Source organism: Malania oleifera, chromosome 5 (genome assembly GCF_029873635.1).
Source record: "Malania oleifera isolate guangnan ecotype guangnan chromosome 5, ASM2987363v1, whole genome shotgun sequence".
Taxonomy (NCBI): Eukaryota; Viridiplantae; Streptophyta; class Magnoliopsida; order Santalales; family Ximeniaceae; genus Malania; species Malania oleifera.
Window position 1 is genome coordinate 112,481,502 of NC_080421.1, and position 50,747 is coordinate 112,532,248.

General features: G+C 35.9%; 2 protein-coding genes across 23 annotated transcripts; one reads left to right on the forward strand and one right to left on the reverse strand.

The window, feature by feature from the left end:
* Positions 1-1,700: 1,700 nt before the first annotated feature.
* LOC131156518 (peptidyl-prolyl cis-trans isomerase, chloroplastic) lies at positions 1,701-49,611 on the reverse strand. 21 transcript variants are annotated; one of them, XM_058110266.1, is made up of 8 exons: positions 49,340-49,553; positions 47,900-48,049; positions 46,755-46,896; positions 46,572-46,660; positions 46,407-46,461; positions 46,141-46,226; positions 17,260-17,356; positions 16,687-17,151 (listed from the first exon to the last, which is right to left on the reverse strand). In XM_058110266.1, exons 1-7 carry the CDS (start codon positions 49,409-49,411, stop codon positions 17,270-17,272), a joined length of 681 nt encoding a protein of 226 aa, XP_057966249.1. In that variant the 5' UTR covers positions 49,412-49,553; the 3' UTR covers positions 16,687-17,151; positions 17,260-17,269. The 21 variants fall into 21 exon arrangements, with proteins under 21 accessions (XP_057966252.1, XP_057966246.1, XP_057966260.1 ...); XM_058110262.1 differs by having other exon boundaries at positions 17,260-17,422; XM_058110260.1 differs by having other exon boundaries at positions 47,900-48,118.
* LOC131156517 (uncharacterized) lies at positions 14,682-17,587 on the forward strand. Of its 2 annotated transcripts, XM_058110253.1 has the most exons (9): positions 14,682-14,796; positions 15,062-15,137; positions 15,459-15,524; positions 15,660-15,757; positions 15,856-15,984; positions 16,126-16,419; positions 16,626-16,691; positions 16,893-17,142; positions 17,243-17,587. In XM_058110253.1, exons 2-8 carry the CDS (start codon positions 15,083-15,085, stop codon positions 17,094-17,096), a joined length of 912 nt encoding a protein of 303 aa, XP_057966236.1. In that variant the 5' UTR covers positions 14,682-14,796; positions 15,062-15,082; the 3' UTR covers positions 17,097-17,142; positions 17,243-17,587. The 2 variants fall into 2 exon arrangements, with proteins under 2 accessions (XP_057966236.1, XP_057966237.1); XM_058110254.1 differs by lacking the exon at positions 14,682-14,796 and having other exon boundaries at positions 14,981-15,137.
* Positions 49,612-50,747: the final 1,136 nt, after the last annotated feature.

Genomic DNA, 50,747 nt, shown 5'->3' on the forward strand with positions numbered 1-50,747 from the left:
GTTAATGGGCTTTTAAGCAAGTTAGCGAATATCCACCGGATAAACCCGACCCGACTTGCTAGGGGACGGATATAAAATGGAAAACTATTTCGACTCATTTAACAAATGGGTCGATTATAAGTTGGTTAAAGTGGGTCAGACTTAGTTTGGTTTAACGAATTTGTATTTATTTTGTCAGATATAGCTCAAATGCAAGTCCTGACTGGTATTACATAAAATAAAATTCATATAAAAAGGATATTTTCCAGTCCCACAAAGCAAGCTCTGCTTACTTCTTCTTCATCTTCATCCTTTTTAAAAAAAAAAAAAAAAAATTTGATGATATCCAAGGAGGAAATACATGAAAAATTGAAATGTATGTACAAAATTAAATGGATATTTATTATTTAAATGACCTTTATTGTAAATATATTATTACTTAAAAGTTTGTTTTTATTTAAAAAAATAATATGTCATCATTAAAATGGAGAGATTAGTTAGTTCCCAGGTTTTACTAATGACATTATGATGATAATAAAATATATTGTACTAATGCTTTGTATTTAAGTTGTATTCAATAGGTTCAAAACATTAGAGTTGGAAAACTGAGACAACTTGAAGAGTTTATTTTTTGTATTTTCGGTTGTTTCTCCCTTAAATATATTGTATTATAACTTGTATATCTTTAAGAATACAAAGATCATGACACCAAAGCAACCAAATTGAAAAGAACGCTTATAGTTAAGAGATTGTTCCAACCTGCCTTGGCAGGCAATTGACTTGTCAAGAGGGGCGGCAACAAACCTATGTATGCAAAAAATCTAGATAGTCAACAGCCTCTCATGGTAGGTTAACTAGTCTAGGCAAAAAACTCAAGCAGTTGATTGGCTTCACTTTTCAAAGATTCCAATAGTTAATTTTGCATTCTAACAATAAGTGTCTGATCAACCATCTTTGATATAGATTAACTGATTTAAATAGCAAACTAACTCTGAGGGGCAGAAAACGGTTAGTTTGACTCCAAACTCTAAATATGTCCTCTAAAGCCCAAGAAATATTAGAGAACATATGTATATTAGATTTTTAGATGCTAAAACTCTCTCTTCTCTCATTTAATTTCTTTGTGTCTTAACTTATTCATTTTGAGAGATCACGTACAAAAATATTTAGCTAGCATTGTTTTTTGAGAGTTATAAGCACAAACTTCAATTTGTAAATTAGTATTTGAGTGGAAAATCAGTTTTGTAATCATGTATTGTATTTGGTGTCCTTGCTTCCATTAAAATAAGGTGTATTTGGTTTTCTTACTTCTATATAAAGCAAGGGGTCTATTGGTGCCCTTGTTGTCGTTTAAGTGAGGTGTTAGTGGAACTTCAAAGTGGTTTGCCTTTAAAGAGTAGAGTAGGTAAGGAAAGTCCAACCACTATAAAAGAGTTGTTTCCTTACTCTTTTAATTTAATTGATTGATGTTGATAATCATTTTTTAACCAAACAAATAATAACTTAGTTGAACAATGTAAAAATCAAGTTATGATAAAGAGAGAATGAAAACTACACAAGGCAATTGGTTGACCACTTAAAAGTAGTCAACTGGTCTTCTTTCCCTCTACTATTCCTGTAACGACCCCGACCTGCCACATGGGCCTGGAGTGCTACTTTAGTGATGTCAATATACCTAGTACCTTATTCATCAAATATAAAATACACATACGCAGCAGAAATAAAATATAAATTCTCAAATTACATTACCAGAGTTCTAACTATCTTTATACACAAATATATCCATTTTCACATAATTACATCTCATAAAACTAAACAAAAATAAAATTTCTATCTACACACTACCTACATAAAATTTACACCACTAGCCCGGCTCTTCTAGCCTGCTAGACCCGATTTCTAGGATTCCCTGAAAAGACAGTTTGTAAAGTAGGGGTGAGACACAACTCAGTAAGGGAAAGACTAAGTTAATGTTAGTGTGTGGTCAGCATGCATTTAGTGTACAGAAAATAACCACTTCACTAAGCAGATAAACACATTTATGAAAACATTCTTATTTTACACTCACACACACAATTAGCCGAGAAAAGGGAAGATTACTCGCTTATACAAGTAGCTTCCCTCTACTCTAATACCATTATTGCTACCAGGGCACTCACATTTCTCAGTAAGCCCTCGAAGTTATCTTATTAATTAACCGTATTCACATAAATTAACAGATATGCATAAAAGACACTCCCTGTGAAAAACACCGCCATTTACTTCCCCATGGCACGAGTTGTGCGGCCCGAACGCTGAACTATTGTCTTGGGGGATCCACTTAGACAATAATCATCTGTACTCTCCGCTAACATACTCCGCGAGTCTATCCAGCTCCAACGGTTGGTCCGATTGCCCTCACCCAGGGGGTGCATTCACCTCACGTAGACAAATCAAATAAGGTCACCCTATACCCCTTGGCACAGGTGTGGGCGCACACGGCCACATAACAAATCTCTAGCAACAGTACCGTGCTGACAATACACTGGTCCCCATGGTTCCTAAAGCATATCATGCAATTTAGATAATAGAAAATACCATTTAAAATATTAATTCACATATATTCCTTGTTATTCCAAAACCTGGCCCCCTGGCCACAAAATACAACTTGGTTCAAAGCTATTTAAACAAAACCCTAGCCATCGGCCGTCAAATCAAAGTCCTGCATTTTTCACAAACAGTTCTAGTATTTCTCAAACAATCTAGTATTTCAAAATCCCAAATCCAGATATACAATAATCCATACAAATTAAATCATCCGCCACACAATTTTCCACATTTAACATATCATATAAACAAACAAGCTTTCCATCGTACCATACTATATATCCTACATTTGTAAAATCCATTTCGAACGGTTGGTTTTCAAAATAACCTTTAAATTCTCAAATTAATAAATAAATAAATAAATATATTTATATAAACCTAACAATTAAATGGATTCAAATTTCATAAAATTACTAACTTAACTTAATCCCCTTACCTGATTCTTGAAAAATCCCTGAAACCCTAAAATTCAAACTTCACTACATTACTCATCACAATCCTTAGAGTAACTTTCCCTAAAATTCTCCTAGGCTCTGAATACCCTAAATAGCATAATAAAGCGTAAATTATTAAACTTACCCCCGATTTAGGATTGGTACCCCGGAACTCCAATTCGAAAACTCATTCGAGTTAGATTGTAGAGAATCTTCCCACGAATCTCCTGGCAGTTTCCGTTTGTTAATTGGGCTTATAGTTTAAGAAAAATTGAGGTAAGTTTGAGAATTGACCTTACCTGAGGAGATATGTCTACGCCGCTCCCATGTCAGATGCGCTCCAGTAGAAGTGTCGATGGCGGCGAGCAGAGCCCAACAATATTTCCGGATTTCTGATCGGTCAAATATCAAAGAGGAAATTGAGGAGAGTGGGAGAGAGGGGACGAGGAGACACAGGGGGCGTTGTCTCTGTTCTTCCTTCCTCCTGAGATCCTTTTGGATATGTAATATATATATATATATATATGTAGTGATCCAAAAAATTTTAAAAAAAATAAAAAATAAAAAAATAAAAAAAATAATATAATATAATATTATATTGTATATAACTAAACCTCATGAAGGTTATCCTTTAGGAGGTATTCGTTTAGAAGGGCCACCCTGAATTTTTTTTCCTGTGCCCCAGTTGCCTCTCTCTCTCTCTCTCTCTCTCTCTCTCTCTCTCTCTCTCTCTCTCAATTTCTTGACGGGTTTGCAACGAATTAGGAAACAGAAGGTGCCATTGGATTCCTGGTTCCGCCACCGACATTTCTACTGGAGCAAATTTGTCGTGGGAACGACTTAGACACTACTCTTGGGGAAAAGTGACTTTTCCTCATTTTCCAAATTTTTCTTTAAATCTGCCGCTAAATCAACGATCAGGCACCACCACGTGGTCCTAGTCGCGATTGTCGTCATGTTGGCGTCGATAAACTTTCAATTGGGGTTTTCTAAGCCCCACTCCAAAGCGAGAGTGAGATTTGAGAAATTTGGCAAATTGGTTATATTTGCAGGTATAACTATTAATTTAGAAATTATGACCCTAGGAAATATTTAAATAGTATTTTAATTAGGAATAATTTAATGGAACTAGGGTTTTTGAATTAGGGTCCGGGTGAGCACTGCGGGCATTTGTGTGGGATTCCTGTCGATGTAGTTCGAGAATTCAGGTAAGGGGGAAATTTATATATTAAATCAGGATTTTCATGAATAAAAAAGAATTATGTGTTACTTACGTATATATATGATTTTATGTGAGTTTAAAATGCCAACAATGAAATTTATGTTTTCTGAGTCTAGGATTGTTTATATAGTTATGTATATCTGAAAGTAAATGAATGAAAGTGAAAGGAATTTTCTAAGGAATTAAGTAAGAAATGAAATGTATTTTTAGTATATAAATGTTAATTATGGGTTGGCTTATTTTGTAAGGAATGTATATGAATTTTACAGTTAAATTGTGTGACATAAGACTCTATGCAAATATATGTAAAATGTATGAGATTCAGGCTAATTAAGTAAGTATTGAGAATAAAATATGATATGGACAATGTTGTCTGTGTATGTTAAATGCAACCATGTAAATGTAAGACAGCTGAAAGGCAGTCATGTTAGCAGATTCTAGCGCATTTCTATGTGAACTAACTGTTGGCATATGTGGACTAACTGATGATGGCTAAAGACCAGCTGTGGTACGAAGGAATGAAATGAAAATGTTAGATAATGAAATGAAATGACAATGTAATGAAATGAAATATGAAACGTGAATGATTCAAATGGGAAAGAGTCACTTAAACTGAAATGTAATGCAAAGTTAAGTTATGAATATGAACAGATGTGTATGATTGAATAATGATAGAAAGAATGATGTATTATGATATTAGAAGTATGTATGTATGTAAAACATGTTACGATTAGGCGAGGCGTACCTTTCGCTTGAGGGCTTGTTGAGTAAGGCGAGTGCACTAGTAGCTACAGATGTGGCAGTAGCCGCATAATGTACTAGGGTAGAGGGAACCTACTTGTATGGGCGGGTAGATTTCCCTATCCTTAGGGCCTTTGCCGATAAACTATTGTTGAACTGTGTGAGTACGAGATTAATCTAACACTTGAGGGCTTACTGAGTAAGGTGAGTGCACTGGTATGTTTTAATTGTGACATTAGGGTTACTTAAGTATCAGAGCAGAGGGGTGCTACTTGTATGAGCAGGTAATCACCTCAATCCTTGGGTAATCTCGTGGGTAAATCTCTGTATGTGATTGTTTGGGTTCAGAAAATGGTTTTAATGTTATGATAATGATTTGCAAATGTATTTAAAATGATATTTATATACCTCATGTTAGTCACACGCTGTTTTAATATGTATGTTTCTTCTTTTACTGAGATGTGTCTCACCCGAATATGATTATTTCTTTTTCAGGGCATCCTCGAGGTCGAGCTTAGCGAGCTCAAGGGTATTTAACATTTTTGAGGAACATAAAGAGAAAGGGTTATATGTTTGTTAATACTTGGGGATGTATATATTTTTTGTTTTATGTCTTTATGTTTTAAGAATGTTAAGTAAGGAATAAATGTGAAAATACTGAAATGTTCTGGGAGTATTGTATATATATGGCAATGTAGGTGATGGATGACTTATATGGAATATAAATAGGAATAGTAAACTCTGGTATTATGGAATGTTGGTATTGTAGAACTATATTTTTAGAGATTATGATTATGTTTTCTGCTGCGTATGTTATGGATTGTGGATTATCAGGATTATAACAGGTATAACGCACCAGACCTAGGTTTAAGGGTTCGGGGCATTACAATATATATATATATATATATATATATATATATATATAATTATAATATTATATTATTTAATTAATAATATTTATTTATTTAATTAATTATTTAATTTATTTTTAAAAATTTTAATTTTAATTTAATTTTAGTTTTTTTAATAATAATTTAAAATTTTTTTTTTTTAATGATCACTACACTCTCCCCTCCTTATAAAAATTTCATCCTTGAAATTTGTTAACTATTACCAATCAGATTCTTAATCCACTACCCCTATCTACAGAAAAGTTGGTAGCCACCCACACAATGGCCCCGTCCCAAGTTCATTAACTACTCTCACTTATGGTGGAGGAATACCGTAGTTACAATACTGCCTTTGGGAAATTACAATAATCATAACAAAGTTTCCCAAAGACTATCCATAATTAAAACTATACACAACTAACCACACAACGTACTCTAATTTCTCTATATACAATCATACCCTTACCCGTCTAGCACTAGCCCTCGCTGAACAGCTGTGGTACTTCTGGCGTATTTCCATTTCTAACTCATAGGAAGCTTCCTCAACTGCATGATTCCGCCATAGCACCTTCACTAACTGTATATCCTTAGTATGCAGTTCCCGTATTTTTCGATCTAGAATTTGAACTAGTACCTCCTCGTATGCTAGAGTATCCCCAATCTCCAATGACTCATAACTGATCACATGTGAGGGGTCTGGAACGTACCTCCTCAACATGGGCACGTTGGAACACGTCGTGTATCCTGGACAGCGCTGAGGGTAGTGATATCTTGTATGCTGTCGAACTAATTCTCTTCAGAATCTTGAACGACCCAATGTATCTAGGGCTCAACTTGCTCTTCTTTCCATATCTCATCACCCCCGTAATTGGAGCAATCCTCAAGAATATCATATCACCTACTTCGAATTCTAGCTCTCGTCGGCAAGTATTCGCATAACTCTTCTGCCGACTCTGGGCTGCCTTGATCCTTTCCCTAATAAGTTTGACCTTTGTAGAGGCCTGCTGAATAAGTTCTAGTCCCAAAATCTATCGTTCGCCTACTTCATACCAGTATAACAGAGATCTACACCAACGACCATACAAAGCCTCATATGGTGCCATTCAAATACTGGCCTGGTGATTGTTATTGTATGCAAACTCAACCAACAGCAGATATCGGATCCAACTATCCCTAAAATCTAACACTATGATATAAATATCAGATGAAATTTGTATGGCATATGACTTATATTGAGAAATGTTTAAACTGGGTTAAATGATTCACCCTGAGAAATATGAGATATGATAATATGTTTTTGAGAGATATGGCATAATGTGAAATGAGATATATATGGTGATATGAGAAGAAATGAGTTGTGAATACTGAATTTCGAAAACTGAGTTGAGAATATTGATTATGTGTACTTCAATGTTAATATTGCAACGCAGATTTTGAAATGTGAAAAAGGAAAATGAAAATATTGCAACGTAAATGCTGCTATATGAATTTAATATGAGAATATTGAAAAGGTGAATATTGTAATGATAATACTGCAATGAGAATAATGATAAGTGAATACTGATATGAAAATATGAAATTGAGAATATGAGAATGTGAGTATTGTAATGTGAATACTAGAATATAGATATTGAAATTTGGAAATGAGAAATGTGAATATTGCACTGTTAATTTCGCAATATGAATATAAGAAATGTGTATATGAGAAATATGATTATGAGAAATGTGAATATATGAAATGTAAATATTGCAATGTAAAATTCCGCAATATGAATACTGAGTTGTGAGAATTGAAATGTGAAATTCTGAAATATGAATACAGACATGTGATTGATGAAATGTCAATACCGCATAATGATTGCGAGTATGTAGTAATGATAACCTTGGCGGATGGATCTAGAAACCCTAATGATGGGTTGTGATATTGAGCACGGTACCGTTGCTAATGGAGTTAGTGCAACCACACGAACTCATGAAACGTGTGGTGTGACAGTGGACTGAGTTGTATAGTAGAGTTGTTGTGCCCCCTGAGTCCGGATCAAGGCTTTTGGCCGGCCAGTTGTACTATAGACACGAAATATATAATGATATTTGACCTAACCGGGTCGTCTAGCCGCGGTTAGGTCCAGCCTTTGGGCCGCACAACCCTATTCATGGGAGGAAACATGACATGGAGAGATATCCTTAGGGCAGCCATGAGTCCAGATATGGATGTATTGATAACTAGTGACACTCATGAGCTAGATATGGAAATGGAAATGAAATGAAATGAGAATGGAAATGAGAAAGAAAGCAAGAAATGAAATGGCGTGAGTTATTAATATAAATAATTAAAGCGAAGTAAAACACACCGCCTAAGGACTTACTGAATAAGGTGAGTGCTATGATAAGTAACAGTTATACCCAAACCTGAGTTAATCGGGTTTGGATGCAAACGATATCAAGGCAGAGGGAAGCTACTTGTATGGGCGGGTAAGTTTCCCTATTCTCAGGAATTTCGCTAGTAATCATGGATTGCGTGTGTACGGTTTTGGAAATTAAAGTAAAAGCTTATGAAATATTGTGTTGTATATCTATATGGTTATGGTTGTGGAAATGGTATGTTTTCTTAAAGGATATTATTACTGTAACGAATATGTGTTATGATATAATGAATCTCATACTACCACACACTGTAGATAATTTATTATCTCTTACTAAGATGTGTCTCACCCAATCATTTAAATATTTCAGGAAACCAAGATCGACCCAGTGATAGAGCTCCAAGATAGAGGGGAGTCAATACCCTAGGTAGACAGGGTGAGTATTTTGAGCTAGGGAGTTTGATTCCCCTAGAAGTTTTGTATTAGACTTGTATATATGGAGGGTAGTACTCTGGTATGTGTATTCTCTGTGGTATGTATACATACATATGAAATGATTTCTGCTGTTAGATTGTGTATGTGGATATGATTGTGTACCTGGCACCCACTTTCTAGTCGAGTTATGTATTGGGGTAATAGAGGTTGACGTGGCCGATAGATGATTGGTATATTTTATTTGTATATGAAAAAAAATGGTATGAAAAATCGGGGCGTCACAATATAAATACCTAAGGGCCTGGTGGTATTAGTACAGGACAAACTCCTGAGGAAGGAGGTTGTGCCTCCAGTGTTGCAAAGATTGTACTACATCATAAAATTCTCTATCATAGGTAGAATACCGTTGTTTTGCCTCATTCAACTTCTCACTAAGAAGGCTATGGGGTGTCTCTCCTAACTAAGTACTCCTCTAATGCCTACACATGAGACGTCACATGCAACCACAAATAATTTTTTGGAAATATGGGAGGTGCAACAATGGTGCCTTAGTCATCAAATCTTTTATATCCAAAAAGGCTTTTACCGCAGATTTCGATCATGTAAATTCTCCTTTCTTAAGGCAGTTTGTAATAATGGCCATGATGGTGCTTAAGTTCCTAATGAACCTTATGTAGAATGTGGCTAACCCATGAAAACTCCTCGCATCATGTATGTTTCGGGGAGTAGGCCAAACTCTAATGGCTTTGACCTTATTAGGGTCAACAGAAACGCCATGCTCAGACACAACAAAACCAAGGAGGATAACTTGTGTAGTCATGAAAGTACACTTCTTTAAATTGGCATACAACTTCCGCTCCCTCAAAACCTCAAACACTCTCCTCAAATGGAAAAAATGCTTTTTCCTAGTCTGACTATAGATCAATATATCATCAAAGTAGACTACTAGGAAGTGCCCAATGAAAAGCCTTAATGTCTGAGTCATAACTCTCATGGAAGTGCTCGGTGCGTTAGTTAGCCCAAATAACATGACTAACCACTAATATAGCCTATCATTCATCTTGAAGGAAGTTTTCCACTTATCTCGCGGTCTAATATTTATTTGATGGTATCCACTTTTAAGGTCTATCTTTGAAAAAATCTTGGATCCTACCATCTGATCAAGCATATCATCTAGTCTAGGTATGGGAAACCTATACTTGACAGTGATTTTGTTGATTGCTCTACTATCGATGCACATCCTCCAAGTGCCATATATCTTGGGAGTAAGGAGAGCAGGGTAGACACATGGACTCATGCTCTCCTGAATAAAGCCCTTTTCTCTTAATTCATTCACTTGTTTTATCAACTCCTCATGTTCCCTCGAGTTCATTCTATAATGTGGTAAATTAGGTAGAGATGAACTGGGAACAAGGTCAATCGCATGTTGAATGTCTTTCATAAGAGGTAACTCACTGGGTGGCTCAGAGATGACATCCTTAAACTCGAAAAGTATGGGTGATACTTCCAATGGTGTTTCATGCTTAAGAAGGGTCACCTCAATCTCCCTAGTAACAACCACATACACTACCTGTGTATCGCTACTCTCCTGCTCAAACTGCTTTTTACTCCTAATATTCAATTATTTTCCACTAGTTTTGGTCCTTTCCTTCTTCTTTTTTCTCACCTTTCGGCTCTAGTGGGCTCAAAACAATTCTCTTGCCATTACATCTAAAGGAATAAGTATTGGCATACCCATTATGTGAGATATCCAAATCATACAACCAAGGTCGTTCTAATAAAATATGGTCAATGTCCATAAGAAGGACATCACACCAAATCTCGTCCTCATAATCACCAATCTTAATGGGGACTAAGCATCTATAGCTCGCGGGCATGGTAGTGGCATTAACCCAAGCTACCTTATATGGTTGTGGGTGTGGCTTAACTTTCAATTCCAATTTCTCAGTTGCGGATTTAGGCACAACATTCATACAACTACTACCATCTATGATCATCTTGCAACTTTTACTCCCATACTTGATGTAAGTATGGAAAATAGAAGTGTGACGCCAGTCCTCTTGATCCTTGGGAATGATCATAATTGCGTCTCATCACACTCAACTGGGCACTCTCATTTGGCTCACTTGACAACTCATCCTCACTAGGTATAACTTCAGGAACATATACCTGATCCTCCTCAGACTCGTCCTCACCATCTTCCCTATCAAGTGCCAAGTTCCTAGTGGAACATTGTTTGGCAAAGTGTCCTTGTTTATGGCACCTAAAACACACTGCATTGCCAGAACTCTGGTGAGAGGATCCAGTCATGGGTGCTTTTCCCGTGTCCATAGATTGCTAGACTATGGGATTGCTCCCTCGGGAGGTGATTTGACCTGATTGCACTGGTCGGGACTTGTCATAAATCTATACCTTTAGAGAGTATGGCTCATTTGAAGAGGCACCAAACTGTTTTCCCATGGACCCTTTATTTATTTGCTCAAAGTCATGAGCTAAATTATAGGCTTGTTCAAGGGACTCAATGTAATGGGAAAATAGTTCTCTCCTCAGTTCAAACTTTAATCCTATACAAAATCGATAGATCTGCTGACTAACAGTCTCATAGACACTACATCTTATAGAAAAACACCAAGACACACGAGTACTTGATCGCGCCACAAACAAAATTGTTGATCCTTAGGAATTTTGGCTTGAGGAAGGTTGTGGTTGTGAGCTATGAAAGAGGAGTGGGCATGTAGTGTTAATGATGACGTTGATGTTGTCGTGGTCTCTTACCACCCAATCTCCGGGGAGACAGAATGTAACCCCACACTACTCACTCACAAGGAAAGGAACAAAATTCACAAGTTTAAACAAATGCTTCCTTTTTAATTAATAATGCAAAAGATCCCTTTTTATAATACAAGTGATGACATATTTATAGCCTTACATAAGCATGCACATGACTTGCACATTAATTTTTAAGAGATTAAAGAAAATAGAAAAGTAAAATAAAACATTTAAAACATAGGTAATGAGATTCCTAGGAAATAGCTTGTCATAGAAAATAGGTGTCTAAGAATTAGAATAATTATGATAGTGGAATCTTAGGAACTTAAAATGAAATAAATGTTTCTTGAAAAAACAAGACTCATTGACTTGCAAGTCGCCATGCTTCTTGAAAAATCAAGACTCTTAGATTTGCAAGATGTCATCCTCTTTTCAAGTTAGCTTCCAAGAGAAGTTTCAATTGTTGCAAATAAAGTTCATATCCAGTGGTGGACTTTGGGTGGTCATTCATGTGTCATAATATCTGAGAAAAATACTCGAGATGCATGTTGATCCCCATCATTTGTGTTGTCACTTGGGTAAACAAAAAGATTGTTTTAAGAACAAAAGGAGATTGTATAAGCCTTATAATGATATTATTAAAGAGAAATGGGATAAAATATTGTGTAAAAATATATATGTTGCAACATATTAGTTGATCACACTTTTCAATATAAAGTAGAAAAATTTTGCCACAAACTGGAGGTTTTGTCAGGGCATTAGATATCATTGAGTGTAATGTTATAGGTAGCAAGAACAAATCACTAGAAGAGGCTACAATGGTTAAGGAGCCAGCAAAAATTTTTGGACGATAACTTGTTTACACTATTTTCATAGATACATGGGAGAGATCATTATTTAATATGATGCTCCAAACTTACAAAAGTTGGTCATTACATTTATTAGTCAAATATCTTCTTCTTCAAGATGTGAGCATAATTGGAGTGTTTTAATTGAATGCATTCATACTAAGAGGGGGAATATATTAGAGCATGTTTGTAACAACTTGCGATTGTAAGATAGGTAAATAAAAAATTAATTACTTCTTCTTATGATCTCTAATTGTGATTTATTTAATTGCATATTTAGTCCTTTTGTTATCTAATAATATAGTAAATCTATAATTAAATAATGATACGTATTTGATAGGCTTAAATTTGGAGTTTTTTCCCATTTTATCCTCTTTTTTAATATATTAAATAATACCTTTTTTGGGAAAATATTTCCCGAAATAATCCTGACATAATCTCGCTACTTGGAGTGGCGTTTAAATCTCGCCACTTGAAGTAGCGAGATTTGCCACGTGTCATTCCCATAAAAAAATTATTATTTAATATATATATATTTTTAAAAATGATAAATTGAGAAATAAATTATTCTGCGTAATAAATTATTTCCCGATTTATTACGTAGAAGAATTTATTACGCAGAATAATTTATTTTCCGATTTATCATTTTTTTTAAAAATATATTAAAAGAATTTATTGCATAATAAATTAAAATTTTGAACTATATTTAAATTACCAATTTTAATTGTACCTGAAATTAATATATATATATATATATATATTGACACGACAAAAAAAATTACTTTAATATTTATTCAATATAAGATTTTTTATTAATATCAATATCAATTAAAAAAAATACTTATTATTAACACTGCAAAGCTACGAGCAATAATTTCAATATTTATTCAATACCAAATTTTTTGTGATAAACTACTTCTTCACTGTACAAAAATGAATATAAAAAAATAAAAATGATACCATAATTTAAATTCTAATTATTGAGATTAATTAGGCGGTTTGGTGTCACTTGAAATTTTTCAAAAGACACATACATATTAAAATTATAAGTAATAAAAAATAAAAAAATTAGGGGATATTTTAATTCAATTAAATTATCAATTTTTGGGATTTTTTTAAAAAAAATTAAAGAACCAAAGCAATGCATACAAAGTAAGAATTACAGCTAATTATATGGATATTTTAGAAAATTTTAAAATAGTGTAATATATATATATATATATATATAGTATATAATAATTTTATAAATGATTTTGTATTTTAAAATTTGAATAAATCTTCATAACTTTTTATTATTATTTCTTAAAATAAGAAAATTTTAAATGTAAAAATAATTTTTATTATCTCCTGTAAAAAATAATAAATATAAAAAGGGGAGAGACGCAAGTGTTTTCTTACAATAAAATTTATTTTGAATCGTCATAAATACTGTCTTGTCCGCGGTCAACGGCTAATTTCAAATAATTATTTTATATATATATATTTTTTCTAATCGCAGGATGGGTATAGAAAGTTTCCCAAAACGTTCTCGATTTATAAATACTAATTACTCAAAACTAATAATAAATGCTAAATTTATTATGCAGAAAATTTTATTTTCTGATTTATCATTTTTAAAAAATATATATTAAATAATATATATTTTTTTGGAATAACACTTGGCAAATCTCGCTACTTGACTCACTACTTCAAGTAGCGAGATTATGTCAAGGTTATTTCGGAAAATATTTTTTTTAAAAAGTACTATTTAATATATTTTTAAAAAAAAAGAAGATAAAACGGGAAAAAACTCCTTAAATTTGACAAGAGGCCTTATGATCTCATAGATTATGAATCAATTGACAAAAAAGAGTTATGGGTATTAGAAGAAAAACCCAAAGGAGAAGTTGATTATGATGAGTTATAAAATATGATTGAGGAATTGGAGAATCAAGTTGTCAAGCCCCTAAAGGTTAGTAATTAGTTTGACAAAAAAACAAAAACTAGCATCTCAATAATTAGTTTTTTATTTTTTTATTTTTAGTTTCAATTAGAACTCCAAGCCAAGCCATGTCTAAATTAATAATGCAATAATTTTGTGAGTACAAAGGCATATTTGTAAGAAGGTAAAATCCCTAATAAAATAAATGAAAAATTTTTCGAACAGTGCACAGGGCTTGGATTCGCCACTATCAAGTGGGCAACCTGAGTGTCCGAATATTTATTTATGTGAGCTCAGCTCCTGCTGTCGGTCATCCATATGGAGACTAAAAGAACAAAGCAAACATTCTAATATTCAAAAGCCATCACACCCATTCCATACATACACAGAATATATTCTAGCTGGTTGCTAGCTTGCTTCTTTCACATTATTCTCCATGGATATATCTTGCATCAATTAATGTATATATAGAAGTAAACCTTTCCTTACGGCCCTCCAAATTAATTAAAGCAGCTGTTGCAATATTTTGGAGCGAGCTGCATGCACGTTCCTTTCTGAAAAAATCCTTTTTTTTTTTTTATTTTATAACTTACTCCCGGTATTCAAAGGTAACATGCTGATATGTTAATTTCTTTTATAATTGCACTTGTATGTTGATCATGCATGCTTTCTCTTCCAGTCTTTCTTAATTTTCAATTCTTTTCTAATGTTCTCCCCATGGAAACTAAAGAATTTTCTCTATTAATGTTATAACAATAATTCTCTACAAGGGTTATTTTGCACCTTTTTCTATGGAAGAATTCTAGTAACAGGCACACTAATTAGTTTTATTATTGAATTAACTAACCTTCTATTGCTAATGCATACATCCAGATTTAATTATTCTTCATCAAGATGGATGCTGCTGCCGCCGCTGCCAGGACGTCCAATTATGAGTGCTTGCTTTTTGGTATGAGAGAGAGAGATGCCTAATTAATGAAAGCGTAAATATATCAGTTCTGTTTTGTAGTGTTCCGTCTTGTTTCAGGATCGATCATATGGATGAGCTGCGCTCATCAAATCTAATTAAGCTTCAAACTCATCAATATTTCCGAACACCGTTTAAATTTATTTTCGAATATGTACAAATTTTTTTTTTAAAAAAAAAAAGGAAACACCCAGCTCATTTTGTTTGAAAATTAATTAAAATAATTAAAAATGTACGATCGGTTTTTGATTTTATGGGATCTTAATTTACTATACCTTGCTGCATGCTCAATCGACGTAACAGATATGGATGACACCCTCTATCCTATGAGCTCAGGTCTCAACTTGGCTTGTCGCAAGAACATACAAGGTTCGCACCCACGACGTGTAGCTTTGTGTGTGTACGAATATTACATGCATGTGAAAAAGCCTGCAGGCTAATTAAGTAATTAATTAATTAGCTAGGATGATTTAAAAATTAATGCAACTAATTTGTTAAATACAGAATTCATGTTGCACCAGTTGCATATGGAAGAAAGTGCAGTCCCAAGCCTATGCTTGGATCTTTACAGGGAGCACGGCACTACAATGGCCGGTCTAAAGGTGAAAAAATTCAGCTCCGGCCAATTATGTCCGGCCGGCTGGGTACGTACTGTTCCTTAATTAATTAATTCCTGTTGGTTGCTGGCTGGCTGCTGCAGGCGCTTGGGTATGAATTCGACGACGATGAGTTCCACGCTTATGTTCATGGGAAATTACCGTATGAGCAGGCATTGAAGCCCGACCCCTTCTTGAGAACTCTTCTTCTTTCCATGCCCCACCGTAAAATCGTAATTACTTTCATTTCTATTAATTATTTATTTAACCCGGCACTTGAGACTATTGAAACTTGGAATTAATATTCGTTAATTATATTGGGTATTATAATTAATTTGATTGATCAGCTTTTTTTTTCCTCGACTTTGATTCAGATATTAACGAATGCCGACAAAGCACACGCTGCGGAAGTTGTGAAGAGGTTGGGGTTGGAGGATTGTTTTGAAGCAGTCATATGCTTTGAAACTCTTAATCCTCCTCTCATCCAGGATGTTTTAGAATGTAATAATAATAAAGATAAGGATGACAATGATGACCACTACATCTATGATGATGAAGATAAGAATAATGATTTTACTAACCCCAATAAGGCGCATATTGTGTGCAAACCTTCTTTGGAAGCCTTTGAAGCTGCTATTCGGATTGCAAACATCGACCCCAACAAAACAGTAATCAAACATTAGAAGTTCTAACTTAATTACTTCATGTATAAGAGTTCAAATCTCAGCAATGGTTTCACAGATATATATATATATATATTATTCCGTATGCAACTTAATAATATTGACTCTTTTTGCTTTAATTCATTATTATGCGACTGGTGTTACTAATCAACATTAATGTTCTCTCTTTCTTTTTTTAAAACCATTCTCAGATTTTCTTTGACGACAGTGCTCGGAACATCGCCAGTGCCAAAGCTGCTGGACTGCATACAGTTATTGTAAGCTATATATACATTAATTATTTAGTTTCTTAAGGTATAAATTCAATACAGCATAGGCAATGCATGGGATACCACGCAGCTAGCTAACCTTATCCCCTCACTGCTTAATTAATTAACTCTGCTCTAACGGCATCAAGAAATAGGCAAATCTTCATCAAATCTAACCTGTGGTTGTGTGAACACTTAATTGCATGGCAGGTGGGGAGCCCGGTGGTGGTGCCTGGTGCCGACCACGCCTTGAGTAGCATCCACAACATCAAAGAAACAATGCCTCAATTGTGGGAGGGTGAGCTGGGAAAGCAGCAGGAGCAACTTATCCAATCCACTTCACTTGATCAAACTATAGTCCTCGCCTCTCAGTCTCATATTAACGGAGGGATTTCTGTACCGTGTTTAAAATGACTCAAATAAAAAGTCCTTGGGGCCTTGCTCCCATGCTCAATACAAGGCATGCATTCTTCGCAACACAAAGCAAAACCCACCATGCCTTGGTGTTAAATTTTGCACATCATTCAATTATTTTTATCAACTAAAATTCGTGAAATCAGGTGGGGTGGAAATTTACTCCGAGGTAGTCAATCCATGGGAAGCTCTCCGCAATTGACAATTCTGCATGGCATACGAGGAACATCCATCCTGCTTGTCTCTTGGGATTCAAGCTCCTGCACAACATCCATTCCTTCAATGACATGTCCAAACACAACATGCCGTTTGTCCAACCAGGGAGTCTACAGAAGGGAAAAAGAAAGCATTGGCATGGATTGCCATTAAATAAAGAGAACAACAAGATGTGTTGGTATTCAACTGTGGTACATTAAATTTGATGCATGTTCTATTGTTCATGAGCCACAAGCTAGATATATCAGATGAAAGTACTCCTCTAATGTCCAAAAGGGCCCTGCCCACCCGCCCTATTTTATATACAGATAATTACCTACATTGTATAGTATATTGGTTAAAACCAACACTACCATGTCCCATCCAAAATTTCAGCTTAATTATAACTGGGTTATGAGCTTATAATTAAGTTCCCTACACCTAGTTTTCAGGGTGTGATTAGTTTAGTGTCTTCCAACCAAAAAATTCACCATTCTCTTTACGGAGGATTTTTAAGGACCTTATGTCCTAATTTGAGCAATGTCCCCCAGAAAAATGCTTGCTGGTGGGCTGTCCCTACTTGAGTTCAAAAAGTAGACAGATATTGCATAAGCCATACATGTGTCCAGCCAACAATTAATTTTAGGCAGGAATAATGCATGGGATTAAGGGGTCCTTACACCATTGAGATGTTAGTGTTTTGTGGAGGAACAATGTTGCTAAAAGACAGATGACTCACGAGCCCTTGCTTCACAAGATCGTGAAATGTGATGATTATGCCATTCCCATGCATATTTTTGAACTAGAGAGTGACATGGTGGCAATCTCACATTCCAAAAAATGAAGCATTCTATAAAAAATGGGAATCTGCCTCCCATGGGCAGCCTATTTTTTGGGACTAAAATGTCCTCATTATTTTTGCTGATTGGATATTAATGCACCCATAGTACAGTCTTATTAGACACTATCATTATATTTATATTATATATAAATAAATTTATAATATTTAAAATAGAAAGCAATAAATAATGCAAATAGCATTATTAACATATTATAATATATTGTAGTTTAAGACATGGATTTGATTTGGTACATATTCTTAGTAGGTTTTGTGCTTAAAATATGATTATTCTTCATATATTTTTATTGGCAAGAGTATTATGGTGATTTTTTGAAATTGTTGCTAAATTCCAATGTTGAACCAAATACCTACATGAGCATCATGTGTATTCTCTTCAACCAAACAAAATGTAGTTTGACGCGCTGAGTTGTAAAGGAAGCCAAAGATTTTCAGGGATGAGGTATACCTGTTCATTAAATGTGGGAGTGCGCAGTAATCTTCACCTCTCTTTGGTCTTCAGTGAGGGGAGCTTTTGCAGCATTGCCTTTTACTCGTTTTCAGTGCAAGTACAGGACTTTGGTCACTACTTTGTTGTCATGATAATTATTAGGCCTTTCTCTCCCAAGATTCTTGTAATTTATCTTTCTTTCCCTTAATAAATTTATTTTTCTATAAAAAAGACATTACTCAGCAATCATACTACAAGGGGAAGTTTCCTCAAAAGACCTAAGATCCCGAAAAATATTTAAAAGAATGGAAAAAATTCATTTCTAGGGGCAAGCTTTCTCATGGTAAGGTCAAGATGGAGGAAGCATAAGCATCCAATTCAACTATTCCACAAGGGCCAAAGAAGGAGCCACCCTGATGCAATGATTATAGAACCCATCCATGGGAGAGTCACGACCTTGGAGAACCCATTTAGGTAATTTCAAGCATACCTTGAAACCCATCTGCTGTAGGACGAGAAGCGGGTATCTGAATGGATCATTTTGACCAATTCGGAGGCCTATCCTAAAGAATAGGGTCGATGGATTACTAGGTCCTAAACACAAGTGTGCTTAGTTAATTAGTTGTTTACAAGGTCTTAAATTTTGATTTCAACTAAAATTTCGAGGCTCCAAAGGTATGGAAATTTTGGTGGAAATTTCAATTTCGATTTGAAAAAAAAAAAAAAAAAAGGCAATGGAAATTAGTAGTAAAACATGGAATTATTTTATGAAAATTTAGAAATGGTGAATAGACATAATAATTTAAAATTTAGGAGTAACATATTATAAATTAAATACACCTATGCTATGTATAAGGTGCAATATTTGTAATATAGTATAAGTTTTAAATATTCGATTAACAAAAATGAAATTCATAAACCAAATAAATATAATTTATTATATAGATAAAGAAAATTTTGACATGAACGGTTAAAAGAAATGTTATTGTTAGTTTAATTTTTCACTTTCTTTTTTTTTTTTATAACTAGAGGGGGGTACACCTCCAATTATTTATTGATATACCCTCACTTTTGGTGGAGGAATACTGTGATTACAAGTCAAGCATTAGGAGATTACCGATAAAAAAGACATTAAAGGCCCCCCAAAAATAACACCAACAACCAACCATAACAGGACTACAAATCCAAACAAAGCTAAATAAGAAACCGATCTAAACAAACCTAGCTAAAAACAAACATAATAAAATAAACTAAAAACAAAAAATCTAAACCAACCAAACAAAAATTGAGAGGATGAACTAATGACGAAGGGAAGTGAGATCCAACCTATCCATCTAAAGGATACCTTTCAGAAAACGTGGTAAAAGATTTTTTTTTTTTTTTTTTGAAGTAAATGATAAATTATATTGATCAAATGGATATGTACAGAAACTCTAGGCATACCCGAGAGGAAGGAAGCCAAATAAAACTTCTATCAAAAGTTTATCACTATTACATCAAACCTAGGCATTCTCAGGAGCAATAAACCATCAAACCAATGTTATTCTTCGTAAATGACATTATTTCTCATTTCTCCTTCTCTAACGAGAAAATTAGCCACACTATTGCCTTCCCTATATTGATGGCATGAAGTTCACTTAAATTCAAAAACCCTTGTAATAATTTATTTTTTTAATAAGAAAAAAAATAAAAAGATAATCACTTTTGAATTCTAAGGAAATTTCATTGAGTTAAGTTTCAGCAAAATTTCAAGATTTTGATAAATTTCGGATGCTTCATTGAAATTTCGATAGAAATTATGTAAGACAAAAATTGACAACTATTTCAATTTCAAGAGTGATGAAAAGCGAAAATTTCAAAAATTCCATGGAAATTTAAGACCATGGACTTGTTCATTACATGTGTTTAGTTTGCTTGTTGAAGGATTATGTGTTTTGGGGGCATGTATGAAATATTTTTGTATTTTAGGGTGTGTCTGTAATTTCACATAGTTTTACGAGTATCTATGTAATTTTCTTGTGATAAAGACTTTCTTATAAATAGTATGTGAAAGGCTTGTAGGAGGTAGTTATTTGTTGAATTCAAATTGAGATTAATGTGTGCTCTTTTCCCCCTAAGTGCATCTCCTTCTTCCCCTTCCCTTCTCTCAATTTCTTCTAAATTCTCCTTGGCACCAGATACTTGTTGTCGTCAATCACTTGGTATCAAAGCCCAAAATTGATATCCGCTCTTCCATTTTAGTCCCCCATTTTCTAAATTCCCCTCTTCTTTCCAATTCTCTCCCTTAATTCTCTTTCTTTCCCTCACTATCTCAGATTCCTGCAGAACCCTCAAGAGAACCCTTCTTTCCTCCTCTTTCTCCTTCCCTTTTTTTCTTTATATTTCTCCCTGAATTTCCGCCCAGGCAGTACCCATACTGCTGTTTTTTCTGTTCTGGTTCTGTAACTTCTGTCCTTGTGATTTCATCCCTTCTTTCAGTAACTTTGACCTAGTTTCTTCTCCTCCTCTCTTCTTCTATCTTCTTCTTTTCTCTTCTTCATTCAACACCTTCCTAATTTATCCAAATTCATTGCTGCATATCAGAAATTGTATCACTGAAGCAGAATTCATTGCCAAAACAAAAAACTGAAATTACAGCCGCTGCCCTCAAATTTTGCAGACCACTTTGCAAGTGTCATTTCATGACACCGCCATCGCCAAACAAAACAGAAACCCACAAGAGGACCTGCCTCAAAATTTCATCACCTTCCAGCCAGCCGGTGGCCCCACGTCCTGGAGAGAAGTCTCCCAGCCGTCACCCCCTTGAAATCCCTAAGTTCTGGGGATTATTTGTGCACACTGCCACCACTACTGGGTTGAGCACCCCTCAATCTACCACCATCCAAAATTTCATTCCCAGAGTACAATTGTCAGTGGTCTGCACGCCCCATGTTCCGGTGACGCATGTGACCATAAAACTGCCAGTCTCATGTATTTTCCAGTTTCACAAAAGCTGCAAGATTTTGGGTTTTCCATGATATTTTTCTGTGCAGCAGAACATGAAATTTTGATTGTGGACATGATATTTTGCAAGCAAGAGTGACAACTTGATGCAAAAAGCTAGAAATTTGACTACCAGCATCAAGAATCAGACCAAATTGCGGTCATTTGTAAGTTGTTCGAGGGTTTGTTTTGCTTGAAGATTGTTCTTGAGAAATTCAAAGTCAAGTTTGTGGTTTGCATGAGTAGATTGAGGATTGTAAGCAAATTGTTAAGGGTCCTTGGTGATAAATAATTGCAACATGGTGACTAATGTTCAGCTCTCTGCAAAAGTGGAATTTTTCATAGTGTACAAAACATGGAGATTGCCTTGGAGACTATCACTAATGCTTTGAATAAGCTAACAACTGAAGTTCCAGCCTTAGATAAGAGGCCTATGGATTTTCCTGCCAAACAAGAAAGTGGTATAGTTGTTGTTCTCCATACATTTGAGTTGTGTGAAGGGGGAAATGTTCATTTGAATAAGGGAATTAAACTAGAAGGTTCAGATTTTAATGGTGATAGTTCGCTTGATGAATTTGATGACTAGGTGTATTCTTTGGAGTACTATTTCCGATGGTATGACATGAATGAGTTTAGAAAGTTGTACTTGGCTGAATCCAAAGAAGGGGAAAATCTATGGGTCCTAGGCTCCCATATAATGTTTCATTTCAGAAATGTAGAAACCCTAGCATTTAGAAAACAAGAATGTTGGTACTTCTAAAAGTAGTTTGTGGGTAAGCCCTAGTGGGACCTGCAACAACCATCGAACCTCCCCCTTTATCTCGCAGCTTTTTTCACCTTCGTCACAGAAAATCTCAGGCTTCCTCAGCAGTGACATTAGCTAGGCTTGAAGTGTCTTCTATCAAAACAAACTATTCTCTGTCAATGGTTCAAATCGAAGCTCTTCACTGAGATCTCTCTCGAAGGCTTGAAGTTTTTGGGTTTTAGCTCAACGATGGGTCTCTCGCTCTTGAGAAACAGCTCTCTCACCCTCGCACAAACTCAACCAGAGATGTGCCAACAGTAGACGATGTTAAAGCGCTCAGTGGAGGTTGAAGGTAAATCCTTCGATCTGACCTAGAGAAGGAGGGGAAGCCTCATTTTTGTGTGTGTTCAAGAACAATGTTTCTTGAAATAGGCGGATTAAGCTTTCGCAGAAGGCAGCTTCATAGGTTGCTGATGGATTGTTAATTTTTGTTGGCTGGACAGAGGATCCAAAAATATTCACAAGAAAAAAATCTTGTTTGCTGGATGGTGATTAGATGGATGAGGGTGGAAAAGATTTTGGAGTTAGGGTTAAGGGGGAAAGGGAAGAATTTTTTGGTGTTCATTCCTGGAGGTATAAATGGTATTTGGATATATAAATGGTATTTGGATGGCAAAGCCTTGCGAATGTGTTCTGTGATTTCGAGGAGTTTCCTCCCAAGCTTGAAGGACCAAGCACTGCAACCTCATCAGCTCCCATATCATGGAGGCAGTTGATTTCCAAAGGGAAGGCAAGGCAGGTGAAGGGTATGTCAGCAGTTCAAAATCAGAGAACTTATGTTTTCAATGTGGGGAGATTTGCATTTGAAGGAATCTGGAGCAAAGACTCTAGTTGCTCATCCAGAGGAGATTATCCACGAGGAGGTACTGCATAGGTCTTTTAGTGTCAAACAAATAGGGTTGCAATCTGGGAAGACGAGGGCAAGCAGATTAGGCCAGAACGGCTGGCTCTCATTTTGGACTTGGGCCAGGTATGTGAAAAAGGTGGGGCTTCTTTTTTAGCAAATTTGGACCATTTAATAGAACCACCCCAATGTTTAATAATAAATCTATGGGCCTCTCTTTGGCTTCTAAAGAGGGATCCCCCCAACAAGGTAATACTCAATTGGGTCTTGCCTTTAAGGAGGCCCAAGCAAGGCTATGGACGTCCAGGCCCCTCTCATGCCTGATCCTATCATCAATTTGGTCCATTTCCCAGGCCAATCCCAGAAGTCAAATAAGGGGGAGGTGAGCATACAAACAGTTAATGGATTCCAAACTCCCTTTTCAGTTCTTCAAGACGAACAAAAAGAGATTCAGCATTCAGTGTGAGATCAGGATGATTTTACTATGATTTCGAGAAAAGGTCAGGAAGAAATTAACAATATTAACAAAAGCATCAGAACAGTGGTTCATTAGGTTTCGTAGAGGGGTTTGAGGCACGTATATCCAGGAGAAATAGAAAAATAGAAGATGGATTGAGTACAAAATCTAATGTGTCAAGGTTTTTTTTTTTTAATACAAGAAAATAAATTAAGAAAAAAGTATGTACTATCATAATGAGGATACTAAATCCTCAAACAGAAGATAAAAAAAAAAATTAAAAATTCAATTAAGGAAAAATTAAAAAAATAAAAGCAAAAAAATTAAAATTAAAAAACTGCTATTATCAGCCCAGAAATCCCATCTTTAATCCTTTCCCATCATAGTTCATTGAAAACTTCAAATTTAGCTAGTTCCATTTGACCCTTCACCTTTGATTTACCCCATCAAACCTTACTTCATTCCCTCCTTGATCAAACAACAGACACCAAGTTTCAATGTTTTTTCCAGAGATTTCTAAGACTGGAGTAGACAGAACTCCATCCTAAACCTTTTGTTCAACTCTAGTAACCACATCATTAAATATATTATTTCTCTCTAAGCCTTCCAAAAAGGAGGCGGCACATAAGATAAATCCCCGAGTCGATTGGTAGAAGAATCAAAGGAATATCCATATAGATCCCGCATATGATCCAAAAATAAACCTTTTTCACTTTCAAAATCCTTAGTCCCAACACTATCCTCATCCAAAACATCTCCCTGTCTCTTACTATCCTTGCACCATTTGGCTCTCTCATCAATTGGATCCTCCACTGTACTTAGAAAACCTTTGGAATCTCTCTTAATAAACAAATCTCATATATCTTCATTAAGTTTCCTCCCTTCAACACTAGTTTGCACTTCCTTACAACGGGCACAAACCTTTCCACTTCACATGTTATCCAAATTGACTCCCTTACCATCAAGCATTCCAACTAACCCAAACATGAAGTCCTGGCTTTCAATTTCCCAAGAATTAAGATTCTTACAACCAAAATCCCCTATTTCATCCACAAAACTTGCTCTATTATCATTCTTCTCCTGCCGAGGAGAAGCACCTTGACTTCCTACTTCCATCACCTCCTCTTTGTTGTTACCAAAACAACCGTCCTGAATACCACTGAGGATGATGTTCAAACAGTAGCGTAACATAGGACCTTTCATATCATACTGTACTTCGTTCAAAGATGGACACTGATTATCTTGCTTCTGCTTTGAAAAACTTTGAACTCTTATAGTCTCCCCAAACATGGGCTGAAGGACTTCCTTTTGGTTAGGGACTAGCAAGGACTTACGGGCCTGCTCATTTAATTTGACTCATCTGCATTTTATCACTGCCCAAGCCCAATGATAAATCATAAGATTGTTCTTGGGCCCCCTTAACCAGAAACCCAGCAAAGAGTTTGAAAGAGATTAATACTTTTCTAACAGCTGACCCAAGTCTATATTAATCATCAAACCAAGCCCAACCCACTCAATCTTCATCAACCCATCACCCCTGCAAGAACCCTAGCCGCCTCTGATCTCAACTGCTCAGCCGAAAGCAATGCCCTTACTGCAGTTGATTGATCACGCGAAGCTGACAGAATGAATTTCTCCTACTTTCTTCCCCCGTAGCAAGTGCAGACCACCTCCTTCACACTTTTAGGGATCGAACGAACTCCATCATCAATTGTGCTGCCTGAAACAATCTGACTACATGAACGACTATCATTCTTCTTGTTATCTACCGCATTAGCTCCTGACCGACAAAAGCTCTCCAAAGCAATGAAAGCATTCTCAAATCAAGACCTTCCATCCCCTTTCAATCTTCAGGAACAAAAATGAAATATCTTTTATCCCTCCATCCATGCCCTATTTCCATGAACTTCTCTGCCCTAGTAGCATGAATCCCCATATCAATAATCGACATATCCCACTTGGACTCTTCGAAAACCCTTGCACAACCTACCAACAGAAGTTGAGAATTTCTGAGAAACCATGAAGCCACAGCTGAAGAGAGACATACCCACGAATTTGCACTTATGGTTCTTCTTAAGGACAAACAGAGCTCCAACCTTCCCTCTCTTTGAAATACTTCCCTTCAATCTTATTGAACAAATGCCCACCATCAACTTGTACTAGCAATATAGTTTCAAGCAAAAGAGAGATGTGCAAAAAGAGGGTTTTTCGCAAGAAAGCAAAACTATCTAAAAAATCTAAGGGTCCTAAGGGTTACACTCATCGGAAGGTTGCTCTAATGGGTGCAGATATGAAGGAATTATATGAAAATAAGAGAGAGGAGAGATTCTGCAAAGGAGTTGAGCATCATGGAAGATGCACTAGATAAGAGGAAGGATATAGGACGTAAAAGAGTTTGCAAAGGAAAGGAGGTTAAGAAATGGGGAGATTTCAGATAATGATAGTGATGACTTCAGTGAGTTTGAGTGTGATTGGGGTTTATTGTTGGATGAGATTCAAGAACGATATGGTTATGTTTTTTATTCTGCAATTATATCAAGGAGCTATCATACGTTCATACAGTCGCAATGGAAAGATTAGAGGGGGTCTTGATATTGCAAAACAATGGATAGGGTGATAACATGCAATGCAATGACAGGATTTTACCTATATCAGTGGAAGTGATTCCTAGGAAGGATTTAGAAGCTCAAAAGATATTGGATAAATTGGATTTAAAAATGTGTGATGCTAGAGGAACGGAAGTGCGAGCAATTTGGTGAGATAAAACCAAAGAGTATAAGGAGAGATTCTGCAAAGGAGTTAAGAGTATCATGGAAGATGCACTAGATAAGAGGAAGGATATAGGAAGTAAAAGAGTTTGCAAAGGAAAATAGGTTAAGAAATGGTGAGATTTTCAAATAATGATAGTGATGACTTTAGCAAGATTGAGTGTGATGGGGGTTTAATGTTGCCATATTGGATGAGATTCAAGAACGATATGGTTATGTTTCTAATTCTACAATGATCTCAAGGACCTACCATATGTTCATACAGTCGCACTGGAAGGATTAGAGGGGGTCTCTATATTGCAAAACAATGGATAGGTCCTTGATATCAAGGACCTACCATATGTTCATACAGTCGCACTGGAAGGATTAAAGGGGGTCTCTATATTGCAAAACAATGGATAGGGTGATAACATGCAATGCAATGACGGCATTTTAACTATATTAGTGGACGTGATTCCTAGGAAGGATTTAAAAGCTCAAGAGATATCGGATAAATTGGATTTAAAAATGTGTGATGCTAGAGGAACAAAAGTGAGTTTGTTGAGGGTAAGTACAAAGCGAAGAAGGGTTAGAAAGAGCTAGCAAATCATAAGTGCTGGGTGAGTTACGATGAAAAGAGATTAAAAGGGGGTTTCTGTGGTTAATTGCTCTTTTTTATTTTATGTTTTATTTTTATTTTTATTGTTTTTTCTTTTTTATTTTTTATTTTTTGTATTTTATGTTTTATTTTGGAGGGAGGGGCATATTTGTAACTTCACTTTCTCAATTTAATACACTTTCTTTTATTATCTTTTTTTTAATTAAAACAAAAACAAAAAGGAACTACTTAACAAAAGATAATTGAATATGGGCATTTGGTAGAAATTAATGTGTGATGTGATGAAGTGAGCCATAAAGCAGCAATTGGGTTAAAGGAGTTCAAACTAATGCCCCTTGGAAGACTCTTGAGCATTCTAGAACAACTTCTAAGGTCCAACCATCAATCAAACACTTCAAATATCAAGGTTTTGGGCATTGTGTTGCACAATGTCCTAACCAAGTCATGGTTGTTGCAAAAAAAAAAGATGACAATGATGGCAGTCAATTAGTTGAGGCTAAAAAGAGAAATCCAAAGTGGCTTAGATGATGATGGCAACATGAAAAGTCATCTAGTCCAACATATGCTCTCTTCCCACAAGATTGGAGGCAAACTAACATCTTTCAGATTCAAGTGATTTGTTGAAAGCAGCTTTATACTTTGGTTGTTGATCCCTACTAGTTGTATAAATGTAGCTTCTGAAGAAGCTAGGAAAAAGTTATAGTTGCAAGTCAAACCCCATCTTGATCTATACAAAATAGCTTGGGTGAACAATACCAACTTGAATATCCATGAACGTTACATCCTTATCTTCAAGATTGGTTCAATTGTGGAGACAGTGCAATGTGATATTCTTCCTCTCAAGATTTTTCATATCCCTTTGGGCTATCCATGGTCATTTGATAGGAAATTTAAGCATGATGGATATCCTTCCTCATAGGATTCATGATATCCTTTTGGGACATCCATGGTTATTTGATAGGAAGGTTAAGCATGATGGATATGAAAATTCTTATTCCCTCCCCATCAACAAGAAGAAGTATAAGTTGATGTCATCTCGAGCTCTTCCACTCACTAAATTGAAGCGTACTGTTGTTTCCTTTCTTATGAAGCAAGAGATTTTGTTCATGGTGATGGGCTCCTTGGTACTTTTCCCAACTTAAAGGAGTCGAATCCTTTCCAAAAGGAAGGAATTGATGTAGGACAATAAGTGGGTATTTGCATGGATCGTTTTGACCCAGGAGGCCCATATCAAATAATAGAGTCAACAGATTATTGGGTCATAAGCCAAACATGCTTAGTTATTAGTCATTTATTATGTGTGGTTAGTTTGCTTGCAGTAGGATTATGTGTTTTGGGGACTTGCTAGTAATATTTGCGTATTTTAGATGTATTTCGTAGTTTCATGTAATTTTAGAGGTATATGTGTAATATCAAGTGTTAGCAGCTTTCCTATAGTGTATGAAAACCATGTAAGAAGTGGTTATTCACTAAATTTGAATTGAGATTAATGTGTGTTCTTTTCCCCCCAAGTGTATCTCCTTCCCCCTCACTTCTTCCTTCTTCTTCTTCTCCTTTTCCTTTCACTTCCCTCCTTAGTTTCTTCTAAATTCTCCTTGGGAGCAGATCCTTGATGTTGTCCTACATCATCATCTCTAGACTCCAAGGGAACAATTCAGAAAAAACCTAGGAATTTTTTACTCCTTTTATTCTCTTCTGCATTTTCCATCAAACCTTTCCAAAATTGAAAAATAGAGACTAAAACCAGTTTTCACAGAAATAGAGATTTTCTGATTTAATCTCAAACAAACTTCATAGCCATTTTAGTCAAGCCATTTTCCTACCAAAAACACAAAATATTTGCAACAGATAAATAAATAAAATTGTGGTGTGAGTGTGTGGCAATCTCAAGCGCACTAAGGGTCGATTTGTCTCTCCCAAGGCATTGCACTCAATCCCTATTTCTACTTCCATCTCACCACAAAACAAACTGAGAGAGCTCCTTTCCACTAGTGTGTCCTTTTTATCAAATTACATCACTCCACATCTTCCCATCAAAACAATCAAAACAAATATAGAACACAGCAAAACAAAGTCTTCACGCCCTTAACTTCATCTTAACATATACCAACGCACAAAACACAAATCCAAACCCCATATTCATCTTGAAATTTCACAAAAGCATGCAATTTCAACATATTTGAACTAGGTATAGCTCCAATTAGGCCCAATTCTCCCATCAAAGCCCAAATAGGATCCTAGTTCTCTTTGTCAAAACCAATTGACACCAATTCCACCCAAAACCCCAAATGGAAAGCCAAATTGAAACTTAGCACCACTCAAAACCACAATACCACAAATTGAAACCCAACTCCCCTCAAAACCTCAAATTGATACACAATTCCCCTCAAAATTGCAATTTCAAACCCCACTAGAACTTAATTACACCAATTATTGTCAAATTGAGACTAAAACTGAATCACAATTGAAATTCAATTTCACTCAAAATTGTGAATTGAAACCCAATTGAAACCTAATTGCAAGCAAATTCTCAAATTAAAACCTAATTTTGTGAAAGCCCTTAATTGAGACTCAATCCCACCTAAAATTCCAAATCCATCAAAATCACAACTCAAATGAAACCCGCTTATACCCATTTTATTCCATACATGTGTGCACATACCAACATAGCCCTTGATTTCCCTACACCCAAGCCTCCAATACACTCACACAACACACAACCCTAAGGAATAATCAACAAACTAAAAGAAAATTTTAAAATATTTGATTTTACTTAAACCTCATTGGACCATGTGGAAGGGTGATAATGGCAAGAGTCCCCACTAACCGCCCCTCCCACCCCCCCCACCCGGGTGGCCCAAATCCCTCTCCAATGCAAAGAGCTCATTCTCTCCCTCTCAAGCATCCTTCCTGATTTAAGCTACCTTGCAGATGCACAATGAGTACACAACTCCTCCAAAATCCTCTCACCCAGCCATCCACCATCTCACACCCCCTCTCTTCCTCCTCCTCATGCCATAGCCTCCATTGCAAAGCTAGGAAGCTGCTTCTTATTATTTTTGGAGGTTATTCTTGAGTAGTGGAGTACAAGTCAGGTAAGCTCTCTCTTCTTGCTCCTTTTCAAATTAGGATCATGCATGCTTGAGTGTTTGTGCATGTTTTTGCTTCATGTTTAAGTTTAAGAATGGCGAAGTCTCTTGTTTTCTTCTGTTTTGTGCTGTTTAATTTAGTGAATGTGTGTCAAAGTGCTGGGTTTTGTGCTCTGTTCTTGCTAATGGCACAAGTGTTTTGAGTGCAACGGTGTTCTCAATGAGAATGTAGGGAGTACATGAGTGCTGTTTTGAGTGAATTGCAGAGGAGCACTAGTGGGTGGTGTTAGTGAAAATGCAGCAGAGGGAGCAGAGACAAATTAGAAAGAAAGTAGAATCAAGAATCAGAACCTGAAGAAGCTGAGAAACTCCAAGGAGCAGAAAAAGTTTCAAGTGCTGCAGGAGCTCAGAACCGTACAGGAGAGCAGTGGAGAGAGAGCCAGGAAGAAACCAGAAAAAAAAATGAAGAGAGGGAGCAGTAGCTGAGAGCTAAGAGAACTGAATCAATGAGTGAGAAAGAATGAAAGAGAGTTGTCAAAGAATGACTGAGAAGAGCCACAAAAACCAGAGAAGAGATGGTGAAACAAAAACCAGAAAACCGAGAGAAAGACAGCAACCAAAAACCAAAGAACCAAGAGAAAGATGGTGAACCAAAAACCGGTTACAGTAGCAGAGGAGAGGGACAAATGTGTGAGATAAAGTTTTAGAGAGGGAAGTGAGAAACGGCAGAGAGAGAGAGAAAGAGGAGGCAGGTGATAGGGCGCTAGTCGCAAAGCAGCTGCCATGGAAGCAATGGAAGCCAATAGTGATGCAGCAGGTAGCCTGTACGAGGAAGAAGGTGAGCAAGGGAAACCATTAGGAGACATTTGGTTAGCGGAATCTTTCAAGATTCCTAGGAATGTAAAGCCAATGACATCTCTTCTCACGTTCGTTTGGGTACTGGAATCTAACATCACATGAATGTTCACATTTTTGGGAATGTAAAGATTCACACAAACCATCGCAATCCCATTCCCACCTCCCCCCATGGGTAAGTTTCATGGGAATCGTACTTTGTTTGACCAATTGCCCTCACTACTTTGGCAGGTTGGACAGCAATGTCCCTATTATATAGTATTATCACGCTCTAGTTCTATATTTAAAATAATAATTTATTAATCAAATGTGTTAAAGTTTGATATACATTGTTGGCCCACAATCTAAGAGCTTAAAACTTGTAGAAAGTGGTATTCTAATATGGTATCAAAGCTAATTACTAGGAGGTCCTAGGTTCTAGTCTTATTGCCCGCATTTATTGTATGGTGTTTAAAAAAGTAATTGTACTCCCTGTAATGGGTGTTATTTTTTGTGTTTATCTCTCCACGTGCTGTTGGGCTGCATGTGTGGGGGAGTGTTAAAGCTTGATATAAATTGTTGGCCCACAGCCAAAGTGTTAAAGCTTGATATACATTGTTGGCCCACAACCTAACATTTTAAGCTTTTAGGTAAAGTGATATTCTAACAAAATGAAAGTAATAATATTAGAGTCATAATAATATAATTTAATGGTTAATATTTAGACATATTGCCTTCAATATTTTAGTTAATTAATTATTTAATTGATGATTTTTTTTTTAAATATGATTTTTAATAAGAGTTTTAGGACATTAATTTAATTAAAATACGTAGTCTTAGTAGTTGTTTTTGTAGAAAATATAATTATTTTCATATATTGACAACACATATGTCCATCTTGAAATATTGTCTAGGATTCCATGTTGAACCAAATATGGACATAAGAATCTTGTGTGCATTCTTAGGAATCTTATTGTTAAATAATTGGGTAAAAATGGAAGACCTGACACAAATGATACATCCCTTCCCTCTATTTATAATATTTGTCAAGTACATTTCAATGACCATAATACCCTTAACTCACACTTACTAACATAACTCTAGCACATACTAACAATGCAAAATGACCAAAATAACCATCAACACTCCCCTTCAAGCTAAAACATATTATATATCATATGCTCCTAGCTTGTTACAAATGATTTTCGACAAGCACCTCTCAAGGCTTTAGTGGCTGTAATGAGCTTCTGTGTGTGTTTCTCCCTCAACAAAGTGGCAATCAAGTTCAATGTGCTTTATCTGCTCATGGAAGATTGGGTTGGAGACAATACAAATAGCAACTCGCTTATCACATATCAGCTCCATAGGCTGAAAATGTGGAATACCAAAGTTCACATGCATTGTGAGTTATAGCCTTGTACTTTGACTCAGCACCTAACCTAACCACCATAGTTTGTTTCTCTCTTCCAAGAAACTAAATGGTCACCAACAAATGTATAGTACCTAATTGTGGATCTTCGTCGAAAGGCAACCTGGCCCAATCTGCATCAATAAATCCCTAAATATGATTGTGACCCTAATCCTTATTAAGAGACCTCTCCCTAGTGTACCTTTGAGATGTCTCAAGATACGAATTACTACATCCCAATGACTTGTTCTTGAAGATGAAAAAAATAACTCACAACACTTGTTGTGAAAGATATTTCTGATATAGAGCTACGACTCAAATTTCTACGTGTGAACTTGTTTGGATCAAGAACATGTTGGAAGAACTGCGTTTTCCACATTGTCAACCTTCAGAGTTGATGTGTGATAATTGAGTTACTATTCATATCGCCTCAAACCCAATCTTCCATGAGCAGACAAAGCACATTGAAGTTGATTGCCACTTAGTTCAGGAGAAACTTGTACAAGAGCTCATTTCAACCACTTATGTGAAGTTTGACTTACAACTTGCTAAGTTATTCACTAAAGCCCTTGGAGGTGCTCATGTGAAATTCATTTGTAACAAGCTAGGGGCATAGATATATATGCTCCACCTTGAAGGGGAGTGTTAATGGCTATTTTGGTCATTTTAGCATTATTAATATGTGCTAAAATTATGTTAGTGAGTGTGAGTTAGTATAGATATTATGGTCATTGGTGTGCACTTGGGGCTCAAGTGGAATCATGCTCTATTAACATGTTGAATAATTGGGTAAAATGGAAGACCTAACAACAATGCTAAGTCTCTCCCTCTATTTTTATAATATATGTCAAGCACATGCCAAAGACCATAATACCCTTACAAACTCACATTTACTAACATAACTCTAGCACTTACTAATAATGCTAAACGATCAAAATAACAATTAACACTTACAACACAAATCAAACTAAAATTTTCACATGGGATAGGACTTCCATTCTCAAGAATGAGATTCCCAAGATCGTCATCCATGAAAATATTTTTTTATGTCATGGACCAAATTCCCCCTCAAGGTTTCACCAACTCATGATGCCTGTCCTCTCTTTCTTTTAAATCCAACACATGCTCCCTTGCTCCCTTTTACCTGCCAACTAATCGAGTAGGGTCGGACCTGGTAAAAAAATGAAAAATGCATGAAATATAACCACAAAAAATAGATAAAAAAAATACCAAAAATAGAAAAAATTAAATTTTTGAAAATGCATAAGACTCTAAAAAAAAATGCACAACGTAAAAAAAATCCAAAGAGAGAGAGAAGAAATACATGAAAAAAAAAACATAAGAAATAAAAAGATAGGAATTTGCAATTTCTATAAGAACTATATACTAAGCATCAGCCTGGCAGCTCACAAGGCCTTTTAAGGAAGAGGAAATTGTTATAGCCCTCAATAGCTACAGTTGGGTCAAAACCCTTGGTCCCGATGGCTTTAATATGGCATTCTTCCCAAGGAACTGGGACATTCTCAAGCAAGACATTATTGGAGCCTTCAAAGACTTTCACAATTCAAGTAGATTTGTGTCTAGCATTAGTCCAACCTTTATCTCCTGGATCCTTAAAAAAGCAGGGGCTTTAAAAATCAAAGATTTCGTCCTACCAGCCTTGTTGGCTACTTGTACAAACTCCTCTCCAAAGTTCTCGTAACTAAGCTCAAATTAGCAATTTCAGAAGTCATCAGGAAACACCAGCATGTTTTTGTTGCAGGCAGTCAGATCATGGATGCTGTCCTTAGCAAGCGAAGTTGTGGATGCCTACTTTAAGGGTGGGAAAAAAGGAGGGGTTTGTAAGCCAGACATGGAAAAGGCGCTTGACCATGTGAACTGGAATTCTCTGCCCCCTCATTATCAGTCCTTGTAAATGGCTGCGCTACATGCAGATCTTCACGTGGTTTGAGACAAGGAGACCCTCTCTCTCCCCTTTTGTTTGTCATGGCTATGGAAGTTTTGAGCCATATGATAATCATTGCCAATGAAGGTGGCATGCTTAAGGGGCTTAGCATCGAAAGGAATAACAAAAATATGGTACTCTCCCGACTCCCACCTCCCACCTCCCACCTCCTTTTTGCAGATGACGCTATGATTTTCTAAGAGGACAAACCTGAACAAATCCTTAATCTTAGATGCATCCTTCTCAGTTTTGAAGCAGTCACAGGCTTAAAAGTGAATCTGGGCAAAAGTGAAATCATTCCTGCAGGGCATTGTGATTGTGGGCCTTCACTAGCAAGTCTTTAGGAGGCAAACTTGGAGCTTTTCCCATTACTTTTATCAGTCTCCCCTTGGGAGCCAAGTTCAAAGATAAGTTTGGGACCCTGTAATTGACAGATTTGAAAGAAAACTGGCTGGTTGGTAAAGGAACTACCTTTCAGAACATGGCAGACTCACTCTCATTAGAAGTGCTTTATCCAACCTCCTTGTTTATTTTTTGTCTCTTTTTCCCATCCCTAGTGTTGTTCATTCAATGACCAAATATTAGACAAGGATATATAACTCAAAATGTAGAACAAAAATTTGTTTATTTGCATCAAGCTTTTGTAGGGCTCATTCAGGGCTTACTCAAACTAATAATACTAAACAGAAAAATAAGAGCTTTGGTTTCAGCTCAAATGGATAGAGATAGGCATAACAAAAGTTGTATGCCTTATATGAACATAAGGATATCAATTAGGATCATTCAATACTAAATTATTTTCTATACCATGATAAACCCATGGAAATAGCCCTTTATCAAAGAGAAGAGACTAGAAGGAGGTCTTGGCCTCATATCCCTTGTCACTTTTAAAAAGGCACTTTCAGGGAAGTGGCTTTGGAAGTTCATGGCTCAGAAGATTTTTTCTAGGGTGGAAGTTATTGCTGCTTGTTGTTTCTATAAGTCCAATCCTGCTTTGATAATGACAAATCACTTGGTATTTGATCTGTGCATTGAAATTGTGAACATGAACAATATTTAGCATGCACGGAAGGTTAGAAAGTCATGGAAGTCATGAGGATCAAAGTATATTAAACTTGGCACAATCCATGGAACTAAAAGAGTAGAAGAATGAAGATGTAAGCGTCAAATTCAAGATCATCATGGGAATGGGTATTTAGAACAGAATGTATTTACATATTTCATATGACTTAATTCGAAACTCAAAATATACCCTAAACTGACCTTAGGACTCATGCATCTCATGAAAATCTTTTAGGGGTTATTCATTGACTTAGAGACTCTATTTAAAACCCCGGAAAATGTTTTATGAAGAAGCAGAGCAAGAAAGCAAAAATGGTTTTTGAAAACAAAATATAAAAAAAAAAACTGAAGTTGGACTGCCCAGACGACTAAAGTTTTACTTCAAACGTCTGAAGAATTTCCTCAGAAGACTGAAGAATTAGTTCAGTCGTCTAAAGAATTAATTATGAAACACAAAATAGGTAGAAAACCTTCAGACGTCTGAACCTTCAGTTAAGTTGTCTGAGGTGGGACTTCAAAAGACTGAACCCTTAAGTTCAATCGTCTGACCCTGTGTCCAGTTCAATTTTTCAAAATTTTAAGGAACATTAGACGTCTAAACCCGAATCTTCAGTCGTGTGAACCTGAAAGAAGTTTAAAATTTTGATCTTTAGCAAGAGAACACACGTGTTATACACTTGATCAAATTGATCCAACGGTTAGGACTTATCCTAAGGCCGAGATTACCTATATAATCAACCTCTAAACCCTAGTGCCAAAACCTTTGGCATGAGATTGAGTGTCTTGAACGTTTAGCACAACTTGGGAGAGCATTGAACGCACTGCTAAACTCTTGCTTGGGATTTCAAAGCATATACGTCAAATCTGAGCTAAGGCTACATTGATTTTCAAAAGGCATTCTAGCGATTGTTGCGCATTCAACTTGGTATTGAGGTTTGGTAAATCGATCTATTTGTTACTACTTATTCTCAAAGAGTTTTTCGTCTCAAAAATTTATCATTGAATATTATTTGAGAGATTGATCTTGAGTGTACTTATATATACATAAAGTTTTTTGAAAAGATCACTACTTGAGAAAAGTTTTGTCAATGGTTGAATATTTTTTATTCAAGTGTTTATTCATTTAAAGACTCGATATTTTCGATATTACAAAACCACTTGATTAAATATCCTAAGAGCTCATAAATATATATATTATTGAGGGATATTTTCTGAAAAACATTATATTAGGTTTTTGATCTTTGAAACACATATTATATATATAAATATTCATTACAAAGATCATATTGTGTTTTGGATATTTGGAACAAAACTGATCGATCTAGATTTTTAGAGCAAAACTGAATTACATATTTGTATTGAGATCATTTGGTTGGATTCAATATTTGAAGCAGAATAGTCATATTTTTTTAAACCAAAGATTATTCAGATATTTTATTGACCACATTACATACACTCATTGAGCTTCAAGTTTTATCATATGAATATGTGTTAGGAATTTCTATTGTACTCACCAGCTTGTGTAGAAGCATTATTGAGTTTTTGTAGAACAGTTATATTGTAATCACGATTTGGGTTGTAAACAGGGTGAGGAGGAAGTTGTGCCTCTTGTAAGCAGCGGATGTAAGGGAAGCTCCGTCCCGGTTAAAGGAGCAGGGATTTAGTGGAATCCTTGAATGGGTTGCTCAAGGCGAGGACGTAGGCCGGGTTGGCTAAACCTCGTAAAAATTGTGTTTGCCTTCTCTCTTCCTTTACTCCTTTTAATTTCCGCAACCCATTTCATTACCTATCTTGCATGTGTGTATGTTGAATAACCTCACACGCACTTGATAATTAATTGGGTAAAATAGAATTTATTGAGATAATAATTTGAATTAATTTCAAACCCCTGCAATTAATTTGTTAAATATAAAAATTGGGATTAAGTGGTAAAATAAACTTAAAGATTTTTAAAATACCCAATTCACCTCCCCCCCTCTTGGGATTACACCTGAATTAACACTACTAAATATATTCTCCATCACAACGGCTGGGCCTCAAAAGAGATGACTGAAGGTCATGGTACAAGTGCTTCACAATTAATTAGGAGAGGGTGGGAGATTTTTCTTCTCTCATTTATTTTGACATGGGGAACAAGGAGGATGTGTTCTTCATGCATGATATTTGGTGTGGCAAGTCTCAGCTCAGCTCTAAACACCCTCCTATCTGCAGGATTGCCTGCGACAAATGTTAGTAGGATAGACAACAAACTTATCATAAATTGTACTACATTTATTTAGGAAACAAATCTGTCAAACCTACCATAAATTGTTGTATAGTTATTTAGGAAACAGATCCGTAAATAGCTTTCCTGAATTAGGGGTCAATGCTTAATGTTAGGAAATGCTGTAATTAGGAGATGTTGTAATTAATGGATATATTGTAATTAGGGAAAATGACTTCTATATAAGAAAAGGACCACTAGATTGAGGGTCATCAAGCAAATCTGGCATGGTATCAGAGCCACTCTCTGAATCAACCTTGTCTTTGGTTCAATTTTCGTGGTTCTAGGCTCTGGTTTGCAGTTTTGGTGAATTTCGAGAGATTCTAGTTATGGCCGACACCTCCAACTCATAAGTCTTTCAAACTCGGTTTACAGGGAAGAATTATGCTGCCTGGGAGTTTCATTTTCAACTTTTTGTCATGGGAAAGGAGCTGTGGGGTCATGTTGATGGGAGTGATCCAGCACCTACCGATCCTACGAAGTTGGTTCAATGGAAGGTGAAAGATGATCGTGTGATGACTTGGATTCTTGGGTCTGTTGATCCACTGCTTATACTCAATTTAAGGCCTTACAAGACGGCTAAATCAATGTGGGAGTACTTGAAAAAGGTCTATCATCAAGATCATTCCGCCTGGTGATTTCAGTTGGAAACTGATCTTGCTGCCTATTCCCAAGGTACACTCTCTGTTCAGGAATATTTCTGGGGTTTTCAGAATCTTTGAGCTGAGTTTTCCGACATTGTGTATGCCAACATGTCGGCCAATTCTCTCTCAGCTGTTCAAGCAGTCCATGAAGCTAGCAAGAGAGACCAGTTTTTAATGAAACTAAGGCCAGAATTCGAGTCTATCCGTTCCAACCTGATGCACATGGATCCTTCACCATCTCTTGACATGTGTTTTGGAACACTTCTTCAAGAGGAACAATGTCTTCTTACTCAATCTTTGCTTCCGCAAGAGAATGCTGTCGCATACGCTGCTCAAGGCAAGGGGAGGGGTCGAGACATGTGTACAGTTCAGTGCTACAGTTGCGAAGATTATGGGCATATTGCTGCCCATTGTGCTAAAAAGTTCTGCAGCTACTATAAACAGAAGGGGCACATAATCAAAGAATGCCTAACATATCCCCGAAACCAACCTGTGAATGCTTATCATGCTACTGCTACTGGCCACACTTTGGATGGGATAACCAGCACTCAAAATCTCGCTCCAGTGTCACCTTCCACTGCTGCTACACCTGCCCTTACACCAGAAATGGTGCAGCAAATAATTGTATCGGCATTTTCCGCTTTAGGGCTGCAAGGTAAAGGTACTATACCCTCTCAATCTTGGCACCATCACTTACTAATGTTTTTGTATCACCTGGGCTTTCGACAAGTCTTATCTCGGTTGGACAATTAGTGGATGATAATTATAATGTTCAGTTTTCTCGCGATGGTTGTCATGTGCAGGATCCAGTGTCGGGGAGGACAATAGTGAAGGGGCCTAAAGTTGGGAGACTGTTTCCATTATACTTTTCCATTCTTAGTATCATTTCTTTGGCTTGTACTACTGTTTCCAATAATTGTGAAGTATGGCACAAACATTTAGGCCATACAAACAATGTTGATTTATCTCATTTGCTGAATTCTGGTTTGTTGGGAAAAAAATATTCTACTTTGCCTCATGCTTTGTCTTTTGATTGTTCTACGCATAAAATAGGAAAAAGTAAGGTTCTTCCCCTCCCTTCTTGCAGGAGTAGGGCAAAGAATTGCTTTGACCTAGTTCATAGTGATTTATGGGGCATTACTCCTGTCATTTCTCATGCTCATTATAAATATTCTGTGACATTCATAGATGACCATAGTCGGTATACTTGGGTATATTTTCTGCACTATAAGTCTGAAGTCTTTGCTGTTTTCAAATCATTTCTAGCATATGTTGAGAATCAATTTAAAACTAGCATTAAGACTTTACGATCTGATTCTGGTGGAGAATATATGTCTCATGAATTTCTTGAGTTTCTTCGTCACAAAGGAATTGTTTCTCAACACTTGTGCCCTTATACGTCTCAACAGAATGGCATGGCTGAGAACAAAAATCGACATTTGTTAGATGTTGCTAGGACCTTGTTACTTGCATCTTCTGTTCCTCCTAAATTTTGGGTTGAAGCTTTAGCTACAGCACTATATTTGATTAATAGGTTGCCTTCTAAAGTGCTAAATTTCGACTCTCCATACTATCAGCAAAGTAGGTTGCCTGAGAGGGACATTTGTGTAATCCTTGATTTCCTTGATACTTTACAATGACAGCTGTATTGTTTATCATTGCTTCTGTTGTTCTCAATTGGCATCCCCTTGATGCACTAGTTTTTTTTTAATATTATATCTCTTTGCTGATAAAAAAAGAAATAAAAAGATAAAATTTCATTAAAAAATTAAGAAAAAGAAAGAAAATTTAAAAAAATACAGGAAAAATCACGAAACCCTAAATCTTAGAAAGTTCATAAATTCTAAAATTTCTTTAAAATTATAGAGAATCCAAAAAAAAAATCTCAGAAAATTCCAAAGTTCCATAAAGCATAGAATTTTCTTTGAAACACATTTCAGCAATTTAAGTCCATTGACTCACAATTTGATTTGTTCATCAATTCCATACAAATACCAGCATAAATTTGAACCCACCATTATCTACCTCAAATGTTATTAATTCATCAAAAAATAGGGTGGGCAACAAGGGGATGTGTGCGTATATTTGGGTGTGAACATTCTTATTTGCAGCCAATATTATCTTAGAAAATCTACAAATATCCTCATATAAAACTAACTTTTTATTTAATACAATGGCCGACCATAACACTAAAACTAAAGCATTAACAGCCTAAGAGGTGGTGCAACCCTCCTTCCCTTTTGCCTTTTAAACAACAACAACAACAAAACCAAGCCTTAGCCCCACTAAGTGGGGTCAGCAATATGAATCATTTTCCGCCAATTTATGCGATCATGAACCATTTTTTTTTATAGATTCAAGGATATTAAATCCTTACTCACTATCGCCTCCCAAGTTATTTTAGGTCTACCCCTACCCCTTCTACTGCCTCCCACAGTAACTAAGTCACTCTTCCTCATAGGTGCACTATGTGGCCTACGTTGCAAGCGTCCATACCATCTGAGTCATCCCTCCTTTATCTTATCTTCTATAGGAGTTACACCTAAATTACCACGAATATGTTCATTCCTTAATTTATCTTTCAATGTTATATCACTCATCCATCTAAGCATTCTCATCTCCGCCTGTGATGCACTTAATGTCCTAATTTTTTCACACACAGCCGGTCCCAAGCCTGGGTTAAGGAGGAGGCTTGCGTTAGGTAGCTGACAGCCAGCGTAAAATTGGTAAGATCACTATGATATGAATCCTTACCGAAATCATTAAATGTTTAATTTTATTTCACTTCATGTTCAAGTTTCCTAGTCAAATCAACAACTCACAATATAAGAACCTGATGATACACTATAGAATGAGATTATCATACAGTCCTAGCATTATTGGAAAAAGCATCTACAGTTGAGGCTACTATCACAGTCAACAAGCAGGATATATAATTGTCAATGGATGCTAATACCCCAGCCAAGTATGAATTGGTATAAACATTCTGAAAACATAATACATTTCCATTCCAAGATACTGAATTAGCAATTTGAAATAATTTCACATGAATTATACATTTTCATCAAAGATATAGAGCATTATCACATCACAACCTTCTTACAAGTCATTATTAATATACTTTACCAAAGAAAATAACTTTCATTTATAAACACCACAACATCCTCTCTCAAATATATCAATGTTGTTAGACAAAGACATTCCCCAACTATAAATTTATGTAGCCATACCCTCACATACAAAGTTTAGACTCACGTGCCACATTCCACGTCCTAGGTAACATTGGTGGGGTATATGAATTTAACATGGTTTTAAGGAGATGTTTCTGATTTTCAAAGTTAACAATAGGAAACAATTCGCTTCCACTTGTAAAATGTTAATGGTCATTTGGTCATTTAGCATTATTAGTATATGCTAGAGTTATGTTAGTAAGTGTGAGTTAGTAAGAGTATTATGTTCATTGACATTGTACTTGACATATATCATAAATAGAGGGAGAGACCTATCATTGATGTTAGGTCATCCATTTTACCCAATTATTCAACATGGTATTAGAGCATGATTCTGAGACCTAAACCCTAATTGTCACAATCACCATCAAAACTGAAGCCGAAGACCCTAAATCCGCTGCATGTCTAGCATCATAGAAGAATTCCTAGCAACACTATAGCCCTAGAAAACAGGCAGCAGCTTCCGGAAGTCAGAACAGTCGCTGGGAATTTCCTAGACGACACTGCCAGTTCAGAACACAAAATCTACTATAGATTTTGCAAAAACAACACCATAGTCAGCCACAGGAGCTGCCAATCTGGCCCCCACTGAAATCCCATCTCCAAACAGTGCCCCAAACGCCCTCATGCTCCGACCCGGGTAGAAGGCTGCCAGGTCTGACCCCACAAACCGGCACATGAAGCCAATTTCAGACATGTTTTGGCCTGAATTCATCCAGCAGTGCTCAAATCCCTCTATAAACATATTAGTGAATTTTTTCCTGATGTTTTTTCATCCAAAGATCTCACCTTTTTAAATTGCTCAGTGCACCCAAGGAATGGTTTTCTGATGCTTCCTGAAGCTGTTTGTCAATGGTTAATGAGTTTATTGGGCCTGAAACAGTGGTATTTGCTGTGTTTTTTATTCATATGTTGTGTGCTTGTGGTTTGCATCGGTTATCGAAGGTTGTATGTGTTGAGATAGAGTTGATAAATCCAAAAAAGCATGTTGTCCACCATGTATTCTTGATCTGCTGCTCTATCGAGGTGGTTTTTGTGTTGGGATGGAGTTCCCAAATCCCAGAAGTGTGCCTCCCTCAATAGTTACTTGTTCGAGTGAACAGCATACAATAAGTATCCCAGAGAGGAGTATTCAAGGTTCCTGCAATATCTACCATTCCAACAAGCATCTCATCACATTGCACCCTTCACTCAAAAAAGTTATCATGCTATTTGTGTGTCATCCGGTATTTCTCCCACTAGTCCCTGAGTTATCAACTCTACTACTACTGACCATGTGACAAGCATCACCAACTTCTTTTCTTCTTTCCAGTACTATAAAAATCTACATCAAGTTACCTTTGTTGATGGGTCCATTGCTACTGTTAAGGGAATAGGAACAATAAATTCTACTCCCTCCATATCTCTTGCTTCTGTTTTTTACACTCATAAACCCCCCTTTAATCACATTTCTATTAGTAGAATTACAAAATCACTAAATTGCTCAATAACTTTCTTTCCTAATTATGTTCTTATTCAGGATCTGAAGATGAGAAAGACGATTGGCATAAGACGTGAGGCTAGTGGACTTCACTACTTTGAGTCGCTATCTTCTCCTATTGTTTGTAGTGCCGCTGCCACACCGCATCAAATCCATTGTTGCCTTTGGCACCTTCATCATCCATCATTGGATAGTGAAAACAGCTCGTTCCTACTTTGAGTTCTATGTCTAACCTTGACAGTGAGTCTAGTCAATTAAGAAAGTATCATTGTATCCCCTTTGCGACCGGAGTCAATAAAAGAGTCATTAACCTTTTTATTCTGATGTTTGGGGTCCTAGTCACATCACGTCAAATTTGTGGTTTCAATACTTTGTTACATTTGTCGATGACCACTCTAGAATGAATTGGTTGTATTTAATGAAACAATGTTCTGAGTTGTTTAATATCTTTTGTACCTCCTTTTCTCAAATAAGGACTCAATTTGACATGCCAATCTGGATACTTCATAATGATAATGCCAAGGAGTGCTTCAGTACTCAGTTCACTACCTGTATGACTAACTCTAGGATGATCCATCAGTCATCTTCCGCCCACACTGCACAGTAAAATGGAGTTCCAGAGCGAAAAAACAGACATATTCTTGAAGTCACTCAAACCTTTTTTGTATCAAATGAATGCCCCCAAAGTTTTTTGAAATGATGTTGTGCTCACTATTAGCTCTCTTATCAATAAAATTCCATCTTTTACCCTTGGTGTTAAAATCCTATATTCAATTATCTTCCTTAAGGCTGCTTTGTCCTCCCTTCCTCATATATTCGATTTTGTGTCCTTCGTTCATCAATTAAATCTAGGAAGGGATAAATTGGATCCTTGTTTTATAAAAATGTATTTTTCTAGTTAATTCTTATAGTCAAAAAGGATATTGGCGTTATAGCCCCACTTTAAATTGATTATTTGTAACTAATGTCACCTTTTTTGAGTCTACACCGTACTATTCAGATTCTTTAATTTCTGTTGACCTTGGTGAGTCCCTTCCTCTGCCTAGCCTTCCTAATTCTAACTTATTTCTCTTCCTAGATCTTCATCTAGTTTAAGTCCTTCTCGTCGCTTAGATAGTCCTAGTTTGCAACTGTAGACATGGTGATTCAAAGGAGGAGAACCTCATCCAACTTCCACTTCTACGCCTCTAAATCCCTTGTCAGATGATCCTCTTCCCTAAGTGGTTGATCCTCCTATTGTTGTTCGAAAAGGTAAACGCACTCATACCCAACATCCAATATCTACTTTTGTTTCTTATGATTTCTTGTCCCCCTCATACTACTATTCTATAAGTACTCTGTCTTTTGTTGCTCTTCAAAATCTATTTCTGAAGCACTATCCCATATTTGTGTGGAGGACTACAACGGTTGATAAGATGCATGCACTATATGATAATGATACTTGCGAATTGGTACCTCTTCCTCCTGATATGTCTATAGTTGGTTGTCACTGAGTGTACAATGTGAAAGTCAATCCTGATGGTTTTGTGGCTCATTTGAAGGCCCGCCTTGTTGCTAAAGGATATACTTAGGTGTACTGTATGGATTACTCAGACACATTATCTCTAGTCACTAAACTTGCCCCAGTATACTTGTTCATCTCCTTAGTCTCTCCTTGTCATTAGCTTCTACATCAGTTAGATGTTAAGAATGCTTTCCTACATGGTGATCTTATGGGGGAGGTCTATATGGAGCAACCACAAAATTTGTTGCTCAAGGGGAGTCAGGTTCAATGTGTCAACTTAAGAATCATTCTATGGATTAAAACAAACTCCCAAAGCATGGTTTGGTAGATTTAGTGTTGTACTTGATTTTGGCCTTCGACAACACGCAGTAGATCTATCTATATTTTATTGTCACGCTTCATCTGGCAGGACTTTTCTTATTGTGCATGTGAATAACATTGTTATTACTAGTGACAATGATCAAGGTATCGAGGACTTGAAGCTTTTCCTACAAAGTAAGTTTCAAACCAAGGACTTGGGACCACTGAAGTACTTCAGTATAATAGTATCAACATCTTGTATAAGAATGGTCCTATCACATAGGAAGTATGTTTTTGATCTTTCATATGAGACTGGGTTGTGGGATCCAAACTTGATTATACACCCGTAGATCCCACTAGCAAGTTAGTGCCAGATATGGGTGATTTTTTGCTTTACCCAAGTCGGTACAAGAGATTTGTTGGAAAGTTAAATCATCTCATAGTTACCTCGACCAAATATATCTTTCGCAACAAGTGTTGTGAGTCATTTTCTTGATTTTCTGAGAACAAGTCATTGTAATGCAGTAATTCGCATTTTGAGATATCTCAAAGGTGAATCGGGGAGAGGTCTCTATACCAAGATCGGGCTCACACTCTCATTCAAGCATATACAGATGCAAATTGAGCCGAGTCGCCTTCCGATCAAAGATCCACAATTGAGTGCCATATCTTTGTTGGTGGTAATTTGGTTTCTTAGAAGAATAAGAAACAAATTGTGATGTCTAGGCCAAGTGCTGAGTCAGAGTATAGGGCTTTGGCACACACTACATGTGAACTTGTATGGTTGAAGAACATGTTGGAAGAACTGGTTTTTTCACATTCTCAACCTATGGAGTTGATGTGTGATAATCAAGCTACTGTTCGTATTGCCTTCAACCCTATCTTCCATGAGCGGACAAAGCACATTGAAGTTGATTGCCACTTTGTTCGGGAGAAACTTTTATAGAAGCTCATTACAACCACTCATGTGAAGTTTGATTTTCAGGTTCACTAAAGCCTTGGGAGGTGCTCGTGTGAAATTCATTTGTAATAAGTTAGGAGCATATGATATATATGCTCCACCTTGAGGAGGAGGAGTAGTGTTAATGATTATTTGGTTATTTAGCATTATTAGTATGTGTGAGTTATGTAAGTGTGAGTTAGTAAAGGTATTATGGTCATTGGCATTGCACTTGACATATATTATGAATAAAGGGAGAGAATTATCATTGATGTTAGGTCTTCCATTTTACCCAATTATTCAACACAAGGAAAAGTCAACAATTTGACATGTTGTGAAAAGGAGACAGAGATACTTTATCAACAGAAACAAATAAACAAATAATAATGTAACCAGTAGCTACTCACCTTCACTGTGCAAATGAAAAATTGGCTCCCATTGGTATCAGGACCGGCATTAGCCATGCTCAATACTCCAGGGCCAACATGGTTCACTGCCGATAAATACATAGCATTGTCAATGACTCAAATACCACACTAGCAACAATGGTCAAAGATCTCCCCTCGAATTTTTATCATTCCATGAAAAGGAAAATAGCAATAGCATAGAACTCAGATTTTCAGAGTACTATTTATCATGGAAATTACAAAATCCAAGCTCTACAAACACTCACAGGCAAAGCTCTCATCTTCAAAAGTAGAACCATAGATGCTCTTTCCACCAGTTCCCTGCAATCAATTATCATAAAAGGCGTAACTTTTGACAACACACATGCACGCGCACATACACACAAACACACACACAGAGAAAGAGAGAGAGAAAGAGAGAGAGAGAGCACATTTCCTTTGGTGAAGTCCCCTCCCTGTATCATGAAATCTTTAATAATACGATGGAAGGAGCATCCTTTGAAACCATATCCCTTCTCTCCTACAAGTAGTGTTTCCACGTTGAAATTTTATTTAGGTGCACTACCACACAATAACAATGGCACTAAAAATTGAAATGTCTAAACAAATCTTGCCTGTGCACAAGGCGCGGAAGTTCTCTACAGTTTTCGGGACAACATCTCCAAAGAGACCAATTACAATCCTACCCACAGGTTCACCCCCAACTTCTACATCAAAGAAGCACTTGACTGTCACTTTTGATTGCAGCTCTAGACCCTAAAATGACAGAATCATGTCAAAGAATTAAACTAAAACAAGGATTGATCACACCACAAAAACATAAACAAGGACCCAAATTTGGTGCAGGATATTGCAAGACATTCAAAGAAAATTGTATTTTTACACATTCTTGACATTATGGTATATATATATACGAAACTAAAGTTTCTATCTAATTAAACTTCAAAGCTTTTTGTTGTTGCAAAATAGTAGTTTACTACCATTCCCACTCAAAGAGAGAGAGAGACAAAGAAAAAAAAAAAACCCCCACTTCCACATATTCACCATTTTTTGCACTAAAATCTTATTTGTTGACCATGTCGTTTTTTTTCACAAAAGAACATATCATTAACAGAAAGAGAATATACAAAAGGGAGAATGAGAACTCTCCCAAGACAAACTGAGATGTAGAACATGTCAATTATAAAACCATTAAAACTCCTTTTGAGAAAATAAGAAGACACCATGCGATAATAGAAGACCGAGCAAAAGAGTACATTCCGAGAGTCCTTTACCCCCAAACAAATGAACATTGAGAAAGACCCACATGTTTCCAATTTCTCACACCCCAATATTGTTTGTCATCCATGTGAATCTAAAACCCATTTGAAATTCTTTTTGAGAACAATAGAAAACACCATTGGAACCAAAGACCAAGAACAACACTAGACTTCTGATTTTTACCTATTTTATTCCTAGGTATTTTAACTTGAGATAAATTGTTCAAAAAAACAATCACTGAAAGTAGAGACAATTTTAGCAATTTAATGATGTGATGCAAATAATAAATAAGGCTGGATGAAACACACTCTTGCATCTCTCTTCCCACAAAGTCATTATATTTCTATCATCTTTTTCATTTTTTACTTAATTATTCACATAAGACTTTGTATGCGTATATTGTGAGTCTAATCGCATCCATTTACTAAAATTTTATCTTCTATTGTCTAAAGTAACAACTGCACAAAGCAAATTGGAAAACCAAAACCAAGGCACTCACATTAGCCATGGAACTGATGCACAACATTCTTTGGCCACGAAATGAAGATGCCTGATAACTTTGTTTGAGAGGAAAGCACGATGTGTTATTAGATCTTGATCTCAACTTTCTTTGAGGGCAACTTAACGCTAGAAATTGTGAGACACTTAGCTGCAAGTGTGCAATGGCAGAAATCATATAAGGCCTACACATAGTTGAAAATTTTTGGCCATATCCACCCTGAAAAAGTGACCAATTTAGTGGTAGAAGCTCTAGATGTTATGAATTATGATATAAATGTGGCTTACCCACATTCAAATACCATGGCCAAAACAAAGAAAACCCCACAACTCATAATTAAGAAAACAAATATAAAGAGTAATGTTTTTGCTATGAACTTCTTGTTTGGGGAAGCAATTAACAAATACAAATTGATCATCCAAAACAGACAAGGGGAAAGAAGGAAAATCAAGGATGAGCACTCAATTGTCTATGAATGAAAATTTTTCATATATTGAAGGGAAAAAGCAACGAGTAAGACAGCAAACAGACCAAGATAAACTAATAGTTGAAATGATTCAGTTTGGCTTCACTACCTAGGAAGTATGTTTGAATTCATCTTGAGATATGATATAAATTGAAACTCATCTCGACAAAGTAGAAAGAACCCTAAACTTAAATAGATAATGCCCTTTTATTCATAATCAAGCTCTTGATCTTAGCTACATTTCCCTTGTATAGTCACATATACACATATTTTAGTAGCCACGTCTAACTCAATTACTAAAAAGAATGGCAGATGTCACTGCATCTTAGCAAGGAAAGTAATACACCACGCATACATTTCAGTAATGTTAACTTGTGTGACTAACTTAAAGCCTCAAATATCCCATTTTCAGCCAAACATCTAAATTAAAATATTAAAGTTACGTTTGGTTTACGGAAAGCCTACTCCAAGGAATAGATTAGTTTTAATAGGCGTGCGACAGTTATATAAAAAATTATATTATTGATATAAAGCAAATAAAAATATGAAACATTTTATGAATCAAGGAATAGAAAAGGAATAACTATTCCTAAATTTTATCATGGGAATGTCTCCTTTTTTATTACATTTGAATGAAATAATTAGAAATATATAAGTAATAATTATTCTCTTGACTATGTTTCATCTTATTCCAATGAATAACTATTCCACTGAAGCAAATGAGAGGACAATAAGATATTGCAAACTAGAAGGTCAAACTAGCGAGCAATCAAGTGAATCAGCAACGTTCAGCACGAAAAGTAATAGAGCAGAAACTATCATTGCGTTGACTGAATAAGAGGAAATTTGGATGCGTCAATGCTTTAAACATAAAATGATGAGAAGAGAAACAGATAACAAGAGAAAAAAAAAAAAAAAAGGTGAGGTGAGAACTGGAGAAGAAAATCAGCCGAAAGAGATAAGGAGATAGAAACCTGAAACGGGAGGACGGGGGTAATCCAGGGAGAGCTGCACCACGTTTGCACGTTGAAGGCGGAGGACGCCATGGCTTGCTTCAAGCGCTCTGCTCAACCTAGATGAGGTGAGGGACTGGCAAACACTTCCCTGGCTTAAAATGGTAGAAGCTGGAGTAAATTGCAAAAACAAATTTGCTATTTTACACAACATTTGACAATACGACCTTGAAGTTGTGAGTTCTTAAATTCTGTGAATAAACTTGCATAAAACATTTTTAGTAATATTTCTTGAATTTTGGAATGTAACATTCCGAGCGGAAGTTTTTTAAAAGCTAATAAAAAATCTCTTAAAATTTAATTTCATTCACAAAATGAATCATTTGCCATAATTCTTCGTGGCGAATAAGGTAGATTATCGGATGAAAAATTCATAATTCATATTCGACTCGTTTAAATGGCGAATTATGCGGTTTTAAGTCAAATAATTCATAGAGGGTTGGCGGATAATTCGTCATTCTCAAATATAATTTTATTAATAATTTATTTTGTGTTATAATAATTTAAATTGTGTACGATAACTTGCAATTAATTTATATATTAACTTTTCTAATAACTATATCAATTATTCTAATTAACAATTTTTGATTTATGTAAGTAAAATTGTAAGCATTAAAACATAATAAATTAGTCTCAATTTAACTCAAAATAGAAACTCAAATCGTATGACTCGTGTGAGTCTTTCTAAAATCTAAACATTACAACTATTCTTAAAGCATGCGAGTTTCTTTAAACACAACTATTTTCAAATCATGTGAATCTCTCAAAATTAAAATATCAATAAACTAAAAAAATCTCAATAAATCCCTCAAACAACTTCAAAATGCTTTCATTTGTGACATCAAAACTTTCATCTTCTTTCCTCAAGTGCTTATCACAAAAGAATTCAACATATAATTTAAGTTATGGATCAGATAACTTAAATATAACTTATTAATTAACATCTCAAAAGTTACAACTTATCAAACTAGAAAAAATATTTCCAAATAATTTATTCAACATTACAAGTTAAAACAATAAATAAACAATAATTTATTGGCTACATAATTTTCAAAGATAAATAGAAGTACTAGCTGCGCTAGTGTAGTTGTGTTAAAATAAAGTCAAACAAAGCAAGATGATTGCGCTAGTGTAGTTGTGTTAAAATAAAGTCAAACAAAGCAAGATGATACGCTAGTGCAGTTGGGTCTCACTTCCCTTTGTCATTAGTTCATTCTCTCGATTTTTATTTGATTCGTTTAGATTTTTTTATTTTAGTTTATTTTATTATTTTTGTTTTTGTTAGACCTGTTTAGATTTGTTTATTATTTAACTTTGGTTGGATTTATAGTTCTATTTTGGTTGATTGTTGGTATTATTTTTGGGAGGC

Bases quoted from the DNA above. Each gene is read 5' to 3' on its own strand.
- LOC131156517 (XM_058110253.1), top strand. From the start codon at position 15,083: ATGGATGCTGCTGCCGCCGCTGCCAGGACGTCCAATTATGAGTGCTTG. The intron at 15,138-15,458 runs GTATGAGAGAGA...TCGACGTAACAG, and splicing joins TTATGAGTGCTTGCTTTTTG to ATATGGATGACACCCTCTAT. The intron at 16,692-16,892 runs GTAAGCTATATA...ATTGCATGGCAG, and splicing joins CTGGACTGCATACAGTTATT to GTGGGGAGCCCGGTGGTGGT.
- LOC131156518 (XM_058110257.1), bottom strand. From the start codon at position 49,411: ATGGCGTCCTCCGCCTTCAACGTGCAAACGTGGTGCAGCTCTCCCTGG. The intron at 46,897-47,899 runs GTGAGTGCCTTG...CTGTCATTTTAG, and splicing joins GCATCAGTTCCATGGCTAAT to GGTCTAGAGCTGCAATCAAA. The intron at 46,227-46,406 runs GTGAGTGTTTGT...ATTTATCGGCAG, and splicing joins TGAAGATGAGAGCTTTGCCT to TGAACCATGTTGGCCCTGGA.